Genomic DNA, 60,948 nt, shown 5'->3' with positions numbered 1-60,948 from the left:
TTTCCTCTCTGCCCTGCCATCCTGAGAATCCAGCTGAGATCAAAGCTGAGACCCAGAGCTGGGGTGTGGGCAGAATTTCTGCTGGCTTTGTTGGAGGCAGAAGAATTCTCTCTCAACTCCTCCCAGAGGTAAAGCCTTTGTAAAGAGTCGCTGGGGCACGTGCAGCTCCACCTGCCCTTCCCCATCCTGCTGAACCTGGCTCCGGGAACACAGATAGGGCTGCCAACCATTGCCCAGTCCATAGGTGAGTCGTGACTCAGCTATGGCTCCCCACTTTTTGTGCTGAACACGCATGGGGTAGAAGGTTTGCAAAGAGGAAGACACTGAAGTTTTCTTTTTCTCCTAGAGGGGGACGTGGTGGCTGGGCCGAGACATGGGGGCACCTTGTGGGCTCAAATGCAGAGTCTCTCAGGGCAAGGGGTAGGAGAGAGGAATAGAGGGAAGTCCAAGGAATGAAGAGACATGAAATCTGTCCTCAGGGTGCCCAGGCTGAAGGGGACAAGCGACCTGCCCTCTGGACATGGACACAGAGATAGAAGCAGAACAGCATGGGGCGGGGGAGGATCTCACACACTCCTTCCCCTCACATCTGGGGAAACAGTGAGGGAGACGATCTACTTTCTGTCAGTTCCACTCAAAAGTGATTGCTGAGCACCTCCAGTGTACAAGGCTGGGTTGAGTGTGCGGTGAGTCAGATTTGTTCCCTAACCTTGGGGAGTGGTACTATCTGAGACCTAGAGGACACGTGCGAAACATCTTCTATTAAACACGCCTTGAATTCTTGTATTGCACATCTCTTCTATTAAAGGCATACAAATTGTGGTGGGGGCCCCGAGGAGGGAGCCCTGGGCCGGTACTGCAGGATTTGCCTAATCCTTGCTTCATGGACACCTGGAACAGTCTGCTCCTTGCCTGGACTGGAAGGTGTGTCTCTGACACTGCCCATAGTCTCTGTCCCTGCACTCCTCTGTGAGAAAGGCCAGAGCACTCGTCCCTGTCCCCTCTCTGCCAGGAAGACCAGCAGGGCCAGCCATTGCAGCTCACTCGTGAGCCCTGCACTCGTCTTTTGCTGATGGGAAAAACAGTGCCTGGCAAAATGAGTAACGTGTTCTGCCAAGTCTTGGTAACTCCCTCAGTGAGCTCTGTGTAATCCCTCTCTTCCCGCCACAGTGCAATTCCAGGCTGGGGTGGGACTCTCCCACACAGCAGTGGGGCTGTGCCTGGCTCCCCTAGAGGAGCAACTCCGTTGTTTATAGCTGTCCGGGACTGGCACTCTGGGAAAGGTTGCTGGGTGGAAGGTTCCCACAAAGCTAAACAGAAAAGTGCCGCTTTTCCTCCATGTCAGGTATCCAAATATTCCCTGCCACAGTGACTTGCCTACCCACACAACTTTGGTCCCTGGCATCTAAATCTGAGCTTGGCACACTCGAGAGATTCTCAGACCGGCCAGAATGTATTCCTGTTCCACCGAGTCCACAGCTGGGAGGAGGGGGCATGGGGAGAAAGAATGTCCCAGTATCTCAGGAGGGGTGGAGCTTCCCCGGGGACAGTGGGGATTATACCCAGGACCTGTGCTGGAGGGGACCTACCCTGATGGTGAGCTTCCAGTGCAGAGAGAGAACTCGTGCTAGGAGTCCTCAGACACCTGCTTCAAGCTGAGAACTGTCAGGGGCTAAGGGGCCCCCAATATGTCTCAGGGCTCCCAAGACACATCTGTTCCCTGAGAGGTAAAAAAAGTGTGAACTTCATGAAGTCAGTACATTCCATCTCTGAGAATCTCCGGAATTTTCCAGACAGGGAGGCAACCCAAACTTCATTGCCTAAGACCTGTAACACCAGCTCTGGCCATCGATCTGTCTGTCTGGATTTACCTGTCCACTGCTTTCGCATCACAGTCTCTGGTGAGCAATCTCATTTTGGTTGAGCCCCAGCAGCTCAGTCATTTTCCCACAGCCGCAGCTTCCTTGTGGCCAAGGACAGGCTCTGACTAGAGATCCCAGAGCTCAAGCTGTGTCCTCACTCCTTTACTCTGAGAACGTAGCCCCGAGGCTTCAAAGCCATCTCCACCCCACTACTTCCAGCTCCAGCCAGGGGGCCCCCCATATCTCTTGAGGGTCCTAATGCTGCCTGAGGGTCCTGCTTCTGTTTGGGGGAGGAAGAAAGGTGGCTCCACTCAGATTTGCAGCCAAAAAGAGACAGTGTGATTTAGGATTGACACGTGCTAAAGCCTGACCAGACCCCCTCTCCTCCACCTGGACAAGCTTTGCAGAGGGTTCTTTGGGGGTCTTTCCTAAAGGAACTGGGGCAGATTGTTATGCCAGCTGCCTGGTCCTCCAAATCTGCTCTGTCTAGTCTCGCTGGCAGGACAATCTGTAGACCTAGAATTCCATTTTCCATTCCCCTGGCCCTAAAGGAGACTTTGGGCTGGAGCCCAGAGAAAGCACAGCAGTTCCCGCTGCTTAGAGCGGGTCGGTTCTCCGTTATAACAGGCCGGCAGATTCTCAACACGTTCCTGATGAGATTAGAAGCTCCTGCAGGTATGTGTTTGTGGCGGCCCTCAGCCTGTATCAACAGATACAATGACTCATTTCTTGCCTAGTGGAATAACCGAGGGCTTGCTGGGACACACCTGGGGGGCCGGGGAGCTGGGAAAGCAGCTCCCCCTGAAAAGAGACGTAACTGGCAGGCTGAGTCTCAGGACTTTTGTGAGGGATCTCTGGGGTTTGCTCAGCCCCACAGGGTCCTGCCCAGGCAGAAGTGCAAGGGAAAATGCTGAATTAGGAGGAGCTGTGGAGGAATAGGCCTGGCTCTGAAGAGAGCAAAGCGGCATACACTAGGTGCAGAGGGTGTCCCCACTTTCTCTGTCTCTGGAGTTTAAGGAGACTTCCTGGCCTGAACCTTGCAGGAGAAACTTCCCCTGGGCTGGGGGATAACTGTGCTTCCCCCATGAAAGGAAATACTGCAGTAAAGGACAGTCTATTTTCCCTTTTGGCACATAGCTGAGATATCAGGCCACATTTGCCTTCCAAGTGCTGAAAATCCGTGTAGCAACCTCCTGTCTAGGAAGTGAGAGGGCAGATCACTGCCAGTGGGGACTTGCCTTGTCCCCCACTCCTGGACAGTATACACCTTGCTGGGATGGTTGTTAATATCCCTGGTCCTATAAGGATCCCTCGGGACATTGGCCAAATGTCCCCCTTGCTTCCTGGAATCCTTCTTGGGCTGCTTACAGCCCTGGGCCCCCATGGGGAAGTGAGACTTGCAGGCAGCGTGGCCGACTTGCTGCCAAGACACCAATGCTGCAAGGCAAGGTTATTCCTAACTAAGCAGAGCCTGCCAGGAAGAAAGCGTGTGCGCCCCACACCACTGTGCAGGTGTGATTGTGAGCTCACAGCTGCCCCCCAGGCATGCCCAACCCACTTAATCATTCACAGCTCTACAATTCTCCCTCCCATCCCTGTTCTAGAGGATAAAAGGGGGATTGCCTTCCTGGGTAATAGCCACCTACTGCGTCCTGCTGAGCTCTGTTCTCTCCAGCACCTCCAACCCCTAGTGTCTGCTACTCTTCCTCCACCAGGAACAAGCCATCATGTCGCGCCAGTCGAGTGTGTCTTTTCGGAGTGGGGGCAGCCGTAGCTTCAGCGCCGCCTCCGCCATCACTCCATCTGTCTCCCGCACCAGTTTCACCTCCATGTCCCGGTCCGGGGGTGGTGGTGGCAGCTTTGGCCGGATCAGCCTTGGCGGGGCTGGTGGAGCAGGCGGCTATGGTAGCCGAAGCCTCTACAACCTGGGAGGCTCCAAGAGGATCTCCATCAGCGCTGGTGGTGGCGGTGGTGGCTTCAGGAACCGATTTGGTGCTGGTGCTGGAGGTGGCTTTGGCTTTGGAAGTGGAGCCGGGATTGGATTTGGTTTAGGCGGTGGAGCTGGTGGTGGCTTTGGGAGTGGTGGCGGTGTTGGCTTTGGGAGCGGTGGCGGTGTTGGCTTTGGGCTCGGTGGAGGTCCTGGCTTTGGAGGTGGCTTTGGTGGCCCTGGCTTCCCTGTCTGTCCCCCTGGAGGCATCCAAGAGGTCACTGTCAACCAGAGTCTCCTGACTCCCCTCAACCTGCAAATCGACCCCGTCATCCAGCGGGTGCGGACCGAGGAGCGGGAGCAGATCAAGACCCTCAACAACAAGTTCGCCTCCTTCATCGACAAGGTGAGACAAGCTCCTTTGTGAGGAACCACTAGGAGTGTGGAGTAAATGCAAAGGAAGTAGGAAGAGGGAGATTTTCTGACTTTGTGCAACTAGCTTCATAGTTTGCAGTTACATGTTTTGTTTGTTTCCATGACCCAGATTTATGGCCTACTTTCTTAATTAGACTGACAGCTTGGAAGAGAGGGTCTTAGTTGTTCTGCTTCAGAGATTGCTCCAGAAGGGCTGCTTGATTACTGTTGGGCAACGAGATGAATTCTGTGCTTCATGTCACAGGGCTGATTGCAGAGAAAGGTAGACGACTTTCTCAAGCTGTAGCCTGGGTGCCTTCGCAGCCGCCACTGCCCTGGGCTACCCTCTGCCCAGCCACGCCCAGTGCTGTCTGTGTCCTGGATAAGTGCCCTGTCTCCCCAGAAGAGTGAGATTAGGCGCTTCACTCTGGATATCCCCTCCCGGGACCCAGGGAAAGGCAGTGCACCTGGGAAAGGTTTCAGGGGACAGCATGAAATTGGAGGAAGAAAACACTGGTGATTAATGACTGAAACATGAAATTCAGGTTTTTTCATCTTCAAACTCTGTCCCCTCCAGGTGCGGTTCCTGGAGCAGCAGAACAAGGTCCTGGACACCAAGTGGACCCTGCTGCAGGAGCAGGGCACCAAGACCGTGAGGCAGAACCTGGAGCCTTTGTTCGAGCAGTACATCAACAACCTCAGGAGACAGCTGGACAGTGTCCTCGGCGAGAGAGGCCGCCTGGACTCGGAGCTAAGGAATATGCAGGACCTGGTAGAGGACTTCAAGAACAAGTGAGTCGTGGTGGAGTGGCGATAGGGGTGGGTGATATCTTCTTGGCAGCACATGTACTTCATAATCAGACTACTGCTTATATCTTCCCCACGGGCTAGACGCTTATGCTTTCTAGGGACACCCAACGTACTGAAATCAAATCCAGGTCCATGTTTAGAAAGTTCCAGCCCCAAGCTCAGCCCCTTTGCAAGGCACTTAGCAACCAGCCACAGCACTAAGCTCGACGCCCTTGGTACCAGCCGGTGAAAGAGCAGCAATGTAACCCTTTTGGGGTCTTTTCTCCCCAGTGCACTCAAAGTACACAGCACGGGCTTCTTGGTAGATTCCACCCAAAGCAGGAACCGATGACATAACCCAGCTTGATGGCTCAAATAATTTTTTTAGTCCTTATGAACCAGCAGCTGGGCTGCTAGATTTTTTCTGTTTGTTTAAAGACTTTGAAAGCTGGAAACAAAAGCATTAGAGAAATTGACTAGATGTGGAACTGGGGAGAAATATCACAGCTTTTCTACAGGAATATTCTTGAAGCCTCCTGGTTTACATGCAGGTGTTATAGCTATAATGGAATGATTATCGGGGGGGCAGTTAAAGAGAAAAGAGCATTCTAATGGGTAAGCGCCTTGCCCAGCGGCTCACACTACCAGTACCCCCTCCCTCTCTGCCTCTGTGATGTGAGAAGCCCTTTTCCAGTGGAAAAGAGGCTCACGGTTGACTTTATGCGAGATAAAGACCCCAGGCCTCACTTGCCCCTCACCTTCTGATAAGCACCTTCCTGTTCCTTTTACCCCCAGGTATGAAGATGAAATCAATAAGCGGACCACCGCTGAGAATGAGTTCGTGATGCTGAAGAAGGTACGTGGGTAGACGAGAACCTGTTGCCTGTGGCTGTGCTCTCTTAAGGTGTCACTCATTTAAGTCAGGGTGGAAATTGGATGCAGTGCCAACCATCCGTTTGTCTAGGACGTGGATGCCGCCTACATGAGCAAGGTGGAGCTAGAAGCCAAGGTCGATGCCCTGATGGATGAGATCAACTTCCTGAAGATGTTCTTTGAGGCGGTAAGAAATGCCCCTTATTCAAGGCCCAGAGACATGGTCACTGGGACAGCACCAGGATTAGGGTCTTCAGACTTAAGTGGCTTCCAGTGGCTCCTACTCTGTAATTACACCCTTCGCTTTCCTGTCCCGTTAGTAGCACTAACCTTTTATTAGCTTACAAAGCGAATCCTTAAAAAACAAAAGACCTCTTCAATAATCATTTTGCAGAGTGAGTTATTAGAGGCATCAAGTACACCTTTCCTGGACCTCCCCTTTCTGTCTTCTCCCAGTGTGGCAAACCACTCAACTAGATTCTTTTGAAATAAGGTACGACCCAAGAAGATTCACATCTAAGAGGTTATTATATACAGTAGCGGTTTCTTGGAGCCTCAGCGTTGTTTTTTTTAAATAGATGTAGTAATGGTTTGGATTATTTATTAACTTATCTAAATGTTCGATGGTAGGTGGTTATTATTATTTTTTTCTCAAGTTGACAAACCATAGTGAGTGAGCTATTTGAATGGACCTGACATGAAATAACACAGAATCAGATGACTGACTTCAAGTCTCCCTGCAGGAGCTGTCCCAGATGCAAACGCACGTCTCCGACACGTCCGTGGTCCTGTCCATGGACAACAACCGCTCCTTGGACCTGGACAGCATCATCGCCGAGGTTAAGGCCCAGTACGAGGACATCGCCAACCGCAGCCGGACAGAAGCCGAGTCCTGGTACCAGACCAAGGTGCGTGCTATGGTCAATGCGTCACGAGTGAAGGGATGGCCGTGTGTCTAGGATTCTCGGCCATGACAAAATCCTAAGGATGGGGCTCCCAAAACCTGCAGAGGCCTCTTGGGTTGAATTATGGGAACAGTCATGTGTGCCTTTGCCACATAAATTCAAGAACCGTAAGGAGAATCTCACTCTGAATCTCACACCAGTGTCTCCAGGAAAGCAAAGGAAATTATCTAAGATCAGAAACCAGCCCCGGACCCCAGATAACCACACCTCTTGCCACCTCTTGGTAGCTCCTGCCTGTGAACATTGGGAAAGTGTTTCCATCCTCATATAAATGGAATCTTTCCTCTTTTCTGGTGGCACCAGTACGAGGAGCTGCAGCAGACAGCGGGCAGACACGGCGACGATCTCCGCAGCACCAAGCATGAGATCTCCGAGATGAACCGGATGATTCAGAGGCTGAGAGCTGAGATCGACAATGTCAAGAAGCAGGTAGGGAGAGGCTGAAAGAAGGCAGGAAGGGTTCTGAGCTCTGGAAGGGAGGCTTGTTTTGTTTTACTTTTTCTAATCACATACACTCCCAGAGCTGGAACAAGTACCAGCATTTCAATGTTTCCCCCATCCACAATGACGAGAACAATGGTACTGGCTTGTCTCTGGAATCTCAGAAAGAGATACCTGAGCCCAGCTCACCGCTAAAGTATATCCCCACTCTTCCTTCCTTTCCCTCTAGTGTGCCAACCTGCAGAACGCCATTGCTGATGCTGAGCAGCGTGGGGAGCTGGCCCTCAAGGACGCCAGGAACAAGCTGGCAGAGCTGGAAGACGCCCTGCAGAAGGCCAAGCAGGACATGGCCCGGCTGCTGCGCGAGTACCAGGAGCTCATGAACACCAAGCTTGCCCTGGACGTGGAGATTGCCACCTACAGGAAGCTGCTGGAGGGCGAGGAGTGCAGGTGGGCAACATTGCCAGGGGTGGCCTCATGTTTGATAAGTGGAGCTTCTTCTCCACTACAGGGTGTAAAACACACACATGAGCGAGCACTATCATGTGCATGATGATTACCCATCTTTAATTTGGTTTTAATCTGCTGCCTGGGCATACAGCTAACCTATACAATGTGGTCCTAACTCACTTCTCTGACCCTATTCCCACCACCAGTATTCTTAGACACTGCCTCTCCTTCAAACAACGAAACAATTCAACAAATGTCTTCCCCATTCTTCAAATACCTCTTCCTTCAGGGAGCCTTTCATGATTATTCCAGCTGAGTTAAATTCACCTGCCTTTGGATTCTCAAACTACTCCGTTTTCTTCAATCTTCTGACACTCTCTACTGCCTACTTTCTGTTAGAATTATTTCTGTCCATGCCAAGTCCTCTCACAGAATGTAAGCTCCCACAAGGCAAAAACTGCTTCATACGTATTCATAGTTCCCACAACCTCTTACTCATCCTTTCTATATACTGGGTGGAGGAGAATGTGAATTATAATCTTCCTTGGATAGCCTGTTTCTAGGGCAGGTCCTCTTCATTGGAAAATCCCTCCAGAGAGCTAGCTCTTTCTCGAATTTGAACAGTTTTTTGGGTATGCAGGCTCCTTGCTTATAGATCAAGCTCTAAACATGACTAGAGGAGTTATCCACCCAGAGTCATGCTGTCTTTGGGGGAGTGTTTAACTCTTATTTCAATTTTTCCTCTTTCAGATTGAGTGGAGAAGGAGTTGGACCAGTCAACATCTGTAAGTAACTTTAAACAGACATTAACAATGATGATAGTATTTGGTGCCAACTCAGAAGCTTGCTGTTTCTAGATTCCAGATATTCCAATCCACTTCGTGAGAGACAGGTGGTGGAGGGGAGAGAACACAGATTGAGACAGGAAGCAATGTGCCTCATGTTTTGTCTCGTACACGTCTTGTATTCCGCCCCTCTGCCTTGCCCGCCCCTCCCCCCTCCCCCCAAGGACTTAGCACCATCCCTGGCCTGCTATGTCCACCAACTGTCTGTTAGGGACCTTAACTAAATGACTTAGTTCTTCGGGCCTCGTTTGCTACTCTGTAAAAAAGGGGCCAGGTACAGTGCTAACACCAGCAGGATCAAATAAATTGGACTTGTAGGATCAATCTGATAGACTGGTCTCACCAAATTCTCCCTCTTTTCTCTGCAGCTGTCGTCACAAACAGCGTCTCCTCTGCCTACGGTGGTGGCGGTGGCTATGGCGGCGGCCTCGGTGGAGGTCTTGGCGGTGGCCTCGGTGGAGGTCTTGGCGGCGGCCTCGGTGGAGGTCTTGGCGGCGGCCTCGGTGGAGGTCTTGGCGGAGGTCTTGGCGGAGGTGGTGGCAGCAGCAGCTACCACTTTGGTGGCAGTGGGGGCGTCGGCCTAGGCTCTGGCTTCAGTTCAAGCAGTGGCCGAAGCATGGGGGGTGGCTTTGGCAGTGGCAGCGGCAGTGGGGTCAGTGGCTCCAGCGTCAAATTTGTCTCCACCACCTCCTCCTCCCGAAAGAGCTTCAAGAGCTAAAAGTCTGCTGCAAGTCACTGCAACCCAAGGGCAGCGACACGGCCCCTGGTGGCTGTCTCTTCTAGGTGGTTACCAAGCCAAGTTTTCTCTTTTACTGGAGTGTAGTCTAGACCAAGCCTATTGCAGAATCAGTCTTTGTTCCTGGAAAGACCCGATCCCTCGTCTCTAATCTCCCATGCCTCGATTCTATGTTCTGCTTCAAATCAGTCTTTAAGTCTCTACAGCCTGGTCCTTGATCAGAGAAAAATCCAAAATTTTCCATTATCAAAACCATCAAAACAGAGTCCCCACCCCAATCCCAAATTTTGTTCTGGTTCTGACTACCTCCATAGTGTGTTCAATAAAATGCTTTTATAATATAAGCTGTTGTGAAGAATTATTTTTTCAAGGTCTACAACCAGCCTAGAAACCTCTTGAGGGTCCATCTGTCCAGATGTGATTGGTTTCTTTGATGATTCAAGGGGAGAATGGAATGACCTTGAAGGGAAAGTGGTCATTCTGGGTGGTCCAGAGATTCCAGGACACCTGAGAGGAGGTTGCTAAAGCCTCTAGAATGAAGGAATCGCTGGAGGGCATACACAGGAGTGTCCATTGTATTACAATTTGGACAGATTGTAGACAGAGTCTACAGAGTCTTTTGTTGGAGGGGTCTCCATTCAAGGTCGGACAACTTGCTTGTAAGAGCATAAATCAGCTTAAGTAAAATTTATAAATAAGGCATATGTTGCCTTCAGAACCCAAAAAGGCCTAAAAGACATTGGGCCTGTTCTAATCTTGTGGCTGCGGAGAGGGTCAATAGCTGTTTCTTAATAGTGTCAGAGACAGAGTGGCCCTTGGATTACCAAATAATTTCCGGAATTTAGCTGAGGTGACACCATGTATGGGACAATGGTCCATCCTTTTTCAGTGAGCTCCCTTGTGAATATTTATATGTCCTGAATAAGTGTGTCCAGTGAATCTCTTTAGAGGAGGACTCATCAATGTAATATTATACGTGTGCTCCTGGGGAAAATCAGAGGCATTTAGGATCCTGCCTACAGAGATGGTGTGCAATGGCAGAGCTGTTGAGGTACTCCGAGTGTCTGGGTAAAGACGTATTAAAGCCCTTCAGAGGGGAGGCAAACTATGACTGAGAAGCTGTAGAAATGGCCGTCGAACAGAACATTATTAACCAAGTTGCTGATTGGATGGAGTCAGTAATTTCAATAAGACTGATTAGTGGGCTTTAATGGGTGTGACATGGCATTAGAGTTGCGGTAATCCAGCGTGAGGGACCTTCATTCTTTCCAATTTTAAAAAGAGCCCAAATTGGGTTGCTAAGTGGAGAGACAGAATACATAACACCACTTCTCTCCCCCTGTAATGAGTTGCACTTTTTGAAGGGCCTGTTTTTTTTTTTTTTTTTTTTTAAATTTATTTTTAATTTATTGGGGTGACAATTGTTAGTAAAATTACATAGATTTCAGGTGTGCAATTCTGTATCACATCATCTATAAATCACATTGTGTGTTCACCACCCAGAGTCAGCTCCCCTTCCATCACCATACATTTGATCCCCCTCACCCTCATCCCCCACCCCCAACCCCTTTACCTTCTGGTAACCACCAAATTACGTTCCCCAGATTAATTTTCAAACCCCGTGGCCATCCTGTGGTCACCGATTGCCCTCCAATCCCCTCACCCTCCCCCCCACCCCCCACCCCTCCCGCCCATCTAGCAACCCTCAGTTTTTCCTCATTGTCTCCCAAACTGTTTCTGATTAGTTCATTCACTTATTCTTTTCTTTAGAATCCTCAAATAAGTGAGATCATATGGTACTTATCTTTCTCTGTCTGACTTATTTCACTTAACATAATGTTCTCTAGATCCATCCATGTTGTTGCAAATGGTAAGATTTCTTTCTTCTTTATGGCTGCATAATACTCCATTGTATAAATGTACCACAGTTTCTTAATCCAGTCATCTACCGATGGGCATTTTGGTTGTTTCCATGTCTTAGCTATTGTGTATAGTGCTACAATAAACATAGGAGTGCATAAAGATTTTTGAATTGAAGTTTTGGATTTCTCCGGATAGATACCTAGGAGTGGAATTACTGGATCATAAGGTAGTTCCATTTTCAGATTTTTGAGATACCTCCATACTGTTTTCCATAGCGGCTGCACCAATCTGCAATCCCACCAACAGTGCACAAGCGTTCCTGAAAGGCCTGTTTTAAGTTACGTGGGCATATTAACTATTTTAACTGGAAAGTCCATCTCATTTTGTCAAGCCAATTTGTAAATGTCAATGACTTAATTTAATGTTAATTTTTTTCTCATTGGGTCAGAGTGTCCATGATCACTGCGAGGTATTTTAGGGGGCAATGGATGGTACGATCATGTGAAATTTACGTGAGGCAATAGTTCTGACAGTTAGGGTGAAGCATAGTTGTTTGTTCTCTACTTTGTGTTCAAGATTACAGGGTACCTTTTTCAATTTAGTGTGATTCCCAAGCATAAGGATAATTTGAGTTCCAATATGGATTAAGGCCACGAAGATTTGCCATTTGGTGTATTTCATCAGATGTTAAAGTTAATTCAGAACCTATGTGATAGAGGCACAAAGTCCATCCACACCACTTTTCATCTTCTTGATGTATAAATTCTCTTAGTAAATTTTGGATTTCCAATTGCATGAAATTGTGTTTCAGTTTTTTGTGTCCTCCCCAGGTTTTTTTTCATTCCTTCCATTCTATTTCTTCTTGTTTCTTCCTTCTTTCCTTCCTCCCTCCCTCCCTCTCTCTCTCTCCCTCCCTCTATCCCTTCACCTACTCCTTTCCTTTTTATGGTTACTAAATATACTTATGGGAGAGAGGGACTCTCTCTACCCTGCTCATATCCTCATATGTCTAAATTTCTTCCTCCAGAGGGCATCAAGTCAGTATTGTCAGAGTTTGGGAACCTCCCCATATAAATAGTTGAATTAACCCCTTAGTTGTGTCACAAAGGTGTCATATGTGTTTTCCCCTATAACCCTGAGGATGAGGATTTTTTTGTTTTTCCAACAGAGACATAAGCAGCAGCAGCAAAGGCATGTTGTAGGGTCCTAGTAAAGCATCTGCCCTTAAGCGTGTGGCCTCAGCATGCCATAGCAACTGCTCGTCCTCTACTTGTGCGATCACCTAATAGGACTATATATTGCACAGGTTATCAGTCTTTCCCCTGAGCATTTCGTAGAATGGGGATCAACACTTGCTTGAGACACACATCAACGTTCATCGGGTAAGAGTCACCCCTTGAGCTTAGTGACCGTCATTGTTTACAGAGGAATTGAGAGACACAGTTCAGTATGAGACACACAGATAGGTCTGGGTTGAGACACATGACCCAACGCCACGTTAAGGAGGCCCCAATCCTGACCCTTCATGATAATGACTGAAACGTTTGATATAGGTCAGTCAAGTCTCTAACAGAGGCTTTGGAAGAACTCAGTCCATGCAGCACAAAGCACAACAGCTGAAGGTGCAAGCTTGGCAGCAGGCAGCGACACACTTCAAAGAGTCCACTACCCAGAAAGCAGCAGCTCAAAGTGCCACCTCGTAAGCAGACAGCAGAGCCAGTCTGCAAGCCAAAGCAAGACGAGGAAGACCCTAACGGTGGCAGCCATCACCTAGACAGCCTGCTCACAGTACCAATTACTATGACCACCTTAGAGAGGCAGCATGAATCTCCACTCAAAATTTGGTTTAGCTATTGAGACCGATGGGCCACACGCACCAAGATAGTATGAAAATGTATATCGCTCACATAATAAGGCTTTCTGAAGAAAGCAAGACAGTCGTCCCAAGCTGGTTCAAATATGGTTTGAAAGTGCAGGGAAAGGAGAGTAGAGTGGAACTTCTATTCTAAAAGTTGTGGGGAAATGAAAAAGATCTAAAAGAGTCAAAACAATCTTGAAAAAGAAGAACAAAATTCTTACAGTTCCAGCGATTGAGATTTATTATAAAGTGTAATAATTATGAGAGGACAGTATTGAGAAAATGACTGGAAAATGGATCAATGGAACAATGTATAGAATCTAGAAACAAACCGCATATAGATTCATTAGATTTATAACAATGGTGGTATTGCAGTGCAGTAGGGAAAGAATAACTGCACAGCAAATGGTGCCTGGCTAGTTGACGCTCCATAAGGGGAAAAAAAAAAGATAACAGGAGTCCTAATGCATCCCATTCACAAAAACAATTGCAGTTGTATTATAGTCCTATATGCGAAAGATAAAACAATAAAGTATTTAGAAGAAGATAGGATCTATCAGGATGACCTGAGGGGAGGCGATATTTCTTAAACACCATAAAAATGGCTTTCCTTAGAAAAGTATAAACTTTGCTCGTAAAACAACATGAAGAGAGCAAAACAGCAAGACCTAACCCAGGATAAGACATGTATAATATATCTCTCAAAGGACTTGAATGCAAAATGTCCAAAGAACAATAACGCATTGCCCACAATGACGTTCTGTCCCAGTGTACACGAGGAATTCATAAAGAAAGAACATACGCCGAGCCAGTTTCAAAAGACTAACATGATATAGACTATCTGCTAGGACTATGGCATATTAAATTTGAAATAAAAAACAATAAAATATCTCAAAAAGCCCAATTATTGGGAAACTAAACAAAATACTTTTAAGTAACCTATGGGTTAGTTAATGAGGGGATGCTTTGGAGGAGAGGGTCTGAAGGTTGGCCCTCACCTATCGTCTGCCCCTTTACAATAGAGAGTCTGAGCAGCAGCCCAACCACCAGCGCCCTCGTCTATAGTTCAGTATGAAGACGGATCTATTTCGTTGACAGGGCCAGATTTAGCAAATACAAATAAATACAAGACGTGCAGTTCAATGTGAATTTCAGATAGATAACAAATAATTGTTTAGTATAAGTATATTCCATGCAATATTTAGGCATGCTTAATACTAAACTTTTAAAATTGTTTATGTAGAATTCAAATTTACTCGGCGTTCTCTGTTTCATCTGGGTGGCCTATTCATAGGTGCCTGAGATAGTAATGCTTGCTCTGAGTATCAAGCCTCCTGGCAAGTAGTTGGCCTCTACAGAACTGGGTACTCACCTGGCCCTCACTTAGGGGTGGTGAGGGAGGCCTGTAGGTAACCTGCCGTCATGGAGCTTCTCACTTAAGGTGGGAGAACCAGAATCTTACCCTGGCTCATTGCAAGTTTCCCTATCAGCTTTTGGGGGTTTTGTACAGCACAGCAGTTCCTAAGCTCTGTTTTCACCGTGACCTTGACCTCAAACTCCACAGCTATATAATAGAAAGGTGGGGAGGTGACTAATTCTCAAAAGTCTTCCCCAGCTCCAAAGCTTCTGCCTAGTGACCTGCTCAGCAGCAAGACCTTTGCCCATCTGCAGACAACCATGGAATAAGGTGAGACCGCAACTTGATTTGTGAGCCGGGCAGAGAGTCTCTGCCGTGGCTTCAAAATATCAAAATATTATTGTAACTGAGTGGTTATAGCTGTTGTTGTGGAAGTTTTCCTTGCTTTTGCATATAGATAAGACCAGGTACAGAATGTCTTATTACTCAGATTCTAGAATAAGCTTTTATAAACATGGCCTAAAAGATAGAGAGTCCATTTCTGTGTGAAAGTCGAAATATAGCCTTTACACTAATATCTGGAAAGATTTGAATGAAACTCCATCATCTATTTTTGCTTGTCAAAATCTGTATACATGTTTACACTGAAAATGGTTTCTGCATATCCTATGATATTTTCCTAGCCAGAACCATCTCCATGCTAATCTGAATGTCATCTGTCACTGTGCCCACAAATTTGATAATCTAGATAAAATAAACCAATTCTTTGAAAGACACAATCTGCCAAAATTCGCACAAGAGGAAATACACAATCTCAATAAGCCTATATTTATAAAAAATTGAATCAAGAATTAATAACGTTCCAAAATAGAAATCAGGCCCAGACGGGTTCACTGGTGAATTCTATGAAACATTTAAAGAAGAAATTGTACCAATTACTTTGGGTTTGGCAATGACTTTTTAGCTACAACACCAAAGGCATGATTCATGAAAGAAATAATTGATAAGTTAGACTTCATAAAAATAAAAAATTTCTGCTCTGCAAAAGACACTATCAAGAGAATGAGAAGTCAAGCGACAGACAGGGAGAAAATATTTGCAAAAGACAGATCCTATAAAAAGACTGTGTTACCTTAAATAAAAAGAATTCTTAAAACTCAACAATAAGAAAACTAACAACCTAATTACAAATTAGGGCAAACACTTTAACAGACACTTCACTAAAGATGATATATTCATGGCAAATAAGCATAGGCAAAGATGCTTCACACCATTTGTCATTAGGGACGTGCAAGTTAAGACAACAAGATACCACTACACACCTACTAGAATGGTGCAAATCCAAAACTCTGACAGCATCAAATCTGGCAAGGATGTACAGCAAGAACTCTCACTCATTGCTGGTGGGAATGCAAAATCGTACAGCCACATTAGAGACAGTTTTGCTGTTTCTTATAAAATTAAACCTGCTCTTACCATATGACCCAGCAATCATGCTTTTAGTATTTATCGAAACGAGCTGAAAACTCATGTCCATGTGAAACCTGCACACTATATTTGTAGCAGCATAGATTCATCAATTGTAAAAACGCAGCATAGATTCATCAATTGTAAAAACGCTTTGGTGTAGATGTTGATGGTAGGGGGGCTGTGTGTGAGTGTGGAGGGGGTACTTTCTGCTCAATTTTTCTGTGAATCCAAAATTGCTCCAAAAATTAAAGTCTATTTTTTAAATGGTACAACTATTTTGGAACTTACTTTTTTCTGTGTGTGTGTGTGCGCAAGTGCGAGTGAGAGAGAGAGAGAGAGAGAGAGAGAGAGAGAGAGAGAGAGAGAGAGAGAAATTGAGAGAGAGAAATGGAATTATCGAGGCTCTGATTATGTAACACATGAAATATGCCTGAGCAGACTGGCTATACATTTACTCTTGACGCAGCAATTCTATTTCTAGGCATTTATTCTAGCAAAATGAAAACACATGTCCACACAAAGACTTATAAGTATGTTCAGAATTGTTTTACAGAAAGTAACCCCAAACTGGAAATATTTTAGGAACCCATCACTCGAAATGGGTAAAGAAACTCTGTGTAGTATATTCATATAATGGCACATCACTCAGTAATAAAAAAGAATGAAAAGCCAAAATTCACAACAAACATTTGTTGTGAATCGCAAAAACATTTTGCTGAGTGAAAAAGACCCCCCCACACACACACATTTAAAGTATGTGCTGTATGATTCCATTTATATAATGTTCTAAAATAAACAAATTAATCTAAGGTGGAAAAAATCAAAACGGTTGTTGCTTGGGGCAATGGGTTTAGAGGGAAAGGGCACAAGGAGTTTTCTGAAATAATGGAAGTGCTCTATATCTTGATATTAGGAGGGCTATATAAATGCATGAATTTGTCAAAATGGATTGAACTCTGCACTTAAGATCTGTGCATTTCACTGAATATACATTATAGTTCAATAAATAAAACTGTTTTTAAAAAAGAGAAAGACTATTTCACTTTTCAAGTTTCTACAGTGGAGATGGGAAAGGAGGAAGTGAATTGGGAATGGAATCTAGATTAACCAATCAACAGTTTCTGTCATAGGGTCCAAACTTCCCTAGCTTTATTGAGTGTTCTTCTGTGCCTATCGGAAAAATCCAGGCTATTTCCCAGAAGGGGTTGAGGAAAATTGGGAGGAATTTAAATTGATCAGATCCCCGTGAGTCCTCCTTTGCAACTTTAGTTCTACAGACTTTAATTCTGCCAGGGTATCAACGATCTGTCACTAATCCCAACCTGAGGCTAAAAGTGAGATTATAAAGGATTATCAGATGGAAGTCACTAAATGTCAAGGACGCTGAGGCGTGTTTGCTCTCTAGGACATTCATACTATAAGAATCAGGTGATTTTTGAGATGAATTGTTTGGATAGAAATTTCCCCAAATCATCCTGAATTTGGGGGAATCACTCAGTATACTCACAATTAACTAGATATTTTCCCTTTACTGAAATAAAAGTTTAACCAGAAGGCAAATATAGTAAGACATCATGCACCTCATTCAATCGCTTACGTTATTTAAGCAAGTACTTGTGTATCTCACTACAGGGTAGTTGGCGTATTTTTAACCGACTACACTTTTTTTTTTTTAATTACATGGTATAGTGAGGTGGACCCTACAGTGGTGAGGAGGTAGAAACCAGGAGGCAGGAATAAGAAGGGAGGAGGGACATGAGGGAGAGAAAAAGAAACCGATCCACTGCTGGCTGTTCTTAGGGATTTTATCGGCCCCTCTGGAGCCCTGGCTTGGCTACCTTCAACCCCTGTTCTTATCGAGGACCTCTGATACGTGCCAGAGGGAGAACCTGTTCCTTCTTCTCCTCATCCATGCCCTTTTGCTCTGCTCACCCCAGGCCTGATGTACACTAGCCCAGCTGTTCAGCTCATTCTCTTCCCACCCTCACGTCTTCTCTAGAGGACTTCTTTGCACCAACAACAGCACTTCTCGTCTCCGAGCATCTAAATGCCTCACTCATGAGTTATGCATCGCTCCTCCTCCTCTAACTAGTTTCCCCACATTTGTTAGGAAAGCCAAAGGGTTGTCCCCTTCGTCAGCATACACCCTTCAGTCCCCAGCCCAATTATGCACTCATCAGTTATATTCGAGTGCACCTACCTACCCAATTCCAGTATGCACAGGGTGAGTCAAAAAGAAACGAACACTTTCAAAAGTGTATTACGCAAGAACTAGGTTTTATAGGAATATGTAACAAAACCCATTGAAGGGAACAATCCGAGTTTTTTCTATAAGTGTATAAATTCTCAATTTGTGTCCCTCAAGGTACACGATACGCAATCCTATAGGCCGATAGTTACAACTCAATTCATCCCAGACTAGCAAAGCACACTACTGCTGGTGGTTGAAATGGCAGCCACCGTACTTCCCTTTATCCCCTCCGGGCTATGAGGGAGCCATGGGACCATACGAGGTTCTTGACTAATCGCCACTAGAAGCCACATGGAGTGATGTCTGGGGATTTGGGACCTCAGTTCCAGAGGCAGGTCAATGCTTTGAACTTAGCATGCATTGAGCACAGTAGAAGGTGTTTTTCCTTCTTTCTTTCCTTCCTTCCCTCCTTCTTTCTTTTCTCCCTCCCTCCCTCCTTCGTTCCCTCCCTCCCTCCCTCCTTTCCTCTCTCTCTCTCTAAATATAGTTGACATACAATATTATATTAGTTTCAGATATACAACATAGCGATTCAATATTAATATACTTTACGATGCGATCACCAGATCACCACAATAAATCTAGTAACCATCCATCACCATACAAAATTATTGTATTATTGACTATATTCCCTATGCTGTGCATTATATCCCCATGATTTTTTTTTTTAAGCAGAAGTTGGCACATCTTATTCCCTAGAAGTTGTTCTTTCAATGACCTCTGGATCCCATGATTGTACAGCCCTATCCCTCTAGGAATACAGAGTTGTCCAAAACCCCCTGCTGCTGTGGACAAAGTCACTCAGGTAGGTGTCATGTCCAGATAGGCAAACCCGTCACTGTGTTCTATGCAAAAAAAAAAAAAAAAAAAAAGATGGACCACGTAGGTGAAAATTGAGAAATACAGGGAAGGGTTATAGTTGAGTGCATATTACGTGTTCACAGACACTCAGAAGTGCAACTTTGAAAGTTTCAGTACTTTCGGGACCACTCTGTGTATCATAGAAGGCTGCCCTTTCCACTCCAACGTTGGTGCTACTGTCGACATTCTTCACACGTGTGGCTGCATGTTTCTCTTTCAGTGGGTGCTCCCTAGGGGCAGGACTGGGTCTGTGGGATTCCCTCGGCACAGCCTCATTCTGAGCTGGGGCTTGCAGGATTCGGCACTTAGTCTTAAGCTTTTGACAGATGATGACAAAAGCTCATCCTGCATTCTCATCAGCCAACTCCACCCAGGGAGGCAGAAAGACAAGACAAATCCTCCTGAAGCAGATTTTCCATTGGCTCAGGCGTCAGGAGTTCCCTCCTGTCTTCTGCCGTGCTGGAAAGAATGCAAGAAGTGCACGTTAATACATCATCTATATACATTGCCTTGTGTGTTCTCCACCCAGAGGCAGTTCTCCTTCCATCACACTTGAAGTCTATATAATTTTACTAACCAATGTCCCCCCAATAAATCTAATAAAGATAAAAAATAACCACACTAGCCTCCCAAAAAAGTACAGCCTAACCCCTGGGCCCTAGAACAAAGGCATTCCTCATTCTCTGGCACTCAGAGACAGCAGCTGACTGACTGACGGAGGCTCTCCTGCACAGAGTAGAGGCTGGGCTCAGCAGCCTGCTGAGGAGGAGGCCCGCTGACGTTGGAGTTACACTGCTTGCTTCAGTTTCTCTCGCATAGTTGCCTGAACTATCACTCTTTGCTCTAATCCTCGTATAAAGGTCTGTTGCTCTGGGAAAATATAGCTCCCTTGGGCTCCACCATGGAACATGATTCAGGGCCACTGGGGAGATTTCATCTGAGAAGCCAATTCTCTACCCATCCAATGGATCCTCACCGGCTATAAACACAATCCTGTCCTGGGTGCTTAAGCAGGCACAGAGGGCAGAGGGCCGGACTCCAGAGGAGGAAAGAAGTCCAGCTCAGCCCAGGATGGCAGCCTAAAAATGGGTTAGGAAACATGGGGCACGTCTGCACACCCAAAGAAAGATACAGAAAATCAAGGGTAAACGAATCAAGTACAGACTTGACCTTTTAAGGGTGGTGGGACTAGGAAAAAGTGGAATCAGAAACAAATCTGCCATGGGGTCCGTCCTCTCCAACTCTCCCTCCATCGTCATAGGAGCTCGCGTCATCTCTCTGAGTGCTCTCAGCTAAACGCACTCACGGTCAGGGTCACTGGAATTGGTGCGGAGGGCGCATTCCCTGGCGGGCGTTGAAGGGAATTTTGAAAAACACAAGGGTATATCTTTATACATAATAGAATATAATTATAATATAATATAATTATAAATATATTATATTTAAAGCTATACTCTTTGTATATAATATAATATATTTATATATTATATATAATATATATATAATGTATATATAAATGTCTTATAAATCTACCATTTATATTGCTGGTGTTATCTGGTGTGCATGCCAAGCTTGAGACTGGATAATATGTTGAAGTTAAACCATCCTCTGATGGGCTAAATGGTTGAATGGGAGGTTCCTGCTGCAATGAAATTATATACTTCATTCAGAGATGAGTCTACCCCCACCCTAGAAATAGATAAAATCAGTATTAAAAGAGGAAGCAATCTGGTCACCTGTGCTGGTTGATGGCAGCCTGGCCCTCTGTGCACAGCCCAAAAAACAGACGAGGACCCAGCAGAGGGTGATGCAGGGGAACCTGACTCCTGAGGAGGAAGGGAACAGCCTGCTGGGCTCCCACCAAGAACGTGGATTCTCCTTCCGACTGTTGCCCACTGTTACTGTCCAGCTACTTGGGCAAGGTGTTGTCTAGGCATCTGCCTATGTGTGGCTTCTAGGTCCTTACTAATGTTGCTTTTATTTTTTTTCACTCCACCCCGTCACCACACACACACACACACACACACACACACACACACACTCACACATAAGCTGCACCTGGGTTCCAGTGCTTGAAGATTCTGGTGGGTGCCTGAATGCACCAAGTTTCTTCATACTCCCTTTATAATAATAATATTAGCTCATCTTCATTGAGAACGTATGTGCTGCCACACGGCTAAGGCCTTCACATTAATTATCTCATGTAATCGTCACAACACTGTAAGGTAGGTACTATTTTCTCCCCCAGTTGACGTCTGTAACAAGTGAGTGATTTGCATACAGACCCATTTGAGTCCGAGTACGAGCCTGAGTACTCCGTCTCCAGAGCCCACACTTTTAACCAGGGGCTGGCAAAACTTTTCGTTAAAGGGCTACATAGGAAATCTTTTAGGTTTTGTGAGCCACACACTTTCTGTTACAACTACCCCACTCTGCCATCATATGCGAAAGCAGCCGTGGACATTGAACCTTGACGTGGATATAAGACATTGAGCCAATGCATGCTGCTCCCGCCTGACGGGCCAACCCTTCTTACCCTGCCTGGCATCCATGCCAAGCCTACAGCCCCTATCCCAAGAAAGTAACATGGACAGAACACTGTGCCATGGGAAGGAATGCTTCTTTCCCAGAACTGGGTGGCAGCCCATTTCTTGGTCAACCATTGTGCAACCGGGGTGGAGGATGAGGAGCTGCTGCCATTGTCTTAAGAAGGTATCTCTTTCCAGCCAGACGCTGACTTAGCACCTCCTTTGGGCAGGAAATGCCCTGCCTTCCTGAGTGCTCTTTGCCCCAAAAACATTGGAGAGACAGGACTGCTTGTAAAATAGTAACAAAAGCTTTCTTCAGGTCCCCTGAATGTGGGAGCTCGTCTTCCCTGCCCTGGTTGCCCATGTAACCAGATGTGCTCGTAGAACGTGCTTACAATTGCTCTCAAAGTTCCTTGTGCTCAGTATTTAATGCATAGACTGGAAAAAAAGAACCTCATTCCCCTCTAAACCAAACACCATGCTCATCTGACAGCCTGCTCTCCTCTGAGAAGATATGTAGGGATTTCAGATTTCAAGGGCTGAGATTAGAAATATAAATTTGGAATGTACTTGTGATATCATCACACTTGTAAGGGCACATTTTTATGATTCACTGCTTCTATATGCCCCTAAACTTTCTGTACACACCCCATTAAGATGTTTGACTCGATTCTTAAGAAATGTGAAAACTGTGGGAATCAAAATTCAGTGAATTTCTTAATGATTTTTGTCCTGCTCATTTTAGATTCTTGAAGTTAAGATCTAAGTGAACATTCCAAAACAGCAGAGAAAAGGTGTCTATGAATTCCAGATGAAAAGAAAAATTTACACGATAACCATCTCAATGAAAAAGCACACATTGGGAAGGGAGGTGCTGGTTTGGAGAGAAACCTCAGTTTCCTGGGCAGAGTGGCCTTGGGTAATGTTTCCTGTCCTCTCAGGAAACGACCAGTTGAGCAGCTTATCAGACATGACAGAGAGCAGGTGTTGCTCTTGCACTATAAAAACTCAACTCTTTTGTTCTTGTTGCCTTTCAAAGGAAGGTTATACCCCCTAAGTAGCCCCCATTCCCACGGCCAGGCCACCAGGAACAACATCCAGGAGCTCCTGAAGGACAGGTACAAACATGGTGGAAAAACCACTGCAGGCCACTTCTTGCTCAGGGCATTGAGCAAATGCCTGTAAGCCCTCAGAGACAGTCCCACCCTGATGGGAAGGGTGGTGCTAGTGGAGGAGAAAACCTGTGTGGGAAGGGGACACACAGATGAATGTCTGAGTAAGCAGAAGGAAAAGACAATTATCACAGATCAGTGCCTTGTCTCTTTTGTTTGAGAATATGACTAATTCATGACTTCAGTGAATTTACATCCAGCCTTATTGTGTTGGGATCAAGTCAAGGCTGGAAGGCAGGAGAATTTATCCCTGACTAAAGGAAGCCAAAAATGCAATCTTCATATTTCATACCTTTATAGATACTAGGGGTGATCTCATTGTTTGTAAAGCCCAGCCCTTTCCAATATGCAAGCTCACCTTCCAGGACAGAGCCCAGCCCATTTCACCATATATAAACTGCTGCCGGGCGGCTCATCTCACACATCTGCTCCTTTCAGCCCTACCCTCCAGCCTCTCACGCCTTCTTCAGCCTCCTCATCTTCGGGAACCATGTCTAGCAAATCCATCACAAGGAGCAGCCATCGTGGCTTCAGTGCCAGCTCAGCCAGAATCCCTGGGACCAGCCGCTCTGGCTTCAGCAGCGTCTCCGTGTCCCGCTCCAGGGGCAGTGGTGGCTTCGGTGGAGTGTGTGGAGGGGCTGGCTTTGGCAGCCGGAGCCTCTATAGCCTGGGGGGCTCAAAGAGGATCTCCATCGGAGGGGGCAGCTGTGCCATCGGTGGTGGATATGGCAGCAGAGTTGGAGGTGGCTTTGGCTTTGGAGGAGGAGCCGGGAGTGGATTTGGTTTCGGCGGTGCAACTGGTATGGGCTTTGGGCTCGGTGGTGGAGCTGGCTTCGCTGGTGGCTATGGGGGCTCCGGCTTCCCTGTGTGCCCCCCTGGAGGCATCCAAGAGGTCACGGTCAACCAGAATCTCCTCACTCCTCTGAACCTGCAAATCGACCCCACCATCCAGCGGGTGAGGACTGAAGAACGAGAGCAGATCAAGACCCTCAACAACAAGTTTGCCTCCTTCATCGACAAGGTGAGCGGGCGGGACCGGCCCTCCACTGGGTTCTCCGAATCCCCAAACTGGGGAATAGTGACTGTCCCACTGGGGGGCAGAACAGGGGAGAGGGAGGAAGAGACTCAGACAGGCTCCCAACGGGGATGCAACAGCACAAAAGTTGATGGAAATCAATTAGAACAACAGAATCTTTAAATATCCCTCATTCTGTCTGGGAAGAATTCTCAACTTTTAATAACCATAAAACACAGAGAAATGGGAGGGGCTTAGCCATACCTCCTACAGAATCTAAGACGTTAAAAAGAAAAGTCCAGTGGACATCTAACTGCTCTAGAGCTCTGGGGAGGGGAAAAAAGAAAAGGAAGAAAACAAAATTCTGGGTGGGTTAGAAAAAAAGACTCAGAAACATCTATATGTTCCATAAAAACACTAATCTATTCTAGAAACAGAAAACAACCATTAAATGAGGATGTTCTAGAGGAAACTCATGCACTAAACGGACATTAGATTGGATCTAATTGTTAATTGGTTTAAATTTGATCACTAGATTGTAAACATTTATCGCCCCTTAACTGGCTCCTAACAAAATAAAAACTTTGCTCAATGTATCACGGAATACTATTTTAAAATAGATTTGTGATTGTGCTTGCCAAGAGAAAGAGAAGAAACGTCAAAAGTCACTGATAGACTTCAGAGCATAGAGTCAGAACACCTCAAGGTCCACGGGGGACCTTCTCTGGGATATCTGTGGGTTGCGAAGGAAAATAGTTTGGGGGAGCACGACTGTCAGTCTGAGTTTTTGCACATGCTCTATAGTAACCCAGCATCACCATGTGACCACCCAGGCCTGCTTGTGGACCTGACAACTCACATCTCTTTCTTACTTCCTTCATCTGGCAAACAACCAACTTGTGTTCCTCCAGGTGCGGTTCCTGGAACAGCAGAACAAGGTCCTGGACACCAAGTGGACCCTGCTGCAGGAGCAGGGCACCAAGACCGTGAGGCAGAACCTGGAGCCTTTGTTCGAGCAATACATCAACAACCTCAGGAGACAGCTGGACAGTATTCTCGGCGAGAGAGGCCGCCTGGACTCGGAGCTCAGGGGCATGCAGGACATGGTGGAGGACTTCAAGAGCAAGTGAGTTGAAGGAGAGAAACGAGATCAGTTGCCTATCAGGTGACCGAGTACAGAAGATGTGAGCATCGTTTTGTAGCAAAACATGTCTGTGAAATGACAAATCATAATTGTTGCCTAAAAACAAACACAAAAGAACAAAAGGGTCAGTAGGTGGATGAGGAGAGTAAAGAAACAATTCAGGGGCCACAAAAATCATCTTTTAGACTCACCAGAGGGAAAGCTCAATTTGGATGTATCCGCTATGGAAAGCTTGGATCCCGGGCTGCCTTTTCTGTGTCATCTTCACCGCTGCTCAGTTATGCTTTGTCTCTTTCTCATTCTAGATATGAAGATGAAATCAACAAGCGCACTGCAGCAGAGAATGAATTTGTGACTCTGAAGAAGGTGAGCTGATTAAGAGCAAGGTCACATTTCCTGGCAGATGGCGAGGACTCTGGGTCTTTGCCCACAGCTGAGAGGAGAATAGGTGGGGAGGCTAAAGACGGGCAGGTGGGGAAGGAGGGCTCAGCTGACTCCAAGTTGTTGGCTGATTCCCCAGGACGTGGATGCTGCTTACATGAATAAGGTTGAACTGCAAGCCAGGGTCGATGCTCTCATGGATGAGATCAACTTCACGAGAGCCTTCTATGACGCAGTAAGCATGTCCAGCTCCCTTTTATTTACTGTGATGGGGCCCAGCAAAAGGGGGCAAGGTCTCGGGGTTATGAACTCTGTCAGTGTCGCTGGAGAAGATGATCTGACAATCTCTGTTATGTAGGAGCTGGCTCAGATGCAAACCCACGTCTCAGACACGTCCGTGGTCCTGTCCATGGACAACAACCGTGACCTGGACCTGGACAGCATCATCGCCGAGGTCAAAGCCCAATATGAGGAGATCGCTCAGAGGAGCCGAGCTGAGGCCGAGTCCTGGTACCACAGCAAGGTGAGTGGGCAGCTGCTGAGGGATTCCTCGGCTCACTCCCGGAAGACCAGCAGCAAGTCTGCAGTCTTCACTGGGAAATCGAATTCTAGGGAGCTGGGGTCCTCTCACAGAAGGTGTAGCCTGCACTGACAGAGTAGATATTTACAGAATTTATGTGTGAGTCTAGTAAGCCACAGAAGTGCAGTGCGGGAGAAAAGCTAATATAGAGAAAGACCCAGTGGCATTGCTTAGCTTAACCCTGATGCTGGATCTCAGAAACATAGCGCACAACATAGTGGTTCTGAGGCAAACTAGACAGTCAGTGGTCCCATAACAAGGATGGTCTGAGATCAGTGTGTAGTATCCAAGGGCCTTGTAAAATCTCTTGTGGGGAAGCCATTAGGTTCAAGTTTATTAAATGCCTGATTCAGAAGTGAAATTCACCAGCACGTGAAAGGCCGTACACATCACCTTCTCTCCCTCTGGTCTACAGTATGAGGAGCTTCAGGTCACAGCTGGCAGACACGGGGATGACCTGCGCAACACCAAGCAGGAGATTGCTGAGATCAACCGCATGATCCAGAGGCTGAGATCTGAGATCGACCACGTCAAGAAACAGGTAAGATGAGGACTATGCAGAAGAAAAGCATCGTGTTCTTGCTGGATCACCAGGCTGTCATCAACCATCTTCTGGGAGGTGCCTGGGAACTGAGGTAGCAGCAGGGGGAGGAGAACGTGCAGTACCTACCCTTAGTGAGTTGCCACAGGTAGGAGAGATGATCCCAACATGAGTGTGAGACAAAGGTTGGAACAAAACCAGTATCCCTTGGCCTGAGCTATAAAAATATAGGCAAGAGGCATTGAAAAGAGATTACATAAGCAGAACGATTGACTTGGGAATACAAGAAACAAGTTGGACATGTGCTGTTGTATCTTCCACCAGTCAGCCCCCACATCCTCGTGCAGGAAGGTTAACACAAAGAGGAACAAAGGTTAACACATGGCTCCCAGACTGGATAAGTCTTGCAGAATAGGCGAAGACCTGACAAAAAGAGTCAGATTGCCTTTCCCATGCAATCTGGGCTCTGGAATGCTTCCTCACTGGGAAAGAACCACGGTTAGTCTCCTCTGGAGAACGGGATTCCAAGTTCCTTCTGCCTATCTCCCCATGTAGTGTGCCAGCCTGCAGGCCGCCATCGCTGATGCCGAGCAGCGTGGGGAGCTGGCCCTCAACGACGCCAAGAATAAGCTGGTGGGACTGGAGGACGCCCTGCAGAAGGCCAAGCAGGACATGGCCCGGCTGCTGCGCGAGTACCAGGAGCTCATGAATGTCAAGCTGGCCCTGGACATGGAGATTGCCACCTACAGGAAGCTGCTGGAGGGCGAGGAGTGCAGGTGAGTAACTGACAACCCCTCCGACAATGGGTGCATTTCCATGATGTCCAGCCAATGAGGACACGTTAAGGCCCTCTCGTCGTGGCCATGATTCTTCCTCTCAGAGAACCATTTAAAAGGCACTTTCCCACCAACTAGCCCCACAGGGAGGCTTCCCACACTGGTCCCATAGTGGCTCTCTGAGATCTCATGGTCCCTGTGTTTCCTTCCTCCTAGGCTGAGTGGGGAAGGCGTTGGACCAGTTAACATCTGTAAGTATCTTTGCTTACCTCCCTCCCTTGCCCTTGCGCTCTTCTGACTGGTGTCAGGCTCGGCGAATGAGCTCACCCGGTCTGAGTGTCTTTGTTCTCCTCCCCCCACAGCTGTGGTGCAGTCCACCGTCTCCAGTGGCTATGGCGGCGCCGGCAGTGTCGGCGGTGGCTTAAGCCTGGGCGGAGGCAGCGGCTACTCCTATGGCAGTGGTCACGGCCTTGGAGCTGGCTTCAGTTCCGGCAGTGGCAGAGGTTTTGGGGGTGGCCTCAGCTCTGCTGGGGGCAGCACCTCCACCATCAAATACAGCACCACCTCAGCCTCCAGCAGGAAGAGCTACAAGCACTGAAGTCCTCCTGTTATCGGCTCTCAGTTCCACATTGTCTCAAGCCCTCTGTTTAGCTGCATGGTCTATCTTCAGGTTGCTGCTTTGTTCCTGCTTTCCACTTCTCTTAGTCCTTGAGTTAGAACTGAAGTTGCTCAGTACCTTCATTTCTCCTCTTACCTATACCTTCTCCACCTGAGTTGCCATTGCTCACCATCAGAAGGTCACTATTTGGGTTCTACTGCAGAAAAGGGCAACTTCCCCTTGGTTTCCACTGGCCCAGGGATTTCCCATCTTCCAAGTGTGGGTTCCTCTCTTGCAGTAATCACGAAACACAAGTGTATCCCTACTGTGTTTCCTCTGTTCTTTGCTCATTTATAATTTCTAAATAAAGCAGATTTATAATATAATGCATGGTTTCCTATTGCCTTGCTTTGTCATCCGTGGTTTTGGAGCTTTTTTATCTGACAAATTTCTTTTCATGAATAAAGGAGACTCCCAGTTCCCATGTGCTTCACTCGCTCCTTTAGAGAACTTCAATAAACAGAAGTTTGGCACTTTCATGATCAAGGTTCATCCCAGATCAGATTCCATCTAAATGTTTGGCTTGTGGAGTGGTAGGGATCTGGTCCACCGTCATTATTAAGTCTGTTTTCCTGGCCATATCAAGCACTTGCAGCTCAGTCTCTCTGAATTGTTGTCTAAGACGCCACCTTTTCCTGCCCCAGTGGTCACCCATAATATCCAGAGAAAGACCTTACTGTCCAATTAGAGTAGAAGAACATTGACAAGAAAATAAGATATTTGATTTATGTACAATTGCCTCCAGGACTAAGAAACTTGCTTGACAACATATATCAAGACCAATTAAAATGTGCACACGCCTCTCTTGAATAACTGTGATGCACACCTGAAACTAATACAATATTGTATGTTAGCTATATTTTAATGAAAATCTTAAAAATAAAATAAAATGTCCACACTCCTGAACTATAATTACACTTCTAGAGATGTATCCTATGGAAATAGTTCAAATGCAAAAAATTGTATACCATGGATGTGAATCCTAACAATCGTCTCAACGTGATAATTTTGGAAACACTAGAGCTGGTCAAATTAAGGAGCCAAAACTCAGGCACAAAACTCAGATGACAATTTCTTGAAGTGTAAAGGCAAAATAAGAATGGAAATTCCCACCTTCTTACATCAGAAGCCTGTCACAGAGGCTCAAAGGAGTCGAATCCTTGTTGCTCCAAAGAGATGGTCCCACATCCTCTCAGGTGTGCCTTGGCCTGTTTTGACTTCTATGAAAGGGAAATGGAAAACTCAGATACAGTTCAACAGTGGCCTGTCAACTTTTGCATCCTGAGGGCCAGTCATTGTTTCCATTCTGTTTTCTCTATGTCCCTAATTTCCAGGTTCTCACATCACAAGGGAAATTTTCTTGGATGGGCTTATTTATACAGGGTGTTTCTGGAAGCTACTGTATCAATATCTTGTTGTGTTCACCTCTAACCATCCCTCCAGCAACGTGGGCAGCCTCTCACTTTGGCATCTCTTCACTTTCTGCCCAGAATTTCCCCAACAGCAGAGGTGTGATGACAGGCTTCCGAAGTCTAAGCTTTCTCATCACTCTTTCTATTATATACCCATGAGGAATAATGGAAGGTAAAATAACTGACAAGGAAAATTATCTAGCATATAGAAATACACAAAAGAAGGCTTAAAAACAGTATATATAGATATATATATATCGATATATAAACACACATATATATACATATACAGATTTATACATAGACAGACACACATACACACGGGATGACAATTAAGTTTGCGAACTTGTTACAACTATGTTATTAACCTTTTTTGATATCAGAGGGATTATTTATCATGAATTTGTACCAATTCAACAAACACTTAACCAAGTTTACTAGTTGGAAATGCTAAAAAGGCTGCATGAAATAGTTAGATGACCTGAACTTTTCGCCAACAATTCATGGCTCTTGCATCACGACAATGCACCAACTCACACGGCACTGTCTGTGAGGGAGTTTTTAGCCAGTAAACAAATAACTGTATTGGAACACCCTCCCTACTCACCTGATCTGGCCCCCAATGACTTCTTTCTTTACCCGAAGATAAAGGAAATGTTGAAAGGAAGACATTTTGATGACATTCAGGACATCAAGGGTAATATGATGACAGCTCTGATGGCCATTCCAGAAAGAGTTCCAAAATTGCTTTGAAGGGTGGACTAGGCGCTGGCATCGGTGCATAGCTTCCCAAGGGGAGCACTTTAAAGGTGACTGTAGTGATATTCAGCAGTGAGGTATGTAGCACTTTTTCTAGGATGAGTTCGTGAACTTAATTGTCAGACATGCGTATAGTCTGGGGTTCAAAAATTAAGTAAATAACGACAGATGGTTGGATCAAGTGTATCATGTTGGTGTGTGAGGTTACAGACAAAGGAGAAGGCTAAAATGATCCTTATGGCAAAGAATTAGAGTTGTAGACATCAGCATGAATTTATGTTTAGTTTAATGCAGATACTGATGGTTACATATGGTAACTTTTATGGATATGTGCATATACAGGGACTAGAGTATACACGTTTGTTTTTTGCTCTATCACTTAATGGTGCCTAGAAACAATGACACCCCAATAACAATGAGCACATCTGGCACCCAGATCTTGGTTTCTAAAACAATTACCCAATATTCCTTAGTGTGATGGTTAATTTTATGTGTAATCTTGACTGGGCTACAAGGAACCGGATATTTGGTCAAAAGGTATTCTGGGTGTTTCTGTGAGGACGTATTTAGATGAGGTTAACATTTAATTGGAAGACTGAGTAGATTGTCCACCATAATGTAAGTTGGCCTCATCCAATCAGTTGAAAGAGTAAATGGAACAAAAGACCGACCCTCCACTCAGTAAGAATTTTCTTTCCTACTGGGACGAAGGGACTTCCTAGGTCTGCAACAACCTGCCAGCATTTGGACTTGAACTGGGACATCAGTTCTGCAGATATTGGAGCTGCCAACCTCCAAAATCACATAAGCCAATTTCTTATAATAAATTTCTCTCTCTCTTTCTCTCTCTCTCTCTCGCCATATATATATATATATATATACATATATGTGTGTATATATATATATATATACATATATATATATATATATATATATATGTATATAAAAATATGGAGAACCCAGGCTAACACCATTAGGAATAAAGTCTCCCTTATTAAAAATGAAGGAGAAATGATTGATGCTAGGAATGGGATGGTAAAAAAAACCCACTGAAAGAGCCCTCAATAGCCAAATCGGAACAATTTAAGCCATAAATAAATAAATAAATAAATAAATAAATAAATAAATAAATAAAATTAGATTGTAATCCAAAGTATAAATATTCATGGCCCATACTGATCTGAATAAATGATTGAATAATAATAAGGGATGATAGACAACTATCATCCAGTAGAACTCCAAATTATTTATATAGGTACTCCCGCCTCAAGGAGGTAGAGAATAACTCTGCCCCCTAAGTGTGGGCTGTGCATACTTACTTCCTTCAAAAGAGTACCGTATGGAAAGGGGTTAAAAAGTAACTTTACAGTAGAGAAATCTAATAAACATTCCCTAGCCAGGTGATCAAGGTTAACATCAATAATGATGTCACATTGATAATATGTACCCGTGATATGATGTGATGAGAATGGCACATTACCTCTGTGTCTTTCTAATATTTGTGGTCTCCATCATTACAGAGTCAACAAACCTGACTTTGTCGGACTACAGACCGATTGAAGTTAAGGCGTACTTGTTACTGACTACATTTTTCAATCTAACTGCACAACAGTTATTATAGCTATTAGAACCAAAGGTCATTTATTAATGACATCTAATACTCATTTATATTCAAATTTAGATTAAAAGTCACTATTACTTAGACATGCATGGAAATATTTACAAATGAAATGACTTGAAGTCTGATTTCCTTTAGGATACTTTAATGAAAAAAAATAGAGGATTCAGATATAAAAATTAGATGAAACAATGAGAAAATATTGATAATTGTTTAATCTGGGTAATTGGTACACGATGGTTTATATACTATTCTCTTTAGTGTATCAGTTTGAAATTTTCAATGATACAAATTTTGTTTATGAAATAAAGTAGGTTGTTACACTGAGAAGAGCGCAAATATATTCTAGAATTAAATTTCGTGTCGGTAAATTATGTGTCCTGTAGAAAAATTCCAGGTGACTCACAACATGATTCTAGAGAAGGGAGAGTCCCTAAAAACAATGAATCTGCATTGAATAAAATTGTTTCCATGAAGTATGAGAGAGGAAAAATATTTCTAACCTAAGTTATTAGCGTACTACTATAATTAATATGATATCTTAAATATAAATACGTGAATGGGAGACTTCTGAATATAACACAGTAAAAGAAAGGGAGGCATTTCCTCCTTTTCAGAAATTACCTAAAAACAAGAACAGTAAACATAAAGGTAAACTCTACCCTCAACCACCAAAAGGAAAAGATTTTAAAATCTCTGAATCCAAAAAAAGAAAGGAAGAATATCCTCACAGAAATAGAGAAATACACACACAATTGTTAGGAAAACTCAAAGACAAGATGCCCACAGCTGCAGATCTCAGGAAAAACCAGTGACAAACACTCTCACAAAGAAATAAACCAAAGCCAAGCAACAAGGTAACCACAAAGGAACACCAAACAAAGCTAATGCTGAGACTTTCCTACTTGCCAGGCACTGTTGACTCATGTAACTCCTACTAAGTCAACTAAAGGACACCTCCTCGTGTGCAAATCCAGGGAGCCCTTGTTTGCTACAATCAGAACTGGATGTGTGGGCTGGAGGCGGGACCCCATATATCATGAAGTTGCAAGAAACTGCAAAGGTAGTGTTGAATAAAAAATCAGAGACAAGGCCTACTGGCAGCATTTTGTTGGTGAAGCAAAGAAAGACTGAAGTGTGAGCCACTCTGCAGCGATCCCTTTTGGTTTGGCTGAATTAAAGATTAAAATAATTATTCACACAGCCCTTTATCATAATGAGAAATTCCTGTTAGCCTGGATATGGTCCTGGCCCTTCCTCCCAGAATTCTTTTTGTAAATGGCAGGTCCAGAAGGAGCTCACCTCATTCAAAGATGAGCAATAGTCAGAAAGGAACCGTTCTTGGACCAACAAAAGATACTTTACATTGAAAAACAAAACAAACTGCAGGGAGTAGGATAAACAAAAGGCATATTAAAAAAACACTTAGCAGAAAAAAAGTCACAATAAAATATTACCAGAGAATTAAATGAAATAAACACCATGATAGAATCAGAGAACAAAGGAGCAATATAGTGAGACAATCAAAGGTTAAAACATTTGCTTAGAGAGCTCAGAAAAGGAGCAGAGGGGTGGAAAATGCCACAAGAGAAATGAAGGCCAAACTGAAAGCAGCACAAAGAGGAAAGGACATTGCTGAATGTACAATAGTAACACACAAGTGAAGGTGAAGAAAGGCAAGCAGTTATGAAGTAGGAATCATAGAGTATTAAAAGAGAATCGAGAGAAAGCATAGATGTGGGAAATAACGCAGATACAACACAAGCATAATTGGAAAAGAGAATATATGTAATATATATGTGTATATGTATATATATGCAAATATGTTATATAAACACACACACACACACACACACACACATTACACATCACACATGCCCCAGGAAAAGCACAGAAACCTATCCAAGTGGTTACTACAAGATTACACAAGGAACTGGGAACACAGCTTGCCTCCAAATACAGCAATTAGGTGACTAGGCAATGGCCTTGAGCATGTATTTTGTCTCTTAAACATGTACTATTTATTTAATTTTTAAATATATAAATGTGTAAGGAAACATATACAATATCTATATCTAGAAAGTTTAAATGCATAGCTTATTAAACTTCTAGTTTTAAATATCAGTTTACAGGACATATAAAGGACATAGTAGCATGTTAAATGAGAGTCTTGAATATGCAATTAGAAATATCCAAAGAATGAAAAACAATGCAGAGCAAATAACCTGGTTTCTTTAATAGATAAAAATCAAGGGAAAAAAAGAAGGGGGATTTAATGATTTAAAAGACATGTCACCAAAATACAACATGTGTGGAGCTTATTTGGATCCTGATGTGGAAAAGCAAGCTATAAAAAATAAATTACACACGTAGGTTTCTTTGAAAATTGAATTTGTTCATATTAATAAATATATAATATTTAACATATCAAAATGGTATTTTGGTTATTTTTTTGTTTGTCATTTAGACATAAATATAGAATTATATAACAAAAAAATGATATGATCTCTGGAATTTGCTATCAAATAATTTAGAGTTGGGAGAGAATTGGGTGGGAGTATGGAAGAAATGAGTCCAGCCATAATAGAATAATTTTTATAAAGCAGGGTGATAAGTACATAGAGGCCCATCATGTTATTGTACTTATCCACCTGTGGGAAATTTCACATGAAAGGAAAGAAATTCATTTATATCTTTTGTAATAAAAATAAGAATGGGAATTTTTCTATTAGGCATATTGAACAGATTATTTGGATCTGCAATCTCCGCTGGGTAAAATAGCAGGTTGGAGAGGAGAGCTCTCGGTACATTGTAACACACAAGCATAAAATGCAGAACCTTTGAGACAATGACGAACTCCTAGCACAGTGAATAGAGAATAGTCTTATTGTACTGAGATCAAGTCAAAGCTGGAAGGCAAGAAAATTTTCCCTGAGTAAAGGAAGCCAAAGTGCAATCTTCATATTTCATAACTTTTTTAATAATCCAGATGTGATCTCACTGTTTGTAAAGCCCAGCCCTTCCCAATATGCAAGCTCACCTTCCAGGACAGAGCCCAGCCCATTTCACCATATATAAACTGCTGCCGGGCGGCTCATCTCACACATCTGCTCCTTTCAGCCCTACCCTCCAGCCTCTCACGCCTTCTTCAGCCTCCTCATCTTCGGGAACCATGTCTAGCAAATCCATCACGAGGAGCAGCCATCGTGGCTTCAGTGCCAGCTCAGCCAGAGTCCCCAGGACCGGCCGCTCTGGCTTCAGCAGCGTCTCCGTGTCCCGCTCCAGGGGCAGTGGTGGCTTTGGTGGAGTGTGTGGAGGGGCTGGCTTTGGCAGCCGGAGCCTCTATAGCCTGGGGGGCTCAAAGAGGATCTCCATCGGAGGGGGCAGCTGTGCCATCGGTGGTGGATATGGCAGCAGAGTTGGAGGTGGCTTTGGCTTTGGAGGAGGAGCCGGGAGTGGATTTGGTTTTGGCGGTGCAACTGGTATGGGCTTTGGGCTCGGTGGTGGAGCTGGCTTCGCTGGTGGCTATGGGGGCTCCGGCTTCCCTGTGTGCCCCCCTGGAGGCATCCAAGAGGTCACGGTCAACCAGAATCTCCTCACTCCTCTGAACCTGCAAATCGACCCCACCATCCAGCGGGTGAGGACTGAAGAGCGAGAGCAGATCAAGACCCTCAACAACAAGTTTGCCTCCTTCATCGACAAGGTGAGCGGGCGGGACCGGCCCTCCACTGGGTTCTCCGAATCCCCAAACTGGGGAATAGTGACTGTCCCACTGGGGGGCAGAACAGGGGAGAGGGAGGAAGAGACTCAGACAGGCTCCCAACGGGGATGCAACAGCACAAAAGTTGATGGAAATCAATTAGAACAACAGAATCTTTAAATATCCCTCATTCTGTCTGGGAAGAATTCTCAGCTTTTAATAACCATAAAACACTGAGAAATGGGAGGGGCTTAGCCATACCTCCTACAGAATCTAAGAGGTTAAAAGGAAAAGTCCAGTGGACATCTAACTGCTCTAGAGCTCTGGAGAGGGGAAAAAAGAAAAGGAAGAAAACAAAATTCTGGGTGGGTTAGAAAAAAAGACTCAGAGACATCTATATGTTCCATAAAAACACTAATCTATTCTAGAAACAGAAAACAACCATTAAATGAGGATGTTCTAGAGGAAACTCATGCACTAAACGGGACATTAGATTGGATCTAATTGTTAATTGGTTTAAATTTGATCATTAGATTGTAAACATTTATCGCCCCTTAACTGGCTCCTAACAAAATAAAAACTTTGCACAATGTATCAGGCAATACTATTTTAAAATAGATTTGTGATTGTGCTTGCCAAGAGAAAGAGAAGAAACGTCAAAAGTCACTGATAGACTTCAGAGCATAGAGTCAGATCACCTCAAGGTCCACGGGGGACCTTCTCTGGGATATCTGTGGGTTGCGAAGGAAAACAGTTTGGGGGAGCACGACTGTCAGTCTGCGTTTTTGCACATGCTCTGTAGTAACCCAGCATCACCACGTGACCACCCAGGCCTGCTTGCGGACCTGACAACTCACATCTCTTTCTTACTTCCTTCATCTGGCAAACAACCAACTTGTGTTCCTCCAGGTGAGGTTCCTGGAACAGCAGAACAAGGTCCTGGACACCAAGTGGACCCTGCTGCAGGAGCAGGGCACCAAGACCGTGAGGCAGAACCTGGAGCCTTTGTTCGAGCAATACATCAACAACCTCAGGAGACAGCTGGACAGTATTCTCGGCGAGAGAGGCCGCCTGGACTCGGAGCTCAGGGGCATGCAGGACATGGTGGAGGACTTCAAGAACAAGTGAGTTCAAGGAGAGAAACGAGATCAGTTGCCTATCAGGTGACCGAGTACAGATGTGAGCATCGTTTTGTAGCAAAACATGTCTGTGAAATGACAAATCATAATTGTTGCCTAAAAACAAACACAAAAGAAACAAAGGGTCAGTAGGTGGATGGGGAGAGTAAAGAAACAATTCAGGGGCCACAAAAATCATCTTTTAGACTCACCAGAGGGAAAGCTCAATTTGGATGTATCCGCTATGGAAAGCTTGGATCCCGGGCTGCCTTTTCTGTGTCATCTTCACCGCTGCTCAGTTATGCTTTGTCTCTTTCTCATTCTAGATATGAAGATGAAATCAACAAGCGCAATGCAGCAGAGAATGAATTTGTGACTCTGAAGAAGGTGAGCTGATTAAGAGCAGGGTCATATTTCCTGGCAGATGGAGAGGACTCTGGGTCTTTGCCCACAGCTGAGAGGAGAATAGGTGGGGAGGCTAAAGACGGGCAGGTGGGGAAGGAGGGCTCAGCTGACTCCAAGTTGTTGGCTGATTCCCCAGGACGTGGATGCTGCTTACATGAATAAGGTTGAACTGCAAGCCAGGGTCGATGCTCTCATGGATGAGATCAACTTCACGAGAGCCTTCTATGACGCAGTAAGCATGTCCAGCTCCCTTTTGTTTACTGTGATGGGGCCCAGCAAAAGGGGGCAAGGTCTCGGGGTTATGAACTCTGTCAGTGTCGCTGGAGAAGATGATCTGACAATCTCTGTTATGTAGGAGCTGGCTCAGATGCAAACCCACGTCTCAGACACGTCCGTGGTCCTGTCCATGGACAACAACCGCAACCTGGACTTGGACAGCATCATCGCTGAGGTCAAAGCCCAATATGAGGAGATCGCTCAGAGGAGCCGAGCTGAGGCCGAGTCCTGGTACCACAGCAAGGTGAGAGGGCAGCTGCTGAGGGATTCCTCGGCTCACTCCCGGAAGACCAGCAAGTCTTCAGGAAATCGAATTCTAGGGAGCTGGGGTCCTCTCACAGAAGGTGTAGCCTGCACTGACAGAGTAGATATTTATAGAATTTATGTGTGAGTCTAGTAAGCCACAGAAGTGCAGTGCGGGAGGAAAGCTAATATAGAGAAGGACCCATGAGCGGTGCTTAGCTTAACCCTGATGCTGGATCTCAGAAACATAGCGCACAACATGGTGGTTCTGAAGCAAACTAGACAGTCAGTGGTCCCATAACAAGGATGGTCTGAGATCAGTGTGTAGTATCCAAGGGCCTTGTAAAATCTCTTGTGGGGAAGCCATTAGGTTCAAGTTTATTAAATGCCTGATTCAGAAGTGAAATTCACCAGCACGTGAAAGGCCGTACACATCACCTTCTCTCCCTCTGGTCTACAGTATGAGGAGCTTCAGGTCACAGCCGGCAGACACGGGGATGACCTGCGCAACACCAAGCAGGAGATTGCTGAGATCAACCGCATGATCCAGAGGCTGAGATCTGAGATCGACCACGTCAAGAAACAGGTAAGATGGGGACTATGCAGAAGAAAAGCATCGTGTTCTTGCTGGATCACCAGGCTGTCATCAACCATCTTCTGGGAGGTGCCTGGGAACTGAGGTAGCAGCAGGGAGAGGAGAACGTGCAGTACCTACCCTTAGTGAGTTGCCACAGGTAGGAGAGATGATCCCAACATGAGTGTGAGACAAAGGTTGGAACAAAACCAGTATCCCTTGGCCCGAGCTCTAAAAATATAGGCAAGAGGCATTGAAAAGAGATTACATAAGGAGAACGATTGACTTGGGAATACAAGAAACAAGTTGGACGTGTGCTGTTGTATCTTCCACCAGTCAGCCCCCACATCCTCGTGCAGGAAGGTTAACACAAAGAGGAACAAAGGTTAACACATGGCTCCCAGACTGGATAAGTCTTGCAGAATAGGCGAAGACCTGACAAAAAGAGTCAGAATGCCTTTCCCATGCAATCTGGGCTCTGGAACGCTTCCTCACTGGGAAAGAACCACGGTTAGTCTCCTCTGGAGGACGGGATTCCAAGTTCCTTCTGCCTATCTCCCCGTCTAGTGTGCCAGCCTGCAGGCCGCCATCGCTGATGCCGAGCAGCGTGGGGAGCTGGCCCTCAACGACGCCAAGAATAAGCTGGTGGGACTGGAGGACGCCCTGCAGAAGGCCAAGCAGGACATGGCCCGGCTGCTGCGCGAGTACCAGGAGCTCATGAATGTCAAGCTGGCCCTGGACATGGAGATCGCCACCTACAGGAAGCTGCTGGAGGGCGAGGAGTGCAGGTGAGTAACTGACAACCCCTCCGACAATGGGTGCATTTCCATGATGTCCAGCCAATGAGGACACGTTAAGGCCCTCTCGTCGTGGCCATGATTCTTCCTCTCAGAGAACCATTTAAAAGGCACTTTCCCACCAACTAGCCCCACAGGGAGGCTTCCCACACTGGTCCCATAGTGGCTCTCTGAGATCTCATGGTCCCTGTGTTTCCTTCCTCCTAGGCTGAGTGGGGAAGGCGTTGGACCAGTTAACATCTGTAAGTATCTTTGCTTACCTCCCTCCCTTGCCCTTGCGCTCTTCTGACTGGTGTCAGGCTCGGCGAATGAGCTCACCCGGTCTGAGTGTCTTTGTTCTCCTCCCCCCACAGCTGTGGTGCAGTCCACCGTCTCCAGTGGCTATGGCGGCGCCGGCAGTGTCGGCGGTGGCTTAAGCCTGGGCGGAGGCAGCGGCTACTCCTATGGCAGTGGTCACGGCCTTGGAGCTGGCTTCAGTTCTGGCAGTGGCAGAGGTTTTGGGGGTGGCCTCAGCTCTGCTGGGGGCAGCACCTCCACCATCAAATACAGCACCACCTCAGCCTCCAGCAGGAAGAGCTACAAGCACTGAAGTCCTCTGTGGGCTCCTGATCCCACATTGTTTCAGGGCCCCTATCCAGCTCCATTGCCCTCTCCTCTGGTTGCTTCTTCTTTCTTGCCTCCAATTTCTCTTGGCCCCTGAATTTAGCTGAGGTCCCCTAGTCTTACTTCCTGTTGATACCTGCTAGATCTTATCTTCCTTAGTCACCGTTGGGAAGTCAACCAGCAGGATCACGAAGACATGTAGACATCCTTTTGATGTTCCCATCTCATTAGTTATATCAGTCTGCCATAATTTGGGGAAGAAAATGGCCTATGCTCCTCTGGAAAATGAATCTCGATCTGGATCATGCTACACAATGGGGCCTCTTCCCTTTGATGTGTAAGGGTGCCGCCCATTATACCTCCACTCCAGAGTTCCCCACAGGCTAAATAAGTTATCTTTTCATCAAGTGTCCCTAAATGGCATTGACACAATGCTCTCATGTACAGAGTTTTATTCCTGCAATGTCTCTCTCTGCTCTCTTGGCTCTCTTTTGTTGTGTTCAATAAAGCAGACTTAATACAAAGATTCTGTGTTTAATTGTATTGCTGATCATGTATTGGTTCTGGAACTTTCTCATCCTGCACAATGATCCTCATCTTTGGAGAACCATCTCTCAGCCCCACTGACAACTTACCCTGCTTCATACCCAATTCTGTCAGTCAACATTACATGATACCTAGTAATTCCATGGCTGGATGACCAACAACAACTATTTAGCTCTCTGCCACTCAAGGCTCTTTTTCAAAATGAAGTCTTTTAAAAAAGCATTAAAGAAAGGGAAATCAGGATCCTGGAAGCTGGATCAGCATAATCTCATAACTGAGGGGTTGTGCTTTTCCAGATCAATCATTTGGTGGATTGGTCCTCACCCTGACCCCTGAGACTCCCCAGAGACACCGCATCCAACCCCACCGTCCATCAGGGAAACATGGAACTGATTCATCAGAGCAGAGACCAGTTGGTAGGAAGGCAAAATGCTTGATTCCTCTCTATGACAATAAAAAGTTGCCACAAAGTTTTTGCTTTGATATAACATCTGAGGTGTATCACTCAAACCAATTGGTACAGAAAAGAAATATCCCCAGATTGTGGTGGATGAATTAATAAAGCCACACAGTGCTAAGTGAGTTGTAATACATTTCCTTTGCGCCCAAAGATACTTGGGTTCCATTGAAGAACTTCTTTTTTTAAAAAAAATGTTCATTAAAATTAACAAAACTATACACCTAGTTTTATTATTTTACAGTTTGACTCTCTGTAAATTATATCACCGTAACTTTGAGGTAAAATGAAGCTGTCAAAAAAAGTCAATAAAATAAATTAATAAAATCTCCAAACAGTGTTGGTTAGAGACTTTGTTCTGAAGTGCTGTTGGCAAAAAAATGAGATTGAAAGATGAACTATGTTGACAGATGACAGCCAGATTAGCATAGAGATGGTTCTGGCTGGGAAATTCTCTTTTTGTGATAGAATACCCAAAAATCATTTTCAGTGTAAATTTACATACAAATTTTGACAAGCAAAAATAGATGTTGGGGTTCATTAAAACATTTCCAGCTATCAGTGTCAGGGTTATAATTTTGACTTTCACACAGAAATGGACTCTCTATCTTTTAGGCCATGTTTATAAAAGCTTATTCTAGAATCTGAGTAATAAGACATTCTGTACCTGGTCTTATCTATATGCAAAAGAATAAAAAGCAAGGAAAACTTCCACAAGAACAGCAATAACCACTCAGTTACAATAATATTTTGATATTTTAAAGCCACGGCAGAGACTCTCTGCCCGGCTCACAAATCAAGTTGCGGTCTCACCTTATTCCATGGTTGTCTGCAGGTGGGCAAAGGTCTTGCTGTTGAGCAGGTCACTAGGCAGAAGCTTTGGAGCTGGGGAAGACTTTTGAGAATTAGTCACCTCCCCACCTTTCTATTATATAGCTGTGGAGTTTGAGGTCAAGGTCACGGTGAAAACAGAGCTTAGGAACTGCCATGCTGTATAAAACCCCCAAACGCTGATAGGGAAACTTGCAATGAGCCAGGCTAAGATTCTGGTTCTCCCACCTTATGTGAGAAGCTCCATGACGGCAGGTTACCTACAGGCCTCCCTCACCACCCCTAAGTGAGGGCCAGGTGAGTACCCAGTTCTGTAGAGGCCAACTTGCCAGGAGGCTTGATACTCAGAGCAAGCATTACTATCTCAGGCACCTATGAATAGGCCACCCAGACGAAATAGAGAACGCCGAGTAAATTTGAATTCTACATAAACAGTTTTAAAAGTTTAGATTAAGCATGCCTAAATATTGCATGGAATATACTTATACTACACAATTATTTGTTATCTATCTGAAATTCACATTGAACTGCACGTCTTGTATTTATTTGCATTTGCTAAATCTGGCCCTGTCAATGAAATAGATCCGTCTTCATACTGAACTACAGACGAGGGCGCCGGTGGTTGGGGTGCTGCTCAGAATCTCTATTGTAAAGGGGCAGACGATAGGTGAGGGCCAACCTTCAGACCCTCTCCTCCAAAGCATCCCTGCTCTGTTATCCCAGGCCGCAGCTCCAGGCTATCGATACCCAGCTGCCCCTCTGTAAATCAACTCAAACAGCTTTGGGCTCCCTTGGGGTTTCTCATAGTTTTGTGGTCATCAGTGACAGTTCCTACTATCCATGACTTCCATGTGTTTCTATAATTTCTCAGGACTGATCCTGGGAGAGGGATTAGCTGGACCAGCTGGTTTCCCATCTTAGCCGGAACTTGAGCCATGGATTTTTTTTAAGGACATTGTCTCTATTCGTTATGTTTGTGATTTATTACACGATGTTAACATGAGATAAGGGTGAAAGAAATAAATCAAAATATTAATAGTAATTGATTGTAAGGAGTGGGAATTTGGGTAATTGCTATTTTCCTTTTTGTTCTTTCCTGCTACATAAACATCCTCATTCCCTCCCCCCGTCCCACCCCCGCCATTGAAATACCATTTTTACTTCATGCTGAATTCATACATTTTCTCTTCTGTTCCATTGATCTCTTTGTGTGATCACACCATCGAAGTACTAAAGCTTTCTGTTCTATGTTGTTTTCTGATATAGCCAATTCCTACTCATTGTTTGTTTTCAGGTTATTCTTGTGCATTTTGTTTTGCTGTTATTGTTGCTATTAGGGGTATCTGGGTATCTTAGAGTTTTTGCATTGTGAATTAGGACCCTTTCCTTTCTATCATATTTTCTAATTACTGAAAGATAGTGCATAAGAATTATTGATTTCTGTATCCACCCACCTTGCTAAACTTTATCCCAGTTATAATGATTAAGTGATGAGTAAGAGGCAGAGCCAGGATCCATGGACTGACCCTAATCCTTGCAAAATCTGTGTTCTTCCCCTGTGATTAGAGAGGTACTGTCTCACCCAGACACTTGCTCCATCAGTTCCACCTCTGGCCTTAGGAAGAGGTGCAGGGGAGGACACGGAGGGATTGACCTGGGCTTCCCCCACCTCTCCAGCCCTTCCTTGCTTCGCTTGCCCTCTGGTGGAGATGCCACTCCCCTAGGGTGCAAAGAGCAGACACAGAAGTGAAATCTTCCCTTAAATGGGGCATCTGCAGGATAATGACATCAGCTGGTGATGTATTCACACACTGAGGGCAAACACCAAGCAATGTTGCCTTGAGCTTGAGAAGGCCACACGGGCAGAAGAGGAATGACTGCTTTTGCCCATGCTGGCACAGCTTACCCCTGTCTCCTCCTCCACCTCTGGCCTCAGTTCAAGCTTTATTTTGTCTTTCGTCTTCCTGAGAGCCCTATTAGTCTTTGAAGTCTTATTTCCCTCCTCTGACTTCTCATTTATTCCTCAGCGATGAGTGGAATGTGACTGTCTTTAGCCTGTGTTACCCTCCTCTCAAAAATTGTCTTCCAAGCCTCATTTACTTATCTATGTCCCATGTCACTCAGCAACCCAGCAAAGTCACTTGGAAATATTGTGTAAGATTACCTGTGGCATAGCTGGGTTCTGGACACAGCAGGTAACTTAAAAGAAGATAGGTACATTATTAAGTGCATGTTGGATTCAACTGAATCATGTGCCTATCCTCGAAAAAAATCCTTCTCACCTGGCAGAGCCAGAATTACACCCATAAACACACACACACACACACACACACACACACACACACCCCCCAAAGGCAAGGGCAATGTGTGCAACATATGAAAGTACGTCGGCAATGGCAGGTCCAACTTCAGAGAGGCTAAGCAGGTGTCAGTTCTTCCAAAGGGAAATTTTTAAAGAAGTAGGGACACCATATTTTAGAACTATATCCATAAAATACCATGATGCCTAAACAACCTTACCAAAATAGAGAATATATGTGCTTATCTCACAGAGACATTAAGTGCTAACTCCAGTGAAACAAAATAAAACAAACAAACAAAAAAGAATTCCATTTATTGAAGAATCATACCCTCTAAATCATTCCAGAAAAATTTGCAGGAACCCCACAACTTCTCCGGAGAGAGGATGTCCCTGTTTTCCATTAGACCATAGAAGCCCTTTGATACTGAATTAAACTCTACTTGCTGAGGTTTAGGTGTATTCCCTGGTCACTACAACAACTTTAAAGAAACAGATTCATCTCTTATCATAATGCCTTTCCCCTTTCCTCCCACCTCCTGTTTCCCAATTCGTTCGTCATTTTCATTAGTCTCTGGACTTACTCCAGGTTGGCCAACTCTTGCTTAACAAACCAGTGCCCAGGGCGAATGAAAATCACTTTGAAGCATTCCTTTAAAAGGAATCGGTGCCTCTCATTGGCCTGACGGGAGCATATCCAGAATATCCACTGAGAGGAAATCACTCAGAGGGCATTGGGACATCTCTGCCTGTAGGATCATACACCATTTTAGCCCCTTTCCAGAAAGGGAGGTGAGAGTAGTGTCCTCGTGTCTCAGATGTAACTTGCATCACAGCCATGGCACTGGTCTGTTCAGTAGAAACTATTTCGTCCCATCAGATTCCAGAAATATATCTGACTTTGCACCCTAGAAGCCTCCTGCAAAGCTGCACATCAATCAACGACACTTTGAGTGTACACAAAGGCAGCTGGCTAATTGAAAGAGTCCTCTACTGAGTCCTTCTCCAAAGAGACAAATTCTTTTGCAATAACGAGTCACAGGCTCTAATTTTTCATCCCTCTGTGTCTGGGATTGTGAATGTTTACCGCTGTTAAATCAGAGCACCGAGACATACCAATTCTCCAGTGACCCTGAGTCATGAACCATCTTAGTGACTCTCGGTTTTCCAGTATCATTGTCTCCGCCACCATCCTCGCCATCAGAGTGTGCTTGTTCGGCATCTGCAGGTCAGCTTGGCATCAGACAGTCTGAGGCAACGAGTCCTAGGCCAAGACTGGATGCCCCACGGGCCTGGCCCTCCAAGGGAGAGTGGAAAACACAATCCCACATCCAGAAGCTTCTGCCTGTGGAAACACCCAGGTAAATGGTGGATCACCGTGACGTCTCAGACAAAAACACAGCGATACAGACAAGGTAGGTGTTCATTCAGCAGATAAACACAATCTCATCTCAAGTATTCACGGATGGCTTCACTCTGTGATTGATTCATGAGAAATGTTAAACCACGCCGGTTCCCCAGCCTCTCTTCCAGTGCTCAGAACGCTATGTCTTCTTGTGGGTGCCCAAAATGTGGCCCTTGGAGCCAACAGGGAGAGCAAGGCTCATCTGAAGCCCTGACTTCCATCCTACAATGTTTCTCCGAAAATAAGGCCCAGCCAGACAATCAGTTCTAATGCGTCTTTTGGACAAAAATTAATATAAGACCCGCTCTTGTTTTACTACAACATTAGACCCGGTCTTATATTAATTTTTATTCCAAAAGACACATTAGAGCTGATTGTCTGTCTAGGTCTTATTTTCGGGGAAACAGGGCATGATCAGTCATGTCACTCACTACCAGGAAAAGCTGCAGGGGCACCACATTTCACCCCCACTTTCCTCTCCCAGAAGTGTCCCTGTATGGCAGCTCCTCAGCACCAACCAGACACTTGGTGAAATGCCGCAATCCTGGGAACAAATGAGGCCATTAAAGTGGTCAGAGGTGAATAGCCAAGACACACCCAGAATCCTCTCTTGTCTAAATCCCCTCACTCACTTTCTATCGGGGTTCACTGTGAAGGCCCTTGAGATGCTGGCATTGCACCCCCCCTTCCCTCCAGGAGGGGCCCCAACTATGCTTCCCAGGCAATGGTGGAGGGAGACTTTTCTCACTGGGCTCTGTGATGTGAGGGAAGCTTGGGGTGAATGTGGGCATCAGAAGGAATTAGGAGCTCTGCCTCGGCCACCAAATGGCTGTATGGACTTCACCAGTTCTTGTCCTTGGTGTCCCATCTCTAATGGCGCCTTCAGGCTCTAAAAGATTGACTCTGCTTCTTTGCTTCACTTCTCTGTCCTAACGTACTCAGTCTGGACCACGTTTGCATGTGGATTGTTGTTTTGTGAATGTTCCTAAGTCGTGCGTGTCTGCATGTCTGTGCTTTGCACGTGCACATCTGTTGGGTGTGTCTGAAGGACTTGACCATGGAGGAAAGGGGCTGCTCCATCTTGCTTCTCTTAAGCACAAGTTCGAATGGAAAGTGTACCCCATTTTGCTGCTAAAACTGACTGAAGGGGACCTGCAGGTTACTTGCACACCTGCACAAAGCCGGGCAACTGCCCATCAAATTTGGGCCCAAGTGAAACGTCTGCTTATGTTGGCGGTGAAGGGAGCCGAGGGGATGAGGTCTGGCCACGTGCAAGTCGATGTCCCAGGTCCCGCATCTTAGTGGTTTCTTGAGATCAACTGGCACATTTAGACCCTTTGGGGAGTGATTATTGCCACTGACTGTAGGAGCAAAGGCAGCCATGAGGTCGGAGTCTGACCCCCATACAGGCAGGCTGGGTGGCACTTTAGAGATACCAAATATTGAGGAATTCTGCTGCCCTGGCATGAATAGTCAAGGTTGAGAAGTGTTTCTGGTTGGGAGTCTCAGGCCTCACCACCACAGAGGTACTAATGTCTTCTCTACACTCAGCCCCTAGGAGTTGTAAATCGGGAGACCCAGGTGGTAACTGCACTTCCAAATGACCTCAGCTGCCCTTTCCCTTTCAGAGTGAGCTCCAGAAGGGAAGGGGTTTTGTCTGCTTTGTTCACTATTCTGTCTGCTGTGCCTAAAACAGTGAACACCGGGCATAGGTGTTAATAAACAGTTATTAACCACAGGCAGGTCTCCCCAAGGTAGTAGGAGAGGGCTACCCAGATCTAGCTTTCGAGGGATCAGGGGTGGGTCGTTGGGGGCTGGGTCCTCAAACACTGTGCCTAGGAACCCTGGTTCTGCGCACAGGACAGCCTGCTTTAGGGGTGTACCTCATGCCCTCAGTCCCCATCCAGCCTGCCTTCATCTGGCCCTGGCCTGCTTAGAAACCAAAGCTCTTTGGTGCACCACCCTTTCCCTCAGCCTCCATGCCTACCTCTCCTCCTCCATAGACCTCACAGCCCTGGCTGCCATCTGACTCACTCTCCTTGAAATCCACCACAGCCAGGGGCCCCAGCGTCCCTCTGAGGACAGGAGAGACCACCCTGAACAGGACGAGCAGGGAACAGGGAAATCAAAGAGTTTGGCACTCTCAGCCTTGGGCACCAGAGCACATACCATAATTCTTGAATCCACCACTCCCCAAAACCTCAAGAAAACTCCTCCCAGACAGACCCAACAATACAAAGTTGGAGAGACTCAGGAGATTTGGGGAACAGAAAAGAATACATAGCTCTTCTTTAAATTAGATAACGTGTGTCGAGTGAACTTCTGCCACGGTTCTGTGAAACACCCCTAACCCTCAAAAGTAAACTAACACCCAGACCACCAGAAAATCAAAGCAGGTGGGAAAATACAGTGATGTGCAAGCCACGCCCAGGCATTCTCAGGGAACAGGTGTAAAGGGGTTAGTGTTTGGGCATAGAAGGTGAGCTCTAAGCAGAATTATAAAGGAGATTAAAATCAAAACAAGAAACCTTCCTTGGCAGGAAGGGAAGAAAGTACTCATAGTCTCTAAGCTTTGAGGTTTTAAAGGGGGTGGTTACACAGGCCGTTAAGGAGGCCAGGTATCCTAGGCATTCATGTAGACATAGTCCACCAGGGTAAAGGTCAGTGAAGGTCAAAAGTCACAGAAGAGAGAATGAAGGAGGAAGAGAAGTAAAAGACATCTATGTCCATCTATCTCACCAGTCAGTAAGACAATCTAGCTTGGGAAATAACAGTCCAGGTGGAAAAATTAGAAAGAGGAGACAGAGAAGGAAGTAAGGTGGCAACTCCTGACAAGAGGTGATGGCTGAGACAAACAAGAATGGAAAGGAATGAGACGGCAATGCCAGGGAATAGGGCCCCCAGGAGCGGGTGCAGGAAAGAAAGAAATAACCCAAGAGGAAAGGCAGACTGGAGCCAGCAGTGGAGACCCGATGGGAGAAAGCGGTGGCAGCCCCCACTCTCATGGACCTACTGGCTAAGGCACTCCCCAGGCCTTGACCCTCCACCAGCCTTTGTTCCATGGAAAGCTCTGAAGGGTTTAGTCAGCATGGCTTAGGAAACAAGTGTCCCTTCTTCTGGAAGATTATCATGCAAGGAGTACAGAAAACAAAGACAATTATTCTTTCCACCCCAGATGCGTGCACCACCCCAGCTAGTACCTGGGCCCATTGGCCACTAAGTGAGAGAATTCTTGTTCTCCTCTTGGCTTGTATCAACAAAAGCTATGATTCATAGGTTCCCTGTGGAAACTGAGACTCTCAAACAATCTCTTAATGGAGGAGAGGCCCACCCCCTGGCCTCAGCCCCAAGGAGGAAATAGCTTAGACAACAGAGAACCTCCACGCCAAGTGCCAAGCTGCCATTCCAGGCAAGGGAGCGTCTGCCACCCCATTGGTTACCTGTGTGCCTCTGAAAGGACACTTGTGTGGAGAGACCATAAAATCGGGCTCTGCCTCTTACTAGCTCGGTACTGTCAGTCTGCTTAATTTATCATTTGGAGACTCGGTGTCCTCATCCTCAAAAGGGAGGCTGAATGCATTTCAGTTCCTCTCTCACTCTGCCATCCTTCAAAACCACTACAAGAAGCAAGAAGTCAGCAAGATAAGAGAATATTTAACAATTTCTCTGTCTGATGCTCCCATGGTAGAGACAAGCAGAAGAGATGCAGATAAAACAGGGATGAGGAACCTTGAAAACCTCTTCTCAGTTTGAGACTGATGGAGGAGGTAGGGCACAGTCAACAAGACTAACGGGGTGGGGAGGGGTAGGGGGGAGGCGAAAAAATCCTCTACTCAGTGTAACCACCGGAGCTCTTTTGAAGAAAGATTAAAGGGTCAGGATGGCTAGACCTCAGCAGGAGGAGTGGCCAGTCTGGAAGCCTTCCGAAATAAGGTAGCCTCAAACAGAGCCGGGAGATAGTGCTCTGGTGTCTACTACCTTTCCATACATTGCCTAATGAGCTTCAGTGTTGTCTTCCCAATAGGATTATGAGTCCATTATTAAAGAAAAAGAACATGCATTGTACTTCTTTTGAACTTGCCACATGTTGGACACACTGCTGGCACTTCACTCACACTCACTTATTAGTGTCAGAAGGAGAAAGACTCAACAAACATTTCCTCAGCACCTACATGACTGAGGCATCACAAAAGTCATTTTCACCCATGAATACTCATCACAAACCCCACTTTACAGATACCCAAACTAAGGCTCAGAAGAGTTTCATGACTGGCCCAAGGTCTCACAACAAGTACATGGCAGGGCTGGGATTCAAACCCAAGTCTCCGCTCTTCAGCTTCTGTCCCTGGCAGGTAGAGGGGCTGGTCTTGAGAGTCACATTACATAGGAGTAGACAGGGCATACATGCACACGCTCGTGCTCCAGGAAATCATGTGTGACCTGCACAAAAGTGGTGGAAGCTTAAGAGTAAAATAAAGGGGCAATCAAAACGGGGTGGATTCTTGAGAATGATGAGTGCAGAGCAGGGTTTTCAAGATCTGGAGGGACAGCTTGGTGGAAGCGGGGAACTGGGCAACAGTAGCTGAGAAAATGTTCAGGAACGGGAAGCACAGCTAAGGAATAGGAAGGAACAGGAAACAGTGAATTGCTGTCACTTGTAATGACAGAAGATGTTTGGACAGGAGGGAGTCGGTCCCAGGCCTAAGGAAGCGGTTTAGAAATGAGGCAGTGTTTTTTTGAGTCCATTATAAGATGCATGATTAGGACATGACTGAAAGCAATTAAGGCGCTTCTCATTTGTCTGCTGATCAAGTTGCGACTGGAAAGGAGTTTCCACGTGGGGGAGGGGTGCCAGGGAACCAACCAGTGGCTTGTACACCGTTTCCAGAGGGGAGCTGAGTGTGAGCTCATGGTTGGCGAATGCCTAGGGGATGCCATCAGAGGCCTCTATCAGCATTGCCCCGCCCCTCCCAGAGGCCCATAAAAGCCAAGGGGCCTGGGGCTCCCCAGATGCCCTGTCTTCTCTATCCCCCTTCACACACACCCACATCAGGAGCTCTTCTCGCCCTCCTTTCTCAGTCGCCATGTCCAGGCAGTCCACCATCACTTTCCAGACTGGCAACCGCAGGGGCTTCAGCGCGGCCTCAGCCACCACCCCAGCCTCTGGGTGCTCCCGCTTCAGCTCCGTCTCTGTTGCCCGCTCCCCAGGGGGCAGTGGAGGGTTGGGAAGGATCAGCAGTCCTGGGGCTGGCTTTGGAAGTCGCAGCCTCTACAACCTGGGGGCGACCAAGCGGGTCTCTATCGGTGGATGTGGCAGCAGCTTCCGAAGTGGCTTTGGTGGCAGGGCAAGCAATGGGTTCGGAGTCAGCAGTGGATTTGGCTATGGGGGTGGAATTGGAGGGGGCTATGGGGGCTCTGGCTTCCCTGTGTGCCCCCCTGGAGGCATCCAAGGGGTCACCGTCAACCAGAGTCTCCTAACTCCTCTCAACCTGCAAATCGACCCCACCATCCAGCGGATTCGGAAAGAGGAGCGCGAGCAGATCAAGACCCTCAACAACAAGTTCGCCTCCTTCATCGACAAGGTGAGTCAGGAGCTGCATCCGCTGCATTGCGTTGCAGCGGTGGCATCAGGGGGAGCTTCCCCGTGAAAGCACATCTGCTCAACGAGCACCTCCCGGGGGATTGAGGCATTTGCAAGTGGGACCATCTTGCCCCCGGGGTGGGGGGGGGGACCGTGTAGAAATTTCTCTTTGTCCTGCATGGGAGCCCTGTGGGCTGGTTCAGTCAACACCAGGAAAAGTTAAGTTGTTCTCTACAGGAGGAGTTCCACTAAGCAAACTAACCTAACCCAGAGCAGGCATTGTGGACACTGTCAACCCAAAAATAGAGGCTCCTCTTAGAGCCCTCCAAGCGCCCCCTACACTACTTCTATGGAAGCCTCAGAGAATTTCAGGGTAACTGCAAGGGCTTTCTCATTTGACTTGGAGTTGTCAATTATATAATAAACAGACAGATATCAGGTGAAAAGCATATTTTTGTCTTCTCCATTATTAATTAGAGTCTGGCTCCAATTCATTTCTCAAGTCTCCTCAGTTCCTCAAGATTTCATTCTCTTCTTCTCCCCTCCAGGTGCGGTTCCTGGAGCAGCAGAACAAGGTCCTGGAGACCAAGTGGAGCCTCCTGCAGGAGCAGGGCACCAAGACCGTGAGGCAGAACCTGGAGCCCTTCTTTGACGCCTACCTCAGCGACCTCCGCCGGCAGCTGGACAGCGTCACCACCGAGAGGGGCAGGCTGGACACTGAGCTGAGGAACATGCAGGATGTCGTAGAAGATTTCAAAATGAGGTCAGTGCGGAATGGGCTTCTGGTCACACGTAGTCATCCCAGGGCTCCTTTCTGTGAGACCATAGAGGTGCAAAAGAGCAAATGCCAGTGTCAGCTGAGAGGTTTGGAACTTGCTGTCATTGTCCCAAAAGACAAAGCCAGCAAGGGGGTGGGGGAGTGACAGAGGGACTCTCATCTTATGCGTCACTATTAACAAGAAGCCTATTCTTACCAGCTTACACTACCAGAAAGGGATGTCTGCATCACCTAACAAAATATTGCTACTCTGGAAAAAATACTATTTCCCAGTCAGCATCCTATTTAACTCCACTGGATATGGGTTCTATTATTGAGATGGCTTGCATTTCCAGGATGTACACTAAAATATAAACGCGGCAATCTGGTTGGGTAGGCAAAATGTGACTGGCCATCATCCGGGCTTCAGTAGGTGAGGTCTCCAGTGAAAGGGGGTGGTCCTCGCTAACCCCTTAGCTGCCTTGTCCTTGGTTTCTGAGTTAGAGATATACCTACTTACTAAAAGCACACTGCTCAAACAGCTGCCCTGAGGTTCAGTGAAAATATATCAGAATCCACCGGGAACAGTGTCCTGAACAAAGTTTACGGCAGGTACTTGAGGCAGCAGTATTTCTTAAAGATTGGCATTGTGCATCTCTAAGAAGATGAGTTGCGTAAGTGTATGTTTCTATTTCCATAAGTTCCATGCTCAACTTCTAGACTTACAAAAGAAGGAAGGAAAAAAAAAACCCAAAAACTTCTGGCAGAAGAAATTACTCCCTTTTATAGAGGAAAAACTAGAGGTTAAGTGAATTATCCAAAGTCACACACAGGTCAGCCGAAGAGCTGGAGAGGATTTGCGGTCTCTCGACTCTTGCTGCACGAGTACCAATCTCCTCAGCCTGGGAAGAGCAAAGTCGAAATCTTACTCAATAGCACGCCCCTTCTCCTCTGTGCTCACAGGTATGAGGATGAAATTAACAAGCGCACAGCTGCTGAGAATGAGTTTGTGGCTCTGAAGAAGGTGGGTGGAAATGTCTCTCGAAGGAGAAAATTCAAAACTGAATCATGGAGTGTGGAGTGACCTGACCCCTGGCCCGTACGAGAAATGTCACATCAATCTTAGGAACACCTGGAGAGTTCAAACCTGCCAAAATGTTCTGTCTGTATTTACGGTCCCACGGCCCCTGCTTGCGTTTCTGTAAGCCCAGAGAACTCAAGCAGCCACTTGTCAGCCATCACCCATCCCAAAGCCCACGTGCAGAGTTCGCTAAAATCCAACCTAGAAGGGCCAGGGAGGAGTCTGCCCAGCTTCTCGTGGACTTGCTGCTCGGGGTTGGGGTCTCACAGGAGCCTCTGTGCTGTTGTTCTAGGATGTGGATGCCGCCTACATGAACAGGGTGGAGCTAGAGGCCAAGGTCAGCTGTCTGACCGACGAGAGCAACTTCCTACGGATACTCTATGAGGAAGTAAGAGCCCGCTAATGTTTTTATCCCGCCAGGGTCTAGTGCCTGGAAAGAAAAGGATGCTGCAGAAAGTATCGTCTCCATAGTCCCCATCCCAGCATCATGTCCCAGATGCGCCAAGCTGGGGCTTGGGAATCACACGGACCCGGGAGAACTGCTTAAAATCTTGCCACACTGAACCCTATTCCAACTCTGAGGCTTGTTCCCCCCACTCCATAGCATGTCAAGGGAGGAGTGCTGATTCCTGAAGCCCAGGTCACTGAGTAACATTCCCAAGGGATGAAAACCCCCCTCTCCCTTCCCCTTCCCAGAAAGTTTAAAGAGGCAAGCTGTACCTTAGCGCATTGGTCAGGGCACTTCCTGCCCTCTGAAGGTGCCTCCTTCTGGACACCGCCCCTCTTGAAGTAGAGACCTGGGTCTGTGGGAAGAGAGAGAGTATCAGGCAGGGATGAAGTCACACAGTACGGGGGGCAGACGGCCCTAAAAGTCACCTGATCCTGAAGAAACATTTTATGCTGGCATACGCATCAATATAATGTGTATTTAACTCCATGTATTTTGGATCAGAGAACACTTACCCACCCTTCATGCCCAGGGAAAGCACACAGATGGGAGTCTCGAGAAGCGATGCTGGGAACACACTCCCTTCACACAGAGCTATGACCCAGACACCTCTCGGGGATTAGCATGGAAACCCCCAAACGCTGGTAGTGCCCAGGGAAGAGCTGGAAGACTCCCTGCCAGGAGTGTTGAAGAAGGGCTTCCTGACCTAGATGGGTGATCCACCACATGATTTCAAGAGCCCTTCTTTTTATGCCTCGGTGACGCTGAGTTTGCTGGCTCTGCAGGAGCTGTCCCAGATGCAGACCCAGGTCAGTGACACGTCCGTGGTCCTGTCCATGGACAACAACCGCTCCCTGGACCTGGACAGCATCATCGCCGAGGTCAAGGCCCAGTACGAGGACATCGCCAACCGCAGCCGGGCCGAGGCCGAGTCCTGGTACCAGACCAAGGTGAGTGTGGGCACCTGCGATAGGGTCCACGGCTAGTGTTCTCTGATGCTCCAAATCATCATTTAACTATTCATCATAAGCCTCAGGAAACATGTGAGCATTTTCAGTTCTTTCAACTTGGCAGAATCATCTTTGATGCTATGAAAACTTAGCTTAAAATGCCTGTGAAAACCCAAGCAAACACACTAACACGTATGTGGTCAGGTGATGGTGGCTGCTCAGGGCAGCTCAGGGCAGCCACCATCCCCACCTCACTGATGATCTGGTTGGAGGCTGGGTGAGACTCCGAAAAAACCAAGAAACAGTCATAAAGGTGTTTCTAAAGGGCTTGTTTATTCCATTCATGTTTACGGAGCTCCTACTATATACCAAACAGGATTACAGAGTTGTAAATAAATAAGCTGCAAACAGAACCAAAGGTCTGGGAGGGCATGAATGAATGGACAATCTTCAAAGGGAAAAAGACAACCTTAATAAAAAGCTTCCAAGAAGAGGTGGGTTTTCAGTTCATTTTGGAAGCAGCAAAGAATGCAAGATTGCCAAGGAGGGAGGAGGTGTTTAAGGCCTCGTAAGCAATCCCGTGGGGCTGGAATGCAGAAATAAGCACTTTGCATGAGCAAGAGAGTTTGTATCAGGAAGAGAGGTAGGGACAGCCACAGAGAGCTACTGTCCAAAGGTGCAGACGGCCAGAAAGTTTGGTTTTGGAGGGGGGTTGTAGGCTGAATAGTCCAACCCATGAGATGAGCTCCCTGCCAAATCCAGACACTTTTCAGGGGCAGCTGCTCGCCTACAAGCTGGCTCCTATCCTTTGCCCTGCTCTGTGCACTGCCTTAGTCCCTGCCACTGCAATGTGATGGGAAGGAAGAGGGTGTCAGCTGACAGGGGTGCACAGTGCAGAGGCAGCCCCCTGACCGTGAATGGAGGTGGGATGCCCTTAACCCCAGGTGGAGTGGTTAAAATTTATAGTGAACGATTCCTTTTGTTGGCGGAGCTGTTGTTCCCTTTAACTGTTTGTATCTGTTAGGTTGGTGCAAAAGTAATTGCGGTTGAAAAGGTTAAAAATAATTGCAAAAACCACAATTACTTTTGCACCAACCTAATAGAAACAGAGGAGCTAAGCTATTCAGCACTTGCAAATCCAAACAGATCTTCACAGCCACCCTTCCACCCTTGGGAAAGGTATGGGTTTCACCTCAGTCTGCTAGAGGAGACAAGGTGCATTTATTTCCCCGAAATGAGTGTGTCCTGGATGTGGAGCTATCTGAGATGGAAGAGTCCGTTATAACGTCTTCAGAACTGGGCTGCTCCATCTGCTCCATCCAACACCATTTCCCTGCATTTCCTCTCCATTTCCCCAGCACTGGTGTCTCTCTGGAGAGCTACCAAAATCCATGGTCCAGTTGGTCTGGATGTATACCCCAAGGACAGAAACCAAGTCACCTCTCACTCACAGAGCTCCCCGAACTCCTTTCTGCCCCAGGGTCCTCTGACTGTTTCCTCTGTCTGGAGGGTTCTCTTTCTAGTTTGGCCACTTAGGTCACTCTGTCCCATCCTTCAGAGCACAGCTTGAGCATCCCATCTCTGGAAGGAATTCCCTGACTACCACCCCCCTTTCCATATCTAGATCAGATTCCTTCATTACACTCTGGTAGGACCCTGTTCATTTCCTAAGGAACACTTATCTCAATTGGAACTACAGATTCGATAATATGCTGATTTGATTAATCTATCTCCCCCAATCAGGGGGTCTGATTATGTTCTTCATGATACTCCCAGAGCATAGTATGTGCCTGGCAAGTAGATGTGCTAAAAAAAAAATATCACCTAAATAAATAGGCGAGGGAATGTGTGAATGGTCAGTGAAGGGATGGACTTCCTGTGGCACTGAGGGCCAGACAGTGCATCGAGAGCACCCAGCCCAGGACTCACTCTGCTCTGGTTCTCTCAGTACGAGGAGCTGCAGGTCACGGCAGGCAGACATGGCGATGACCTCCGAAACACCAAACAAGAGATCTCCGAGATGAACCGGATGATCCAGAGGCTGAGAGCTGAGATCGACAGTGTGAAGAAGCAGGTAAAGTTTTAGCAGGGCCAGCAATTTCCCCCACACACACACTCATTTCTTGCAGGTCATTCTGCCATGCTTACAGGACTCCAACCCAGGACTCCACCTACCTCCAGGGGCTACCGGTAAGGCTCATGGCTTCCTCCTTGCTTCACAGTGTTCCAGCCTGCAAACGGCCATCGCCGATGCAGAACAGCGCGGAGAAATGGCCCTCAAAGATGCACGGGCCAAGCTGGTGGACCTGGAGGCCGCCCTGCAGAAGGCCAAGCAGGACATGGCGCGGCTGCTGCGCGAGTACCAGGAGCTCATGAACGTCAAGCTGGCCCTGGACGTGGAGATCGCCACCTACAGGAAGCTGCTGGAGGGCGAGGAGCACAGGTGAGGGCAGAGGCACTAATTTCATCTCAGCTGCCTGGCCTTCCTAGGGGCTCAGGTTGCTGCAGCTCCCTCCTCACCCGGAAAAAAAAGCAAAATGTAGGTAGAATTGGGCTATGACAAAGAATACAGGTGCAGTTTTTTTCCAGGCTAGTAAATCATTATTAGATTCCCAGGTTTGAGGTACTACTTTTAACACCCCATCAAAATCCAGGACCTGATCAGGTCTATGTAATCAAATTCTATCAAAAGAGACATTTGGTTACATGGCAGGGCTGGATATATGGTATGAAAGAAAAACTTTGGACTGAGAGTAAATTGTCCTAGGATTTGGGCTTACAGGTCTACCACTAACTAGCTGCGTAACCTTTGGAAAGTCAGTATCTCCTTTCTGGCCTTCAATTTCTTCAGTGATAGAATAAAGAGAAAGAGGTCAGGTCACATGTTCCCCGAAGTTCAGTAGAAGCTTTAGGCTCTGTCAATTACCAGCTGCCTGACCGAGGACAAATTACTTAGCCTCTCCATTTCTCAGTGTTCTCACCTGTAAAATGGGGATAACCATACTTTCTAGCTGGTATGTTCCTAAGAGTGTTAATATAGAGAATACATACAAAACTCTTAAAACAATATATGGTACACAAAAATGTTCATTCAATAGTAGCTATCTTTCAGTTTGGTGGCCAAAGACATGGGCTTTGCAGTCAGATGAATCTGGCTTCAAATCCAGCTTTGTGATCATGGACAAGTTAATTAACTTTTCTGAGCTTCAATTTCCCCATCTGTAAAATGGGGATAATAATACCTACGTAATGCAGTTGTTGAAGGAATTAAGTGGCATAATGTAGGCAATAGGTACCAATAACTGTCCGCTCTTTTCACTGTTCCAAGTATGCGCTTATTTATGAATGCCAGTTCTGTCCTCACGATGTTAAAACAAAATTACTCTAGTGGCTGCCACAATAATAGACTGATTATTGCTATTGTTATGTTTATGACTCAGACCTCCTCTCCACACCTATAATAACTTCTGCACTGCCCAGTGCTCTATGATAGTCCATTGTTGGGAGAGAAAGAGAGAGCGAGAGAGAGAGAGAGAGAGAGAAAGAGAGAGAGCGAGAGCGAGCATTTCTTGTTCTATAACAAACCCTACTTTCCAGTTGACACCAGTGTTTGATTAGCTTTGATTTTCTTAAGGTATCTACCTACCGTGTTTCTCCCAAAATAAGACCTAGCCGGACAATCAGCTCTAATATGTCTTTTGGAGCAAAAATTAATGTAAGACCAGGTATTATATTATATTATATTATATTATATATTATATAGACCCAGTTTTATATTACAGTAAAATAAGACCGGGTCTTATATTAATTTTTGCTCCAAAAAGACACATTAGAGCTGATTGTCCGGCTAGGTCTTATTTTTAGGGAAACACGGTAATTTAAACCAAAAATGTGTTTCTGAGATTACAGGTTTTACTCGTATGAACCTCAAACTCTGCATTATTTCATTCATTAAATTATTGTTTTTAATACTGCTAGTATTTAAATAATTTCAACTTCCATTACTTCTGCAATAAAAGTAAGAAGGGTTTTTAATGTCTTTAAAACAATTACAACAATGTCATTTCAAATGCCCACAAGACGCTGGGCCCAGCAGTGACCTCCTTCTCCCCCCTTCTCCCCATCAGGCTGAGTGGAGAGGGGGTTTCTCCAGTTAACATCTGTGAGTATGACATCCTGTGTGTCCTTTGGAGAGTATACGATGGGGGGTGGGGAGGTGGTGGGCGTGCATGAGGCATCGGAGGGAGCCCATCCAAAGGGTTCATTTTGAGAAGGTTTGAGGTTTTTAATTTGCTAACAGAGAGCCCTATTGGGAGAGAGTCTTCAATGTCCCAATTTGCAAATGAGAGAGCAGCACAGGGACCTGGGAGGTTTGCTATACTCCTTCTGCCTGGGTTTAGAAGACTCAAAGGCCACACCTCCCGTCTCCCAGGACTCCACACCTTTCTTGCTGAGGCTGCAAGTCTAGCTCAGAGATGAGTGTTCCATGTAGACAGACTTTGTGAAAACTGGTCTGCCCCCAGCCTTTGAAGGGACCCTTCACACTGGGCACAAGGGACTGTCATATGGGCAGCCCCTTCCCTAAATATTTTGGAAAGCAGCCCCACTGCTTGACTTAATTCTGCAGAGTATAACTGCAGAAAGTTACCAAGGGTTTTCAAGGCAGTGAGAGCACCATAAGACATGGCAATTGGGTGCTGCTACTGAGAAACAGGAGAGGCGTTAGCAAGCTGGCACAGCCCCGTGCAAGGAAGAGCAGAAGGCATCACTCAGAGAGCTCAGTAGTGGCATCCTGAGGCCACCAGAAATGACTTCTGCAACTTACAGTCTACAAGTGAGTTTGGTTTTCTTGATGCAGGATTCACAAAAGCAATTGATTATAGTAGCCAATGATTCTAGAAGGTAGAGTCCTCTGGATCATCCACGTGTTCTTCCTGATATCCTTGTCTAGGGGCTCCAAAGACTCTCAAAGCTAATTTTGGGAATGGATGGCACAAACTCTAAAGTTTCCTTTCTCTCAAAAGCCAATTTTGTATTGGTTTCCTGGGGCTGTCACAACAAAGTACCACAAACTGGGTGTCTTTAAAAAAACAGAAATTTATTGTCTCACTGTTCTGCAGGCTGGAAATCCAAAATTGAGGTGCCAGCAGGGCTATGTTCTCTTTGAAATCTGTAGGGACGAATTCCCCCTTGCCTCTTCTAGTTTCTGGTGGTGTCTATCAGTCTTTGGCTCATCACTCCAGTCTTCGTCTCTGTGATCATAAAGCTACTTCCCTGTTTGTCTGTCTTCACGTGAATGTCTGCCCTCTTATTAGGACCTGTTGGATTACAGCCACCTAATGATATTCTCTTCCCTTGATTACATCTGCAAGATCCTATTTCCAAATAAGCTCTCATTCACAGGTACTAGGGGTTAGGACTTCAACATATGTTTTTAGAGGACACAATTCATCCCTTAATGGAGTCCATTTTTTAAAATTTCAATTTTCCTTCTCAAGAGCCCAACATAGAGTACTAGATGTTTAAGGCGATGGTGTTTATAAAAGGAAAAGAGCAGGTTGGAAGAGAATAGGGGCAGAGTTGTCTGGCCAGTGGGCTATCTGTCACTTGGTCTATCAAAAATATTCCAACCCCCCTCTGGGATTTAGAGCATGGAGGCTGGAGAACACCAAGGGAGTGCATATGTACCCCTCTATGAGCTTCCAGAAGGAAGGGAAACACAAAAGCCAGACCAAAGCGGGAGATATGGACGGAGCAGCAGGGGAGAATGTGATGGGATCAAAGGGGAAGGAAGGTGGACTGGAATAGCTGTGCAGAGAAGAGAAGTCTCCATTAAGTCCTGGAAGGGAAAGAGAAGCCCCGAGGAGCAGTGGGGAGGCAGGAAGACATCCAGACAGTATAAACGTCTGGTGCTGCAGTGCAGGGCAAGCCAGGCTGAGGCATAGGACAGCAGTCTCACCACACAGGCAGGAAGACAGGAAGGAGGCAAACAGCTGCCTGTTGAGACCACCCTATCCCCACCCCACGGACTTCAGGGCACAAACCCTGACACCCCAGGTGTCTTCTCTCCTGCCCTTGATTCTGACCACGTCTCCTCTCTGCCGGCAGCTGTGGTTACCTCCACCATTTCCAGCGGCCATGGCGGTGGCAGCGGCATTGGAGGTGGAAGCCTGGGTCTTGGTGGGGGCAGCGGCTACTCCTTCACCACCAGCGGTGGGCACAGCCTGGGGGGCTCCGGCTTCAGTGCCTGCAGCAGCCGGGGCCTTGGGGGCAGCGGCTCCAGTGTCAAGTTTGTCTCCACTACATCCTCCAGCCGGAAGAGCTATAAACACTAAGTGCAGCCACCCTGCTCCCTCACCCCTGCCCTGAAACCCGCTCTGCCCACACATCTGACCTGTCTGCCCTAACCCTGGACACATGGGTCCTTCTCCTTCATCTCCCCTCCACAAGGCCCACCTGTGCTGCTAGGAAGCCTGGCATCCTGGCTAAACCCCATTCCCCAACCTGAGCCAGCCTCTGTCCTCACAGTCCCCAGACTGCTCCTGGCGCCCTCTTTCAAAATTCACATTCAGCTTGTCTTGCAGAGACTTTCCCTTCAGCTCCACCTTCCTTCTCCCTCCCTCCAGATGCAGAAATGGGGAGTCTGTGTCTCCCAGTCCATCTCAATGCCAGGTTGTCAGCCCCCGGGTCTCATGGTGCTTATAAGTTGCCTGCTGGGAGGGAGGGCTCCCTCCCTCCCAGCCCTGGAAGGTGTCTATTAAATGTATGTGTAATGTGTTTGGTGTTCAGCCTCTGTTTGGAACGGTGATGGAGCACAGAGCAGTTCTCCCCCTCCTCTTCCAGATCTCCTCCCAGCACAGGGCCCCACACAAGGAATGCACAGACCACATCCGACCTCCCCTGTTTCCCCCAGAGCTAAGAAGCCTGGACCGGGGAGATCTGGGAGGGACAGGAGGGCAGACCACTGGCCAGACTCCCACCCGAGCTTCTGCCCACTCCCTCCTACCTGTTGTTGGGATGCCTTCTTTGAGAAGCCCAAGGCCCTGGGCAGAGGCTGTGCACAGCTTCCCCACTATGTATGTCATGCAGGGCGAAGCCGTCCCCTCCCAAAGCCAGACTATGTTCCTCCTAGGACACTGACGTAGGGTGGGCAGCCCAGCCCTCTGCCGGCAAAGGGGCCTTTGTTCCCTGGCAGCTTCAAACTTGGAGGGCCGAACAGAGAAATAACAGGGCAGGAGAGGAATTAAAAGTCAGCCCTGGGGGGCCGTGCTCTCACCTAGCAGAGGAGCCATTTAGGCCCATAATTGCAGCAATGACACATCACAGGCAAC

At 46.4% G+C, this 60,948-nt stretch overlaps 2 protein-coding genes across 4 annotated transcripts; both read left to right on the top strand.

Annotated features, from left to right (window-relative positions):
- The first annotated feature begins 3,484 nt into the window (after positions 1 to 3,484).
- On the top strand, positions 3,485 to 39,769 carry LOC117029217 (keratin, type II cytoskeletal 6A). 3 transcript variants are annotated; one of them, XM_033118320.1, is made up of 9 exons: positions 3,485 to 4,195; positions 4,781 to 4,995; positions 5,788 to 5,848; positions 5,957 to 6,052; positions 6,609 to 6,773; positions 7,134 to 7,259; positions 7,501 to 7,721; positions 8,472 to 8,506; positions 8,935 to 9,646. In XM_033118320.1, exons 1-9 carry the CDS (start codon positions 3,590 to 3,592, stop codon positions 9,282 to 9,284), a joined length of 1,875 nt encoding a protein of 624 aa, XP_032974211.1. In that variant the 5' UTR covers positions 3,485 to 3,589; the 3' UTR covers positions 9,285 to 9,646. The 3 variants fall into 3 exon arrangements, with proteins under 3 accessions (XP_032974211.1, XP_032974212.1, XP_032974213.1); XM_033118321.1 differs by lacking the exons at positions 3,485 to 4,195; positions 4,781 to 4,995; positions 5,788 to 5,848; ... (4 more) ...; positions 8,472 to 8,506; positions 8,935 to 9,646 and adding exons at positions 23,080 to 23,683; positions 24,589 to 24,803; positions 25,127 to 25,187; ... (4 more) ...; positions 27,316 to 27,350; positions 27,462 to 28,077; XM_033118322.1 differs by lacking the exons at positions 3,485 to 4,195; positions 4,781 to 4,995; positions 5,788 to 5,848; ... (4 more) ...; positions 8,472 to 8,506; positions 8,935 to 9,646 and adding exons at positions 34,642 to 35,249; positions 36,156 to 36,370; positions 36,691 to 36,751; ... (4 more) ...; positions 38,867 to 38,901; positions 39,013 to 39,769.
- Positions 39,770 to 49,827: 10,058 nt separating this feature from the next.
- On the top strand, positions 49,828 to 60,394 carry LOC117029219 (keratin, type II cytoskeletal 75). The gene is made up of 9 exons (XM_033118324.1): positions 49,828 to 50,382; positions 50,930 to 51,144; positions 52,102 to 52,162; positions 52,512 to 52,607; positions 53,453 to 53,617; positions 55,566 to 55,691; positions 55,840 to 56,060; positions 57,745 to 57,779; positions 59,726 to 60,394. The coding sequence occupies exons 1-9, from the start codon at positions 49,885 to 49,887 to the stop codon at positions 59,950 to 59,952; spliced, it is 1,644 nt and encodes a 547-aa protein (XP_032974215.1). The 5' UTR covers positions 49,828 to 49,884; the 3' UTR covers positions 59,953 to 60,394.
- The last annotated feature ends 554 nt before the right edge of the window (positions 60,395 to 60,948 follow it).

The sequence above is a fragment of the Rhinolophus ferrumequinum genome, chromosome 10, assembly GCF_004115265.2.
Source record: "Rhinolophus ferrumequinum isolate MPI-CBG mRhiFer1 chromosome 10, mRhiFer1_v1.p, whole genome shotgun sequence".
NCBI lineage: Eukaryota > Metazoa > Chordata > Mammalia > Chiroptera > Rhinolophidae > Rhinolophus > Rhinolophus ferrumequinum.
The sequence above is the reverse complement of the archived record's forward strand: the minus strand, read 5'-3'. Positions and strand labels throughout refer to the sequence as shown.

Bases quoted from the DNA above. Each gene is read 5' to 3' on its own strand.
- LOC117029217 (XM_033118320.1), top strand. From the start codon at position 3,590: ATGTCGCGCCAGTCGAGTGTGTCTTTTCGGAGTGGGGGCAGCCGTAGC. The intron at 7,260-7,500 runs GTAGGGAGAGGC...CTTTCCCTCTAG, and splicing joins TCGACAATGTCAAGAAGCAG to TGTGCCAACCTGCAGAACGC. The intron at 7,722-8,471 runs GTGGGCAACATT...TTCCTCTTTCAG, and splicing joins CTGGAGGGCGAGGAGTGCAG to ATTGAGTGGAGAAGGAGTTG.
- LOC117029219 (XM_033118324.1), top strand. From the start codon at position 49,885: ATGTCCAGGCAGTCCACCATCACTTTCCAGACTGGCAACCGCAGGGGC. The intron at 51,145-52,101 runs GTCAGTGCGGAA...CTGTGCTCACAG, and splicing joins GTAGAAGATTTCAAAATGAG to GTATGAGGATGAAATTAACA. The intron at 55,692-55,839 runs GTAAAGTTTTAG...CTTGCTTCACAG, and splicing joins TCGACAGTGTGAAGAAGCAG to TGTTCCAGCCTGCAAACGGC.